This window comes from Saccostrea cucullata, unplaced genomic scaffold (genome assembly GCF_032062105.1).
Source record: "Saccostrea cucullata isolate Sc308-1 unplaced genomic scaffold, CSIRO_AGI_Scuc_v1 ctg889, whole genome shotgun sequence".
Classification (NCBI taxonomy): domain Eukaryota; kingdom Metazoa; phylum Mollusca; class Bivalvia; order Ostreida; family Ostreidae; genus Saccostrea; species Saccostrea cuccullata.
The window spans coordinates 7,580-79,668 of NW_026932237.1; the positions used below are offsets into that span (position 1 = coordinate 7,580).

The 72,089-nt window shown below is 32.8% G+C and overlaps 2 protein-coding genes across 3 annotated transcripts in view; both read right to left on the reverse strand.

Moving 5' to 3' along the window:
- Window positions 1–4,315: 4,315 nt before the first annotated feature.
- On the reverse strand, window positions 4,316–24,895 carry LOC134234705 (uncharacterized). The gene is made up of 5 exons (XM_062716760.1): window positions 24,814–24,895; window positions 17,533–17,633; window positions 14,796–14,888; window positions 7,371–7,545; window positions 4,316–4,665 (listed from the first exon to the last, which is right to left on the reverse strand). Exons 2-5 carry the CDS (start codon window positions 17,629–17,631, stop codon window positions 4,661–4,663), a joined length of 372 nt encoding a protein of 123 aa, XP_062572744.1. The 5' UTR covers window positions 17,632–17,633; window positions 24,814–24,895; the 3' UTR covers window positions 4,316–4,660.
- Window positions 24,896–60,023: 35,128 nt separating this feature from the next.
- LOC134234699 (uncharacterized) overlaps window positions 60,024–72,089 on the reverse strand; it is a 21,714-nt gene continuing 9,648 nt past the window's right edge. For both annotated transcript variants that reach the window (XM_062716753.1, XM_062716752.1), the window contains exons 2-8: window positions 68,858–68,971; window positions 67,768–67,893; window positions 66,728–67,081; window positions 64,153–64,287; window positions 63,441–63,524; window positions 61,842–61,914; window positions 60,024–60,714 (exon numbers count right to left, since the gene is read on the reverse strand). In XM_062716753.1, coding sequence (XP_062572737.1) covers window positions 60,033–60,714; window positions 61,842–61,914; window positions 63,441–63,524; window positions 64,153–64,287; window positions 66,728–67,081; window positions 67,768–67,893; window positions 68,858–68,891 — 1,488 coding nt within the window. In that variant the 5' untranslated portion in view covers window positions 68,892–68,971 and the 3' untranslated portion in view covers window positions 60,024–60,032. The remainder of the gene's footprint in view (window positions 60,715–61,841; window positions 61,915–63,440; window positions 63,525–64,152; window positions 64,288–66,727; window positions 67,082–67,767; window positions 67,894–68,857; window positions 68,972–72,089) is intronic.

Below are 72,089 nucleotides of genomic sequence, written 5' to 3' on the forward strand. Positions count from 1 at the left end.
ATGAAATTAGTCCAAAAAATATATACCAATCCAGGCATCCATTTTTTTGTTTGTATCATCTGTCATTAAACGGTATGTTGGGGATGTAAACATGCTGAAGGAAGTGGAATAAGGAAATTTGACGATGGAAAGCCGAAATCACTCAGTCACAAAACTTTATTGTCGTTGGTTCTTATCATCCATAGTTAGTCATAAAACATCATTATTTGAAACAAAAGAAAACAGATTCTATAAATGGCCTTTATTTCATGTTCTTGGAATGTACTTAGATCGTTCTGAGATCGCGTTGACTAGGAATAGATGTAACGATTGTAAATTGATAAAACATATGTCATCGGGATCATGAATGTAGAGTTAAGGCCATAGTAAATGCCTTTTTATGTAGAAGTGTTTTAAAAATAAATTCTGCTTCACAGACTATACCAAAAAAAAAAAACCATAAGTTGGATAAGTTCCCAAAGGAACCGCAATCAATTTGTTGGTAGACCTGGTCTCTAAAGACAAGAAAACTTTAAATGTTGCCAGTAACGAACACCAGCTCCCTTTGAAAACACTTTTCAAAGTACTTTTGTATAGAATCAGATTTGTTGTTCGACAAAAAATTTTGTTAATGACCAAACATGATAAACGAATATTCTCCAGGTCCGGTTCCATTGAAGAGGCCCTAGTCTATATGATATCAACATGTTTAGTTTACTGAATATACCTGTAAGATATGAACACTAAAATGCATGTATATGAATGGAATCCGGATATAGGGCCATGCAGTTCACTATCGCACCATCGAACATCGACTATAAGATCGATGGCGCAATAATGCGATCACATGAAGCGATGGTGCGATGACGATTGAGCTATGGTGCGATAGGACAATGGCGAAAATGCTATAACGATGGTGCGATATCACGATAGGTCAATGAATATCGCCTCATCATCATCATGCCATCTTCATCGTGTCACCGCAGTCGTGTAAACGCGTCATCGCATTAGAGTCGTCGCGCTATCGAACCATCGCTTCATCCTTAACGCACTAGTCATTGCGTCATCTCACTATTGGTCTGAACCTCGGTGGTGCGAGGATGCGATTGTAAACTACATGGCCCTATCCATAGTTCATATATATGAAGCTCATTAGAATGTTTTATTCATAAAATATATTCCTTACTTTGTATTTTGGTTAAATTTCAGTTGTATTAGCATTCAGTATATCATAATTGCTATTTTAAAGATTTTCGGTGATTTGTAGTAATTTAAGAATAGAAATGCAACGTTAACGTCGGTAAAACGTGACTTGCAACAGTCTTTTACTCTTGCAATGAAACTGAAGTTGTAAAATTAGTTGTAAAATAAAATTGAATTAATTTAGATTAAATTCAACATTGACGAGATACCATTGCTAATGATATACTCTAATTATTCCATTATAAAGATATGAAATATATTCGGAGTGCACGCGTGTATGAAGCTGTTACTGATGACGTATGCATACGTATAAAGGTGAGAACCCATTTTATTAGATCCCTGTCATAATATTTGTTCGTCTTTCAAAGATTTGCGAGTTTTTATTCCGTGTGTAATTAATGGTATATATTTATTCAGTAATTAATTACCGCTAATTACCGAGTTTCTAACTGACGTTTTAATCTTCTTTTTTTATTATTTACAGAAGAAACCAAATTAAATTGACAAGTTACAGGATTTCTCTACATAGACTTAACGTGCTATGTCTAAAGAACAATCGACTCCACGATTAAAGAATTAATTAAAAAAATATATCTTACATCTGTCTTAATTAGAAATGTAAATCTCACATATATCTCTTTTTAAACTAATTATACTTTTATAACATACGCACCCAGTAAGTAATGTAAAAAGGTTTGAATTTCGGGGAAAGCCGTGTCCGAAATTAAGACATCTTGAACACGTTCAGATGTAATTGTTTCAAAACCATTGGGAAGTTTAAAAAAAAGATTAATCAGATTCCCACCTCCTCACATAACGTGTCAGGTACGTTTTTTGTATCACTGGGGACGTCTAAGAAAATACTGAAGAAACTTGAAGCACTGGATATTGCATTAATCTGACAATAAATCTAGATAGAATTCTTCAGGGTCATGTTAACATACAAAATAATGTGTTCTTTATATCTGATAAACGACACAACCATTAAGTCATTGTAAAGTTCTGTAAGAAGAGAGATACGCATTTGATATTGAATTCTACTAAAGCAATCTTTCTAAAACTCTTTGGGGTCACATTAACTTTTTAAGACGATACTTTTTCCGTATAGATAACGACGAATTACTTGTAAATCTTAATTTAAACTCCATACTAGAGGGGTTTTTTCCTAATGTTCTTTGTTTTTTGGAGACCAGGTCTTCAAACAATCTATTGGAATTCCTATGGGTACCAATTGCGCTTCATCATACGCAGATCTATTTCTGTATTCATATGAAGCAAACTTTGTTCAAAATCTTATACGTGAAAGGACCAAAGAAAACGTTTGCCGTGGCCTTCAATTCGATATTTAGATATATCGACGACATATTGTCATATAATAACATGGTAATTTCCTGATGGGCTAAATGAACTAAAAGATATTACAGTCTGACACATCTGTTTCGTATTTGGATATTTTACAAGAAAAAGACGTGAATGGTATAGATCTAACAACCAATCTTCACGACAAATGTGATTACTTAAACTTGTCTACTTCCCTTACTTATAGAGCAATATACCCTTATCACTTCCATACGGGGTTTATATCTTTCATTTGATTCGATATGCAAGAGCAAGTTCTAAGGATGAACAATTTCTAAACGAGGTTAGTTTTTGACAAACAAGTTGATGAAACGAGAATATCAACAGTCTCGTTTAAAGTCACCATTTCCTACGCTCTAGGGTCGATACTGTATCTGTGGCCTTTTCAGTGAATACAATTTATCACGAATCATTTAGTCAAAAGGGGAATGACGTTTTTCATACTAATTGTTAGTCTATTTTTACACACTGAATTGTCGATGGGTTTTCCCGTTATTTCTCAATCTTGACAAGGCGCAAACATCGGATTGGACCAGTTGGCAGGGGATGCTCACTTCTCCATGGCATTTGATCCAATCTCTGATGTTTCAGAGACTCATGTTTGCTCCTAATTTGTAATATTTGAAAATGGACTTTTGATCTTGAAAACTATTCGTTATCTGCAAATATTTCCATTTCTAATTTTTTCTCTGTGATAACTCTTTGAAAGTTAGCGGAGTTGATTCCTTGATAATTTTACCGGAATGTAAATTAGGCAGGTTTTATTATTTGCTAAGGAGGCCAAATATGCATGTAAATCTCTTGCGGCTGCCTTTGTGGCCGAGGAGTATTGAAACTGGCATGGGAGTTTGTAATTTAAAAGCATTTTGAAATGGAAATATGTCGTTGCAAATCTAGATTTTAATAACGGACTTCGCCCGTTATGCAAATTATCCCATGTTTCCCACTATCGTTGATGCCCTGGCATACTATACGAATTAGACAGTGATTTCTTAAATATTTCAGACATTTATTTTGTTATTTGATGCGTTTGAAAGCTTTGTCGTTGCAAATCTAGATTTTAATCTGACAAGATATCTTTATGTATTTTTTTTCCAAATCATATCCCAATTTAATAAAGGTCATATAAATGTACAGTTGTAGGCATTTTTATTACTCTGCTTGGTTTATTAATTCAAAAAAAATGATCGTATTTTATAGTGTTCCATTGAAAGTTTTATTTTCAAAGTGAAGAAAAAAAAACCCTTAATCTTATGAGATGATTTTAATGATTTATTATTCTACATAAAGTATATACTTGTTGTTTGTTTATCTAATTATGCACAACTATGAATAAATACAAAAATTGTAAATATGAATACATAATTACATGATAAATAATTACGATCTTAATTAACTGATTTGTTCATTGATGCTTAAACAATTTATTAGAATAAAAATAATAAGGACTCACTCAGTCTTTTTTTAAGGTAGGGTTATGGGTATCGATAAGAAGAGGAGCTGAAATTGAATACGACTTTCTCCCTACATTTTTTTTTTTATCATTTATATTAAATGTTACGACTACATTATTTTTGTCATATGGAGTAAATCAAATATATTAATAAATTAATACAATTTTCTTGATCTGCTTCTCAATTAAGATAAGTCAAGCAATCCTAACTAAAAAAAAAAATTCAAACGCATATTATCTAAAAAGCAATTATAAAATCAAGTATATTCTATATTCATAAGTATAATTTCCAGAAGCTAATGCAAGAAATCGACAACTATGATGATGAAGTATAGCGATGTAATTCTGACAAGTCTCTCCATCTGATACTATAAAGTCTAAGACAATAAACAGGCAGATTATTTCACCAAACAGATATAAGATGTCATTGTATTTTAACATATTACAATTAATACAACATGAATATAAACAAAAAACTTTTCTTTTATGTTTAAAAAGAAAAATATACGTGTTAGCACTATGTTATAGTCTTATGTTGGAAAAGTAAGCACGTATCCAATAAATAAAGAAACATAATAGGTCAAGGTCATTCTGACCTAATAGGTCAAGGTCATTCTGGCCTCAGGAGATGTGATATGTTCTGATTGGTGGGATTTCTCTTACTGCTTAACCTGAAAGAAAAAAGAATTATAAATGAGTGCACATTCATAAGATATTGTGTGCCCCCTCCCCCAATATACGCAGTTTTCCACCATATAGGTTTTATATCCTGGACAGATATAAATGCAATGAAATGAGTTCAAGTGAATTCAAGATCCTGGCCATGCCGACAGATTGAATACCGCGCGTTAGCCATATTACATGCAGACGTAATCTCGTATCAAAAAGACTGAGGGGCAATATGAAAACCATCTATCCTATTGTATTCAATAATCCAGAAGTGAAAATAAAATTAGATAGATTACACGATCAGTACGTACTGGTCCCTGCTGACAAAGCAGGTAACAACCTTGTCTTTGTTTGTAAGGCTGACATTATATAAATTGTATTTTAGAAGAACTTGGATTTATTCTACAAGTGAAATCTAACTTATGCTCATAGTTCCCTTACAACGGAAGAGACTCTTTAAAATCGTATGTAAGTTTTGAATATCTTTAATATCCCAAACAATAAAATGAGATTGAATTACCATTTCTATATTAGATTCCGAAACTTCATAAAAGTCCTTATAAAAAAGATACATAGCGGGTTCCATAAATGTTTATCCAAGTCTCTTTCTTTACTCCTGACTAAAATATTTACAGTATTGAAGGAGAAATTTGAAGAGTACTATGCGATAATATATTCTAGAAGTGGTGTTAATCAAATGTAGATACTTAAAAATTCCAAGGAAATTTTGGTAAACTTGAAATCATAAGATTTTACCAAAATCAACATCTTAAACACTTATGACTTTTCAACTTAATATGCACAACCATTCTCCACGATAAATTAAAGTCCAGGCTTTTTGATTTCATTCACAGTTGCTTTTTTAAAAAAAATGGAACTAATAAATTTACTCGCCGTGTTATTGGCCATTTGCAAAATTATAAAAACGTTCTAATTGTACACACAAGTACTTTGAAGTTGACATCAATATGATGCTTGAGTTTCTGATTGTCAATATCTATGTGGTTTTTGGAGACCAGGTCTTCCAACAATCTGTTTGAATTCCCATGGGTACCAATTGCGCCCTGTTATAAGAAGACCTATTTTTGTATTCAGAGAAACAGAATTTGTCCAAATTCTAATACATGAAAAGAAGGAAACACTTGCTGTGGCCTTCAACTCAACATTTAGATATATAGACGACGTTTTGTCAAATAACAATAATTTTTTCCATGCTTATGTAGATACGATATATCATTGTGAGCTTGAGATGTAAAAGATACCACAGAGTCTGACACATCTGTTTAATATCTGGATATTTTACGTGAAAAAGACATTAATGGTAATCTAACAACGAAGCGCATGATAAACGTGATGACTTTAACTTTTCAATCGTCTAGTTCAGTTACTTATGCAGCAATATACCTTCATCACCTGCATACGGAGTTTATATCTCTCACTTGATTCGATATGCAAGAAGATGCTCTACGTATGAACAATTTCCAAAACGAGGTAAATTATTGACAAATAAGTTGATGGAACAAGAATATCAGTCTCGTTTAAAGTCATCATCTGTTATGTTCTATCATAGTCAATACAATGGCCTTGTCAGCAAATACAATTAATTATTGAGTCAAATGCTGACTGACGCTTTTAATACTAATTATTAGTCCGTTATTTACAAACTGACGTGTCGACGGATTTCCCGTTATTTTTCCGATCATAACAAGGAGCACATGCCGGATGTGATCGGTCAGCAGGGGATGCCTACTACTCCATGGCACCTGATCTCACCTCTGATGTTTCGGAGGTCCGTGTTTGCTCTCCTCTTTTTTTATTTTTTTTAACGGACTTTTGATCTAGAATACCGTTAGTTATCTCTATATATTTCATGTAAATGCGAGGAGAAGTTATTTTATATGATCTGGTAAAAATTGTTTGCCTTTCTATGAATAATTGTATTTTCGACATTTTAACATTGATCTTGGAAAAAACGTTTTTTTTCTTTTTATTTTTATATGCTTTTCATCTTTCTATTTCTCTTTGTTTACTTGCATCCATACATTGTACATTAATCGATCAACTGTCTTTCCTATCAAATATTATTCGGAAATATTTCAGAATTTCTTTTAATGAATTTAAACCCTTCAGTGCACTTTCCAAGACAACCAAATGAAGCGGAAATGGGAGAATAGTAAAACATATATATGCTCAGTATGACAAGTCAAAGTGCTTTGAAAATCAATGTAAGATATAATAGATAAAGCAGGACACGCAGAGACAAGCTAATCCCGGATCTTTGAAATTCTTGGAACAAATCAATGATTTTCTGCGTTTGTAAATTGAATCAAACTGAATTTTCTGTTTTTAACAGGAACAAAATCCTAGATGATCGCGGGCGTCAAGCATTCATGTATGAGATTGAAATTGATTTTGGGAATTGCATCATATTCCAAACTAAACTCTATGAACGAAGCCTTTGGGGTTTTTTTTTGTTAGATCTTTATGAAAATTTTATTTTTCATATTTGTAGGTATATGATTTAATAGTTTGTACTTTGTGAAATTTTATGTTTTCTATATATCAACCAAAAATAGGAAGACGGTATTTTGTATGTTTTTGTCGAATATGAAGACAATTAGCATATTGTTCAATGGAAGAAATCGTGGAGAATTCATAGAAACAATGTACCTTGATATAATACTTTAAAGTGAACAAAAATACTCACCTCTGAAACAGGGATAGGGGAAGAATCTAGACCCTGAACGGCGGACACAGATCCGGAGATGACCACGCTTTTCGGGTGAGATTTTATTTTTACTTTCTTCCTCGGCCTGGTTGTCAAAATAACTCTCACTAGACGTCGCCATCATATCGGGGTTCAATTTTCCTTCCTCGACCAACTGTAAGAATATATTTAAATGAAAATTATTTAAATTAAAAGTCAAATGCTGATTGACGTTTTTCATACTTATTGTAAGTCCATTATTTATACACTAAATCGACGACGGATTTTTCCGTTATTTCCCGATCATGACAAGGAGCACACGGCGGGTGTGACCTGTCGGCAGGGGATGCTCACTCCTCAATGGCACCTGATCCCACCTCTGATGTTTCGGTGGTCCGTGTTTGCTCTGCCCCTATTTTGTATTGTTTTATGGACTTTGATATTGAATGCTCTTCGTTATCTCCGTGAGAATGAGAATTTCTTTTTTTCATTAAAATCACAGTCGTTTTTATGAAGGTGAAAAAGGATGAAGACAAAGAGCACAAGTACATTAAAATTTGAAGTAAGACAAATCAGTGAATGGGATATAAATGAGGATCATTTGCCATGTAGGAGTAAGTATCCCCTGTAAACCGTTTACACAAAGCCTGAACCCTAATCTATTTAAGGAATGAAGCTTATTTCAACTTATGTTATACGATATAACATAACTTGGGGCATTCATTCATTGGCTTCATTCCTTATAATTTAATTTCAATGTAGGCATGAGACAATTTATCTATTTTTTATTTCGGAAAAAGGCTTCAAATATAGCATATTTTGAAAGTTAACGTCAAGCGGAGTAATACGATTTTGACGTAACTCATTGTGACGTAGGCAAGTTATGTTATACAAAATGGATAAAACCGTTTAACCAATCAAATGACGTGTTATAACTGAAATTAAATTATTAATCAAGAAGAAGGAACATTCTACAGTCAAATTAAGTATAAAATGAATGGTCTAACGAGGTATCAAATTTATAACGGTCATAAAGAACCATCTAGAATTTACAAAATTATGACTTCAAACAGGGTTGTTGAAAAGCTGTACATAACAATGTGAGTGTAGCCTGTGTAAAAGCCATATGCAGGTGATGGCGGAGTGTTGACTATGGCAAGAAGGAAGCCATCTCGTTTGTCTTACAATTTAGTTATTTATTGGCCTTCTTCGTCTTTATTCACTACAGAAATATGATATAATACAAATATGGCAGACTCTTTATAAGAAGGTCTGCATTAATTGAATATAAATATAAAAATCTCAGTTTTATTTTATAAGGAGGAACCTCCTTTAATAATTTAAACATATGTTGCTCAAAAGAAATGAATATAATCACATATTTAATTATGAAATTGCTCAAAACCCTTCTTGATTTGTCCGATCTGATTTGGTTACTTTTCTACCTCAATCCAGTTCTTAAATAAATAGGTATATGAATAAGGGGCACATGTGCATTTTTTACTGTTACTTTTAATCGACGCTCTAAAGAAAATCAAAAATAGAAAAAGTGCTATACTTATCCCTTCAAAGGGATATGTGTTTCTCCGTTTACATAATTTTACTATTTTTACTTTTCCATCTTGCTCGATTCAATATATAGACTTAAAAATAACAGGCATAGCATTCTACTTCAAAGATGTACGTGTTTCTATGTGTTCCTAATTCTAATGTTTTTCGTTTTGTTCTACTTTCTAGTCGTGTAAATAACATAGTCTCAACGGAGGCAAACGATGAATCGCGCAGCATACGTAAAAGTCATTTAGTTAATTAAATTCTTCGTTCTGTTAATCAGAGTAAAGAGCTATTTCTGGGTTTGCACGTTTTAGTCTGTATTGCGGACCAACTTATTTGAAAAAAAAATCCCGATTCGTTGACGAGAGACAGTATAACTGTAAATGCTTATATGAAAATAGTTCAACTGCGAGACGTGGAGACAGGTCATTCAGATGAGATTGTATAAACCGAGGTCCCATGTCGCAGAAGTTGTTGTCCGTGAATTTGTTGATGAAACATGTAGGTTTCAAAATGACGACATATTCTCTTATAGCTCTTGAAATGTATTACATTTATTTGCATGACATATTGTTATATAAGGAGAGGAACCAATAAGTTGTAAAAAACTTGTTTCAAATCCTCTTGATTTATTCAATCATATATGTTCACAAAACTTTATAATTTATGCTCTTTATTGGTATTCAAGATATGAAAAAAATCACTTAATGTTTTTTTTTCAGAATCTTGAAAAACGTTTTAAATGAAAGAAAATTAAACAAACGAACAAACAAACAATCATCATTTAGTACTAAAGTCTAAAATTATCAATTGTATATATTTTTATTGATTTTCTTAAGAGCATAAACACCGAATCATCTTTTGCTCGTATAACAAATCAATGCTATAATTTTAAAATTTTAAGCAAAAGAGCGTTCACTATACAAATTGTAATTTTCAATTTATTAAACAACGCTAGCATTAATAATTGATATCAAAAGAAAGTACCTTTTAAAGCTTTAATTTATTTCAAATATTGCAAAAAAAAAATCTATTGAACGCATTTGACTTTCCCTCATCATATAATAGCACTCTATAAACCCATTATCAAACTGTTTAATCACAGTTCCTAGATCAGATAATGGATCAGACGTCCACTTAACAGTTATTTACTCCAGACTTGTCAATTTCCAAGTGGTCAGGTAAAATAGACTGCGATTAATTGCTTCTCACCTGCCGTCAATGAAGAATCAGCGAATTTAAGTGTGACACTTCCATCACTTGTTAGGTGTAAAAATGCTTACAATTCCCATTTGGAATTCTAGACAGCATTTCCTGTTAGAACAGGACATTTACATTGTATCCAATAACATAAACTGTATAAAACTTTTCAGTTCTCTTTTCTGATTCAGTGAGTATAATTAAAAGTACGTTGCGAACGAAATGTATGAAAATTATAGCCACCGTTCTGTTATCTGTTATATCTAAGAAAGGCAACTACTTGTTTTTTTGATTTGACAAGGATTATATATCTCTTTATATACATGTTTTACTTCTTTCTAAAATATAAAGTGAAATCATATATTAAACTCAGTCAGCTTTCTGTTGCTGAACAATGTTTTATATTGAAAACCGTTCTCATAATTGAACACTAGTCGTTAGCAAAACATATTACTGTGTTCCAGTGAACAACAAACAGTAAAATTACGTACAAAGTAGACAGAATGAGACGAACATATGTTCATGTATTTATAATAACAATTTTTTCATTACAATATAATGTAAATAAGAAAAGAACCAGATAGACTTTAAGTTAACTTTTATTATTTTAATAATCTGCATACCAGTATTTTTCATGCTTCTCCTCCCTTTTTTCTTTTAACATTATTATGCAGATAACGTTTTTTATGTTCATAAAAAGTAATATATTTTAAAAGTAATTCTTTATTTATTCCTTTTAATCATTATAATTTCATTTAATTAAATAGAAAATCTTGCATTAGGTCACGATTCTACTTCGATAAACCATACAGAGACATGCTGCTGCACATCTTGTGGCATACCTTAGGCTACTGTGTTTACCAGTAGGCACACAGGGGCTTATTGTTGATAACCGTACCATGCTGGGGATATATACCGTGGCACGCAGAGAAATACAGTGTGTACAAAGGAGACGTATCGTATGATACTGTAGAAATACAGTAAACAGCTGAGGAAACACTGTAGGTTACTGAGAAAGACAGGAATTTCATACAAAAGCCAGTATAGTGTTTCCATAAACAAATGCATTTACGTCTATGTTATATTGAGCTTCCTTATTCCTTATGAGTGTGTTTATACATGAATGAATTAAAAATAGATACCGCGGCAGTTGAAATGTTTTGTAATGAAACATTGTGTTTTACAACTTAATTTTATTCCATTACCCTAATAATAAACATGATAATAAAAAAAAACCTTTCTGTCAAAATGAATTCTAACATTCTGACAATTTATTTTACCAGACTTTTTTGTGGTTAGTGGAATCCACCAGGAACTGAACTTTAATGGATCGCATGACGTTTTATTGATGATAATATTTCTACTGTCATATTATTCTCTAGGATTGCAGGATATGTCATAGAAAAAAATAACCCCGATCAAACTGTTTGATATGATATTATGTATGATTTATTCATTGTTTTCAGTATCATTCATCAGAAAATTAAGTCTCAATAACAATTGAAAAAGGATAATTTTTTATTGAAATACGAGCAGAGGGATTTTGTTATACGAATTCATGGGAGAGATGCTCTCTATTTTGTTCATAATTTCTCTGTCTAGCATAAAACAATACAAATATAGGAAAATGACACACGTGAATCCCTTACTATTAAATGGAGGAATAATTTGACAACGTGATCCTATTTGCATTAAGGTTAAACATGAACATTAAATAGTGAGAGGTCCAATGGACATTTGCGAAATGTTTTTATTAAAGTTGTGGACTATAAGCAAATTCCCTTTAAAGGATAAAGAAGAGTAAAAATTTGCACCAGGCTTATAAGAAATTTATTTATTTATTTAAAAAATACCATGTAGTTACCTGGCCGGTCCATTGTAATTTATGATGTTAAATAAATCACCGTTGAAGATCTGATACCAGTCTATATTTGTTTGTCAAACTGTCATAATGTTTATAAACATTAAAAAGATAAAAACAAAAAACGATTCAAATCGTTTTGTTGCCTTGTTTCTAAGATTTCAGATTTTTAAAAAAAAATATACGTTGAACTCCAACTTTTCTTAAAGACAAAACAATTTCACAAACCTTCATAGAAATCAGCTGTGTAGGATGGGTAACAATTTTAAAAGTACCCAACGCACATAAATTATGAATTACATTGATGGATTAATTCTTTCATAAGTGCTATGTTTGAGTTGGATTAATGATGATATATGATCTGTTGTAATCACACAAGAACACAATGAACAAATTTGACATCTGAAAAGCAAATGTATTGAAATATTTATTTGCTTGTCAAACCTTGCCTGTCATATTATGGGAAACACTTTCTCTGTTGTTTAATAGGTAATGTCGACAAGAATAATAATTTACCGTTGATATTCTGATATATACTTCCGTGTCTGAATTCTTTAATTCCTGGAAATAGTGAACATCCTTTTCTAAACGTAAGACCAACCAAATCGATCGATTTTTAATATAACGTTTTCATCCTTCTGTATTATGAGATAAATATTCAAAATATCTTACAAGTATCTTTTTTATAATCACTTTTGGGAAACAGGCGATATCGCTTATATGCAAATTAATTCCTTTTTTCTTCCTTTGTTCTTGCATTGCCTAAAATAGCTTCTCTGCGCATAGCAGTAGGAATACCACAATGTTTTTAGAAGCCCCCTCGTCTGATACCTGAAGATACATTGTACACTCGTTTAAAGGTACTCTATGTATTATATATATATATCACTGTATGTCAAAACCAACGATCGAATGCAGAGAATGTATGATGTAAGATGACATCAACTTGAATTACATTGCAAAAGCCTAAGAAACAACTAAAATTATTTATTGCATACAAAGGACAAGATAGGGTAACAGCCGAATCTGGCCCCCATTTGATGTAAAAATCAGAACACTAGTAAAATTGTGATAGTTTGTGGTTAAGAAGTTTTACATAATTTAGATTCAAAGCTTACATGGAAGCCACCAGAGGGTGCAGAAGTAGGACATTTTCCCGAATTTCTTCAATTCTGGAGGAATTTCATCATATTTGAGATAACTTTCTCTTTGGAAAACATAGAGCACAAGCTTGCTCTGAGATTTTTACGCATAAACTGCATTTGATATTAGTGTATACAATATATAAATTTGGTAGATGGGCAAGCGTGTGCTCTATGTTTTCCGAAGCAAAATGTGCTGTAAAATTTATGAAAATTTGCATAAAAATAAGACATTTCGAAAATTGACGTATTTCTTGATGTCACTGTGATCTCTGTATATTCTAAATGTTAGAACCAATACTCATTTTGTGGCATGGGTGACAACAGGTTTTTATGGATAAACTGTTGGCTCATTCTGAAAGACACCCAAAATCGGGGGCCAAACACTGGTCTTAACCCTATTTTGTCCTTTATGCACACATTTGGATATTTGCCCTTCACCTTTTACTACAAATCAATAGAATAATTCCGAAAAACACATTTCTATTCTTTTTTTATATGCTGACACGAAAAAAGATCACCGAATACTCAAATTAAGACCGTACATCCCATGTACGTGTCTACATTCGTAGCCCTCCATCGCTATATGGTGGTGTTTCAATTTGAGTGAAAAATACTAATTGAAACAGACAAGCAACCAAAAAAACATATTTAATATATATTGTTTTGCAAAAGATTCTAAACTGAATTAACTACTGAACTGTTCATTACATAGGGGTGTGACCATCGTATAGAGAAAGGCCTAATAATCCTACCTTTGGAAATACCAAGTACAACAAGTATGTGATGCTTTTTACTGGGTATTATTAATAATGACATCGATCATTGCTTTATATTTTCATAGTGCTTATTTACATGCAAGGACTTACAGACATTACAAAGTGCCTCACATGCATGTTTAAACCCATGAAATAATATGCTTTTTAAACCTTTATACTTTTATTAACATTTTTACGATTAGTTTGCCTGTTTTTATTCATCTGTGTATCTTATGAACATTTTATGGAAAACAACATTCAAACTTATTTCCATTTAATGAGGACATTTAGGATATTCTACGTTAGAAAATGTTGCCAAATGAATAGATATATGCTCATAGAGATTTCAAATGATATCCATACGATTTCTCACGCTTGCTGAACTTTATATTTTTACATCACATTCATCGGTCGACAAAAAGACTTAAAACAAGAAAAAGTTCAATCAGTTTGTCTTTTAGATTAGCATAGGCAATCAGATAATGAATACATCATGTACATTAAAGAAGCTGATTCGAAAACTCTTTTGTCTCTTTACTTCAAAACACTGAGGATACCATACCAGTAAATCCATGTTTACCTAACAATTAGATGCAATGAGTTTTTATATCTAATTACGTCAATCGCAATTTCAATACCGTTGAATTTAGATGAAAGACATTAGTATTGAATAATTTACTCCAATAACAAGATGTAAACACTATTACCTGATCTTGTACAAAACTTTGTTGCATGTATTGTGAAGTCTCTTAATTGTAAAATGTCTTTTACTCATCAAAATTTAATTTTGATCAGTGTGTGTTTTTCAGTTTCACAGCCTATTTGCATTCTATACAGTCAAACATTTTTGTCTGAAAATTGATTGAAATAAACTCTCATCTCTCTCTCTCTCTCTCTCTCTCTCTCTTACCCCTTTCAGTGCCAGGTAAACAAGTTTCTGGAATGTGTCAAGGTCTCTTGTATCCATATATTTTGGTCGTTTGTCTTCAAGATGTTGATCACTCTGAAAACAGAAAATCCTAATTTTTATGACGTTAAAAAGTTTCTTTGTCTTTTAAATGCTGGAATAAGGCAGTGATTGATGACACATCAATAAAATGTAACGGGGGGACAAGATGAAAAGTGTTTTGAAAAAACAGCAAAAGAATATTCTTAGAAACATGGGAGAACATAATTCGAGATGACAACGGATCGACATGTCATCCAAATTATCACTAGCATCAATCAAAGTCATTTATCCTAATCATGTTTATACATGTAGATATAATCTGTATTAAACTGTTTGAAAAATTATGATAAAAACAAGAAATTCGAAAGTCAATTAAAAATTTCATATTTAAGGAAAAGTTACCGTAAAAACCAAATCATCATGCAACTCAAGTTTAATTCAGTGGCAAAAATTCTTGAGAGGTTTAAAGGAGTTTTTTGAAAATGAGGAGAAGACCTGAAGGATGATTAGTATGCAATGAACCCATTTAATATTGCCTGTATTTATGCACAGGAACATAATTTACTGCCTTTCAAGACATGCCTTCCACTGTGTGCCTTTTTGTCCTCGTCCATGGCACCTTATCCCACCTCCGATGTTTTGAGGTCCATGTTTGCTCTGCTCCTATTGTGTATTATTTTATGGACTTTTGATCTTGAATACTGTTCGTTATCTCCATATCTTTCATTTATAGAGTAGCAGATTCAAATGAAAATTTCGCTGTAAGTTCGAATCCAACTGCGGGACTTGGAGACTGGTCCTTTGGATAAGACCGTATAAACCGACGTCCCTTGTCATAGTAAATGCCCGAACGAAAAAAAAAAATAATTGCCCAATAGCACTGCGTGTGGAATACAGATCCAACTTTGAAGCCCTTCACTGAGGTATGCTTGCATCTCAGTATAAGTAAAATATGTCTCGAAAGGGCGTTAAGCATACAAAAAATAACCATGAATAACTACATTGGAAAACTAAACAATGTTTTGTCGACTTGATGACTCAAGATGCGTAACAGCTGATTAAGTATTCATTGGATTATCAATTCAGATTTTGACATTTGCTTTAGTCTCTGAAGCTTGTTATTTTAATATCGTGTTTTTTTTTCTTAATAATAAAAATCGATTCTAATCAAAAACTCATTATTTTACATAGCTGTTTATGTAAAAAAAAAAAATCACTGTAAATAATTCCATTAATAATTTAATGGATTTTCTGAAAGTTTGAAATTTGCAAGGATATGCAGTAAGGAGGCTGGGGGGTCAACAAATTAACCATAAGGTTTAACTCAAGTTTTTATATATGATATCTTAATCTGTCAACTATCATTTGGCAAAGAAAATTTTCACAGATTTTAGTTTTGAAATTTGACCAATTTTGTATATCTTCATATGGAGCTCTTTTCCTAAAGGAGATCAATATAGTCTAAAAATTACTGCGACCCCCTAACCCTCTTGAAGAGAAGCAAAACCCCAAGATCAAATAAGTCATATTGTACAACATTTATCTCCTTGAATGAGTACACAAAGAATTTCGCTCGACAAGGCTAATGAAAGCATTTCAATGATCAAATGCAAAATCCAAAATGAGATGTAATAAGTTACTACATGTGCATCATATGAAATATCGACACGACGAACAGCAGTCAAGAAGTCCTTAAAATTATAAGAAACCGAAAAAGAGCACAAAGGAACCTCTGAAATTAATGGATGAGGGGCCATTAAAAAGGAATCATTCCCTATCGAACATTAACATCTGCCTTGTACTTTTTTGTCGTGACTTCATACAAACCCTGATATAAATGAAATAATGGCGCTAAGTTTAAAAATCAGGAATTCTGAAATTTTTGCCCTTTTTAAACAACGGCCAGGATTCGAAACCATGACCTTCTGATCAAGGTCCACTCTAACGAATTAGAATTAGCTTGACGTAGGAAAAGGAGAAGAGGAGAACATAGTTATATAACCATGCATATGCATCAAGATCCATACTTAACTAAACAGTTAGTTATTTCATGTATATACAGTGTAAATAAATTATTACAGCATGCAATCAGATATAATGCTAGCATTCAAGTCATTATACTATAAGTTCGAACAAAGCTAGTATAGATGATATGATTCATGACAGCAGGGGGCATTTATTCAAATTCAAGTCCATACTGGAAACATGCCAAATAAAATAAATACTTAAAATTCTATAGCTGGAACTTCATTTCTGAAATTCGATGTTTCCATCTATTGAAATGTTTCTTTTATAAAGGTTACTTTCTAACTTATGCCTCTGCATTATGCCATTTTTATCAATATATGTTCAACATATACACTTATATAATAAAAAAAATAACATTTTGGAAAAATAGCAGATATCTTGTAACAAAAAGCTTCCTAATTCAGTATTTCTCTGCATGAGGAGTACAGTATATCTCTTTTAATTCGGGCCTTATGTATTCTGAAATCATGTCAGTTAAAAGTTTTATCCGGAAAGTTAGTTATCGTATTTGCATATTTTTACCGTTTTACCTATTGTCAGTTAAAAGTTTTACCTGGAGAGTTAGTTATCGTGTCTGCATATTTTTAGTTTTTTACCTATTAAGGAACTACTGATGTCCAGATAATATGTGTTTTTGTTTATTTACATGTAACAGGCTAGATAGATTTACCTCGGTGTCTCGAGCCACATCTATGGGGACACTAAATGCAGACGATACCAGAACCAGAACGAGGCCGGAATACAACATGGCTGACATACTCATCTCCATTTCTGTAAAAAAAAAATGATAAAAGTAGGAAACGAAATAAAAATTTCCTGACTTTTTTTACGAAATATAATAATTTTTTTTCTTTTTTAAATCAATGTAACCCTCAATTTTATTTAACATGAATTAGAGTGAATTGACGCCAGTAAACAAAGCTTGGAAACTTTAAAAGGAACAGATGCCGTTTTGATTAATGTTTGCTTTTTTTTTCGTTTTTCAATCATTCTAATTTTGAAAAGTACACTGTCCTTTCAGTAATGTTGAATCATCTAACTGTACATTTTACAACTTAATCACACACCAATAAAAGAATATTACATGTATAATATTACTTCAAGATATATTTTATTCAATATATCACTGTTGTTCAAATAACACAATAAAAATTTCTCTCTAAATAATTTATAACTTTGATTAAATAGTTTATTGACACAACTCCTTAAAATATTTTAATCTTTGGACAAAAAAAAAATGCTAAAAGCAAAAAAAAAAAAAATAAAAATAAAAAAATAAATAAATAAATAAAAACACACAACTCTGGATTCAAAGACGAGCTTTTTGAAGGTTGTGATTCAAGACAAGACCCACGGTAATTCCTGACTAATGACTGTGTCTGACTGCAATAAATTTCATCTTTGAAAATTGCTTTGTAATCAACAAGTGTGATTACCACACAGACAGCAATTATGGGGTAACGTAATTAGATTTCGATGTACATAAAGAGTGCAACTCCAAAAGTTGCAACATCTAATCAGCCAAATGTAGCAATTCCAACGGTTATTGTTTCTGTATCCTTCCAATCACGTATTATTTAGTAAATCAGATATTGATTAGTGTGTTGAATGAGTAATTAACTTTACCGTATGAAACATGTAATTATATTTGCCATCTAAATCATTCATAATATGTATCTACATATGGCCAACTTGTATGTGTACAGTATACATTGAAGAAGTGGGATACCATATCAAGATTGGTTAAACAAGTTTTCTCATAAAACTGAACTATGAAGATAACGAATGCATGGTAATCAAATTATCAAGAATGAAATATATGGAGATAACGAACAGTATTCAAGCTCAAAAGTCCATAAAATAATTCAAAATAGGAGAGGAGCAAACACAGACCTCCAAAACGTCAGAGGTGGGATCAAGTGCCATGGAAGAATGAGCATCCCCTGCCGACCTGTTATTCACGCCGTTTGCTCCTTGTAGTAATGGAAAAGATTGTCGTCAATTAAACTATCATGAAGTCACTTTAGTTTGTTGGGTTAACTTTTCGTTGTTTTCGAGGTATGAAGAGACCCACAAATTCATGTTCATCACGAAATGTAAAAATTCATACACATAATTAATCAATGCTTAGAGAAAATTAATTCCTTTTGGTAATACATTCGCCTGTTCATGAATTATCCCGATGATTGAAAAATTAACTCTTCCTTTATTCCGGTCAGCAGAAGATGCTCACGCCTCCATGGCACCTGGTCCGAACTCTGATGTTTCGAAGATCCGTGTTTGCTCTACTTCTATTTTATATTGTTTTATAGACCTTTGAGCTTGAATACTCTTCGTTATTTCAATATATTTCATACAAATTTGATAAATACAGTAAAACGCTGTTATAACAAAGTCACCGGGACCAGTGAAATTGGTTCGCTATACCCGTAATTATGTTGATAAAATAATTGTTCCTGGCCGCGGGATGTAAATTCGTGGATACGTGCAAGCCACAAAATTCACGAACATTGGTCAACAACGAACATTGATGATTCCACATATGTTTATTTAGTAAAACCTAGTGCAGGTCTACCGTCTTTAGTTCACGAAATACGATTCTGAAGAGATTTCAAGTGAGAATTTCATTTGGACAAATTTTCATCAAAATCCAAACGACAAATGATCTTGCACCTGTCCCTTGGGTTATAATGGGGCATTCTGGAACTCATTGATTGTCTCGCACATAGTTATATTACGTTTTAAGCCATAAAATTTCCTTCGTGCCACCTGATGTCTTACACTTGTTGTCTAAAGTACCAATATCACTTGACTCCATTTTCATTGGCTAATCTCGTCTGATCTATCTTAACGCTCTTTTTATTGGCTAATCTTACTAGGTCCTTCTTAACTCTCGTTTTATTGGCTATTCTCACTTGACTCTTTTTATTGGCTACCAGAATTGCTAAATTGTGTTCTGCTACATTTTTGTCATCACCTTTATCTGTCATTCGTCGTTTTGTCAATAGTATATACGTTGGAACAAGATTGGGTATTAAATTTGAATACATCCTTGCCTGTTCAAGGAACAATGCAAAAGCTAGTTGGAAAATGCTTTAATGAAGCTTTACATGTATATATAAAATTTGAAACAATCCATTTTAAGAAGCTAGTAGACACAATTCATAGCTTATCATCTCTTTTATAATTTTGAAAGGAAAATATGTATTGCTAAAATTTTAAGTAATGTGAAAATATGAAATACAGGACAAAAATTTGAAACCAATTTAATTAAAAAATAAACAATTAACATCGACACTTTTTCCTGTATTGATAGGCATGATCTATGCCTGCTATACATTAACAAGATTCTGTGTTTGTTCTATGTTCATAATAAACCTTTTTTTAAATATACTCAAATATAAAATAAATATAAAAATTAACATTAAAAAATCCAAAATCAAGCCAGCAAAAATTGATGCATTGTTATGTAGCAAACAGATCAAAAGACTAACATTTTCTGAAACGGTTCGTGCCCATCCAACCGTGTTTCATTTATGCATGTTGATGTTATCAAACATCGGTACTGAGGTGGATTGTATCGACCGTTTGTTTTTTATAATTCTGAATATGAATTATTTATACAAATTTAGACGAACAGAAATATTTATTACTGATGATTCCAAGACTTGGAGTAATGTACTGATATTTTGAGGTTTATGAATTTTTTATTATTTTTATATTTCAGAGGTATTTTTTATATTTGTTTTTCAACGCAAACAACTGTTCATTCATAGAATTTCAGAAAACAGATCTAAAACTTAACCTTAAAACAAAACATTTGTTCAGTCAAATAATTTTGAGAGAGAGAGAGAGAGAGAGGCATTGCTTCTTCTTCGACTTCGTGAAGTACATATCTCCAGTTTTGCATTAGCAAGCAGAAACAAAATTGCTGATTCTATTTTTGTTTGTTTAATCTGAAAATAGGTACCTATTTTATTCTAACTAGTCTTTATCTTGAACTATCATAAAAGTACAGATCAATTTGTTTTAAACTAATGCATAATGCATATGACTAATGTTGATTCTCGTAAATTGCAATATTAGTATTGGAATGTTTTATATGACTGTGTGTACTAAATTCTATTTGAAGTTCGATTTATAATTTTAATGAACATACTGGAATGATCATGCATTTTAATTTGTTAAACAAACCGATTTTGAATCTGTTGTTTTATAACCCTCTTCATATTAATGGTTTGGAATCCTCAAAGAATATCCCTCCAACATTGCTTTTGAATTCTTTATGTCAGAATGATGTTCTGCATCTGATGCAATGTTTGTACATTTCAAATCGATCCATAAGGCGTTTGAAGTGCCAATCAATAATATACATTAGAGACCTAGACATTTTGAAAAAAAAAAAACATCCGAGGAAATGCATGATAAATATTTGATGAAACGTACGAATATATTATAGTGGTTATTTGCCTCACAAAACCAGCATTTTCATTTTTTTTTACCTTTCTTCGATATATGGGAGTGATCGGAGGGCTGGGGTTTGAATCCACATCGCGTCAAACTTAGACGTAAACTTAGGCAGTAACCTTTACTTTACCAAGTGCTTGGCACTAGAAGTGAAAGCCATCGGTCCTTCGGATTAGGCCTTTAAAACCAAGGTCCCAAGTCACAGAAGGTGTTGGCAAGATAAAGAATCCTTACTGCTCAAAGGCCCCGAGTGCCGAATAATTACCTTAATTTGAATCCTTTTAGCGGTATTGGATGATGGCTTTATATGAGTGTAAAATTGTCGAATGGGTCAAAATACAATTAATCATTCAGTTTATCAGTGAAATCGATAAAAATTTAAGGTTTAATTTTGTTTTCTGTTTCAGATATTTTATAAACAAAAATAATCAAAATGTATTTCTGAAAGCGTTCTTAAGAAAAAGGTGAACGTGTACACAAGGACAACGATCGGTCTAGAAAAAAATATAAAAATCTGTTTTGTTTGTGTGTTGTTGAACGTCCCTCTCGAGAAATATTGCCTCATAGGGAGACACCACCACTTGCCGGTGGAGAGCTGCAAATTTTGTTCTATACTAGACACTTACGGCCACTAAACATTAAGGGTTCTTTTTCTCACATACACCTACTGCGACAAGATACCTGGTTTATACTGTCTCATCCTAAGGACCGGTCTCCACGTCACACAGTATGATTCGAACCCGTATCGAAAGGATCACCTATTTACTTCGCCACTCTACAACAAATACTCTAATCACTGCGCCACGCCAGCGACTATACAAATCTATAAACATGGCATAAAACTCGGAGGGGAATTCGAAAGGTGGGATAAGGTGTATTGGGGTGTAATCATCCCTTGCCCACCTGACAAAACTATCTTAATCCTATGTATGGATCAGCATGGTAAAGATTCATCCTATTGTCTTAGTTAAGACCGACACTCATTTACGCCCAAATACTATTCATTGATTGGTCATATTTGTCATATTTGCTGCGAACCTCATTACAATGGCCATAGAATTTACAAAATATTGTCTCTAAACGAAACTATTGAGATATATGTAACATCAACATATAATTCAGTAGTCTGCCTCAGTTCAGAGCAAAGAATGATCTTCCGTAGAGTCAGCTTTTGCCTATCGAATAAGTAGGACCGTTAATGGTAGCCTAGTGGTAGAGCGTTCGCTTCGTGATCGAGAGGCTCGGGTTCGATTCTCGTCCGCGGCGCCGCGTCAAACCTAAGACGTAAAAGAACAGGTATAGTGACTGTTCCTTCGCCAAGCGCTCGGCATCAGAAATGAAAGTCACGGGTCTTTCGGATATGACCTTAAAAACGGAGGTTCCGTGTCGCGATAGGCGCTGGCACGATGAAGAACAAACACTGCTCAATAGCCCTGAGTGCCAAGTATAGGTCTAAATTTGAAGCCATTCACCGGCATACGGTGAAGTCTCCAATTGAGTGAAAAATTCTTGAGAGGGGCGTTAAACAATATACAATCAATCGAATGAGTAGGATGACGTTGACTAATTGACTGTATATTGTTTAACGTCCCTCTCGAGAATTTTTTTTTCATATGGAGACGCCACCACTTGCCGATGGAGAGCTGCAAATTTTGTCCTATGCTTGGCACTCAGGGCCTTTGCGCAGGAGGGATCTTTTTTGTGCCAGCACTTACTGTGACACGGGACCTTGGTTTATACGGTCTCAACTGAAGGACCGGTCTCCAAGTCCCACAGTGGGATTTGAACCCGCGACGTAGGATCAACTCGTTACTTCGCGACTCTAGAGCAGACTCTCTAACCAGTGCGCCACGCGGGCGACTTACGACTTAGAATAACGTAGACAGAATAGACAGTTGTTTCCAAGGGAACATTTTTATTTCATTTGATTTATTAATTTGATTTTCAATTGCTGAACTAGAAAATCAAGCAGAAGATAAATAATAATATATTAAATGAAAATATATTACATAATTTATATCTCTTGTTAACTGAAACAAAGAAAAAAAGGCAATATGCATTCAAACTTTGAAACATCGATCCAGACAAATACATCTGAAAAATTTACAAAGTAGTACTGTCGAATGCTTCTTAAAATGAAATAAAGATATTTTCAAAAATACACTTACTGCAGTAAACTTATTTCGCCTTTTTTCTATATTCATGTCTTTCGTATTCATTAAAATAATGATATATAATAACCAAGAATTTTACTTTTTAGCTCCTATTTTGAATTGAATGTTGAAAACTGTTCATTTTCTCCATATATTTCACTGGGAATACTTTATATAAGCCTGTGTCAACGAAGTTTTTTTTTAATTTGCTTAAGCGCCCTATTAGGAATTCTTTTTACTCATATTACAAAATTAGACCTATAATGGACATCGTCGATCTTTGAGCGTTGGACGATTGTTTTTAAGCCAGTATCTATTGTGACATGGTACCTCGGCATTCACGGCGTCATTCAAAGAACCGTTTTCCAGTTTTCCCAGATCTTAGTAGAGTTACAAATAATTAACTTTTAGGATTTCAATAGAGGAATTTTTACTTTTGTTACTTAAATTAAAATATTGTTTAAAAAATGTTTAACAATTGACATCATTATGTTATACTAAAAGATAATTTTAAAATTCGAAACAAATATTTGGTTTTTCGGAAAAATGAGACTTTGGTAAAGATATTTCTTTGTAGTTATGCATTGTTCTTTTACCATATAAATTCTGGGTTTCTTGGCATTGTGCCAAAATAAAAATTTAATATCTTGGTGTACATTTAATAAGCAAAACAATCAAAATCATGTTTCATTTAAGTGTTAAAGATGTACAAAAAAAATTCGTAAAGTGTTCACATTATTGACATAAAATTTTTAAAATACTTTCATGTTTAAAATGTTTTGACTTTGCTGTAGGCAAATATCATACTTTTTTAAAATCTAAAATGAAATGAGTTAATATACACTGTAATGAAAATGGAAGAGATGCAAAAGACTTTGTTAATTCAAAATCATATGTTTCATATATAATTTGTTACTTGCAGATATAATTTTTCTAATTATTTTACATTCTTTTATACAATTCACATGGCGCAATGAAATTTCATACATTCTGTTTGAACTTTAAAAAAACAGCGAGTTAAGTTGCCAAAGACTTAAATTATGACAAACAAAAAATATGAATCCAAAAACTTAGGAATAAATATACGTAAATTGACATTTTGGTTACATTTAAAAGGTTCTTAAAGATTACTGCATAAATATACAGACCTCTCTGTAAAGTTACATAAGTTCAAAGTTTTGTATATCAAATTTAAAAAAAAAGTTCTATCAAATATGAATTACATTTTAATATGAAGTTATCTAGTATTTTTTGAGAATAGAAAAAATGCGCTGTATACAATGTCTAGAGAAAAAAAGGATGATAGTATCATTGATTTATGTTACTCTTACCTCAAAGTTCTGCTGCCGCTGTGTTGCAGTGAATTGAATGAAAGAACCGAAACATTCGATTGGCTTTTTGTTACGATTCTGCGAGCTTTTTAATAAATTATTAACTCGTACGATGATTGGCTTTTTACGGGACGTCATACTCTGTAGTATTGATGAATTATTAACCCAAACATGATTGCATTTCGGTGAGCAGATAAGCTATATTTGTAACAAGGGAACGTTGATAACAAGACTAGCACATTGTCGACACATAGTCCAGGGGTAATTCATTACGGTCTGGATAATATATGGGATATACGGAGAGATTTTTCCTATAGATTCCTCATTCAATTATACGAGAAATCTCCCCAGAATACAAAGTTAACAGAAACTCAAGAGTGGGAGGAATGTAAGATGTTGGATAATTATTTGTGTGGGTATAAGTATATAGGTAATATGAATTTTTATGGTTGATAATTGATTTGATACACCGCAATTTTTTTTTCGGAAATGGGCAGGTAATATGAACCTCTCAGTTAACTATTGCTGCATATGTATGTATAGCGTTGTTGAATTTTGAAGGCAAACATTGACATCTTTTAAAGTAAACTAATAAAACAAAGATAAAAGATTATTTTTGTTTATTTTTCATTCAGTCAAGATAATTGGATTTTATTCCGAATAGTTTGTACAATGTATAGAATTTTGGTCATGCAGTATCGGTATAGCAAAAGTTGGTACGAGTTATTTTAAGGAGTCTGGGGGGGGTCAACAGATTAACTACCAGATTTAAACTAATTTTTTTTAGATATGATATCTTAAGTTGTCAACTATCATTTGACTAAGAGAAATTCCATACAATTTAATTATAAAATTTTATCATTTTTTTTAAACCTTTATATGGAGCTCTTCCTCTAAAGGAGGTCAAAATAGTCTGAAAATGGCCACAACCCCCAGCCATTTAAACCAGCAATTTTCTTACCTGTGACGCAGACTTACATACTAATAATAGCGATCTTTTTTCGACCTTATTCGCTAAGAAACTTTTATTCTTGATTAAAACAAACAACCTTTCTGAAACACGAGTCTGTAATGTCAATGATATGAGTTACAAATCAAATATAAGGTAATGTTAATAAAGAAAGCTCTAAACACTAACAAAAAGTGCTTTTTGGACTTGAAAAGTATATCAGATAAAGGTGCACATGTTGAGACTTTTTAATTCATTTTCAATATAGGGTACCTTCCTTAAATCTGCAGGAAAAATGTTCAAAGACAATGGACTATGCATGAACAGAAACACGGTTGTTTACTTATATTGGGAAAAATATTGGAAATAATGAATTCAATTTCTTATTCTTAGTCTAACAGAAAGCTAAACATATCACAGTCTATTACAGCTTGTGTAAATCCTATCTCAATTCTAAGAGCAGATCACTCTAGCAGCATGAAAATACCAAACAGTTACAACTCTTTTATTGTGCAGTGTTTAGTGCTTCCTTACGTCGAATAAATCTGGTGTATAGCAATTTTTAAAACAAGTTAACTTTATGATAATTGTGATGCAACATAACTTATTAATACCATTTTCACATGCATGTTATGCCTCCCATTAGATTTGATAGGCAAGAACATGATTTATGCACAATTTCAAAAACTATAAAATCTATTGACAAATAATTTGAATATACAAGGTTATCATTTTGTACAACGTTTACATTTCGCAATCTCTGTGATCAACACACAATGTCATCGACTGCAGATACAATCTGCACTTGTGTCGATTTTTCATACCGATTTTCGCCTTTCACACTAAATACTTTGCAATGAAGCCCCGCTATATTCTCAAGGTATTTTCAGTTTAACAGACCATGACAAAGATCATACGCTGAGTTTGTCCGGCTGAAGAGGTATATTCACTTGTTCATGGCATCTGATTCCATTTCTTTTCCTGAAGAACTGATAGCTTTATTCTTTATATATCTTAGTTGATTCGATACGCAAGAGCATGCTCTACGTATGAACAATTTCTAAAACGAGGTAAATTATTGACAAAGAAGCTGATGAAACCAGAATTTCAGAATCTTGTTGGAGAAGAATCTCGTTTAAAGTTATCATTTCGTAAGTTCTATGGTCGATACAATGACCTTGTCAGCAAATACAATTTATCATTGAGTCAAGTATTGGCTGATTATTTTTATACTAATTGTTAGTCCAATATTAATACACTGAATTGACGACGGATTTGCAAGTTATTTACCGATCATGAAAAGGAGCACACGGTGGGTGTGGCCGTTCGGCTGGGGATGCTCACTCCTCCATGGCACCTGATCCCACCTCTGATGTTTTGGAGGTCTGCGTTTGCTCTGCTCCAATTTTGTATTGTTTTATGGACTTTTGATCTTGAATACTGTTCGCTATCTCCATATGTTTCATTGTATTACATATAACCACATATTTTGGCAATGAACAATGTTTTAATAACTTCAAAATAAATATTTTCACATAATAAATTGTAAATTTGTTAAAAATGTCGAAGAACAGTCAATGACACACTTAAAGAGTTTTAATGCTTATACGAAATATACCCTGACATATAAAAAAGACCTTATATCATGACTTTTTAAATAATGTCACCCGAATATACTACATGTACATGTATTCAATTTATTTAATCAAAAGTTTTATTCACTATTTCATTTTGAAGTTCAGTTGTCAATAATGGTCTCCAATTTAGAACAGAAAAAAGTCAGTCAGCATTCGACTTAATAATAGATTTATCTGCTGACAAGGCCATTATATCGACCAGTTACTTTTGGAACATGTATCAATATAAGCCTTATAATGACTTTGAACTAGACCGTTGATACACATGTACTTGTTTCATTAACTTGCCTATTAGTAGCCTGACAAGTTTATGAAATTATGGGCATTAAGAAATCAATCATTGGTCAATTATATAATAGAATTTTTTCGCTAATATTCTTATCTTCATTGAAAAAAAGAAAGAGAATGGTAAATCAAAGAGCTTTTAAAGAAATCACCCCCACCCCCCCCCCCCCAGTTGATAAAAAGTTACAATTTCAAACGAAATGTTTAAGGTACAATCACAATGTGTTCCAAATCATATTCCCAACAACATGCCGACTTTTTCTGGTTTCTTAAGCAATACCTATGTTATTTATAAAATTTTGTGTTTCTGTTTGATCCTTTTACGTAATTTTTTTTTATTTTTTGACATATGCAATTCTTTTTTCCCAGAAATCAAAAGAATAGTTCTATGCCTTCATTTTTTTATTTTAAGTTTAAGTAGTAGTTTAACACATTTAACACCTTCATACAGGACCAAGAATCGTTGACATTAGTAAATATGATTCACGTGATGCCTAATTAGGTCTTAAGGCGTTTATCATCTCTAAACTGTAGGTGTTGTTTTTAACACAAGCTGAATAATAGACTTTGTAGGCATTTATTAAAACAATTGGCTGAAAATGGTCTGCATATTGGAATTAAGCACACCTATACTTGTGGATAATATCCACAGTTAATACAGTAAAACTCGTTTAATACGAACACCGATATTGCGAATTTACGGATATAACGAAATCATCTTGGATCCCCAGCTATATAAATTTATTGAATTTCTTATGCAGTTATAACGAATTACGGATATAGTGAAGTAATTTCATAGATCCCAGGGACTTCGTTATAACCGAGTTTTCTGTACACTCAAATACCGATTTTAATCGAAATAATACAACTAAATGCTGTAGTGCTCACGGCGGGTGTGACCGGCCAACAAGGGATGCTTTCTACTTCTAGGCACCTAATCCCACCTCTTAATTTGCATTGGGTCTATAATTTAGGTATAATATTAAAATAAATATTTATATTGTGTCCTTGTTAAAGATTTCTATATAATATGATGTCAATATGATAATATGATGTCAATGTTCGTTATGTTCTTAATTTTCATACGTATAAAAATATTTATAAGTACAAGCACTTTGGACATTTTTATACATATATTGAGTATACTATACTTACATTTATTTGCTATGTTGGATCTAAGAAATGCTGATTGTAATCTGCATCGAATTTTTTTTTTCAGGCATGGATGACATGAAGTGAAAAAACAGCAAAGTTAATAACAATGAAATAACATGTATGAGTATACTTTCCATGAATGTTTAAAAAAATAAATGAATTTTTAACAAATATATAAGAAATATATTTTAAATATCTATACATAAAAATGAAACTGCAGATCGTAACAAAGCTTTAGTTCTCTTTTCCTTAGTGTGAACATGGCTGAAAATTTGCCGACTTGGAGTGAAACAGTAAACAATCAGTCAATCAATCCTTAGTGTGACCTTTCTTTTATTGTTGTACATTGAATGGTCAAGTGAGCATTATTTGATATGTACATGTTTAACACCTCTATATGACGTAAATACATTTCCTGTAGCCATCTTGTCTGCTGTCGAGTATAACTGTATTAAACATTCCTCAAGTAAAGTATATAGAGTAAATAGGTGTGTAATGATGCTTAATTTATGTCATTTAAAGATCGATATGGTATTTGACTCATATCATTGTTTTGCAAATAATTATTTTCTTCAAATTAATGAATTTTAATTTTAAAGATTTATAATATTGTGTAAATTTTAAAAAATGGCGTGAAACCTCTGAAAATATACAATTTGAAATTTAAATTGAAACATTGATTCATTCATTTCTGGTCTTTAACACTACATATGACAACTGTCAATTTCTTAATGTTACATAAACTTTCAAAGGAAATTTTAACTCAGCACCCACTTTCGTGAAAAGAGAGGTGTTTCCTTCTGTTGTGCCTACTGTGAGATTTTCTTTAAGCTGAAATACTGCGTTTTTTGTGACCTTTCAGAATATTATGTAATGAATAAACATTTACAATTTATTTCAGTGAAAGATAGGGAATGGGAGGAAATTAATTGAGCTCTCTGCAAGACGAAACCAAAAATGCTCGAAAGTACATATACAAAGAGCGTTTACAGAACAGTGCAAATCCTGTTTTATTTAAAGTACACATATATTAGTGTATAAGAATTTTACAAATAAAATTTGGTGATATATTATTTAATGCATTCACAAATTTTTACCAAAATAAAAAGCATTAAAACTTACGAATTTTCAACTTTATGCTACCATTCCCCGTGATAAATTAAAGTCTAGACTGTTTGATATCATTGACAGCTGCTTTCTTTCTGTAAAAATGGAACTTAATTTACTTACATTGCCATTGATCATTTGCAATAAGTATGTAAAGTTAAACAATATAAATATATATAAAAAAATATATATATATATATATATATATATATATATATATTTATATATATATATATTATATATATAAATATATATATATATAATATATATATATCCTTCCGATATAAGTCAAATTTTGTTACAAAAATATCCACACTGAATTTTATTTCATTTTTATTATTATTATTATTATTTTTTGTCTCTCAGTTTTGGTATTAAATATTTTGCTTGAAAGTTCTAAATGTCACAAACATAATTTAGGATTGCTCGGGAAAAACATTTTCATCTATTGTTGTTTTATCCTTTATTGATCTGTGTCATTAATCTCCCTTCCTGTTAAAATCAAGTTTTCCAAACGCTACATTGACTAAGAGTTATTTGTCTCAGGAGTAAACGATACTTCTAGAAGAATTATTCATGTCTTTGAAAAGCATGGTTTTCATTTCAGATGACCTCGAAAGCAAACTTTTACATTAATTATAGATTAAAACATTTGTCATCGTTAGTAGGATGAGTAACTGACTAACAAGAATTTGAAATTGATTTTCAGTTCAAGTGCCCATACATGTACTTTTAGATTTTTAATAAAATTGTACTAATTCAGTGCATATTGAGATAAATTCTTTTAACGATATATTTGCTCAAATACGGAAATAAGAAATAAAACTGAAATACAAAGCTTTTGGCTAACTTATTTACATAGAAGCAGTCTGAAACTTGTAAAGTTATATTCTATAGCTGTATTTTTCTGTTTTTCTAGAAATATTTAAGTAGCGGGTCTCTCAGATTTTTCTGTTTTCCCATCAATCAAATGAATGGAGATTTATTAAAAGCATATATACATTGTAGCTTGATTACAAAGATTATTGTCAACAGTATTCATGCGTAGAAATAAAAACTTTTTCCCTAAAATGTTAATGTCTAAAATAGGTTTGAATTGTGTTCAAAACGTGCGCGAATGCTATTTTCAAGTGTCCATTTATTGCAAAGTTTTTTTTTTAATTCTTGTGTTGCGTAATTTTTATTAAAACTTAAAATAATGGTAATATAGTTGAATAAAAATAATTTTAACCAATGACAAATAATTTGACGAAAAGGGACAACAACAGTCTCGATTTAACTTGTTATTTCGCAAGTTGCTCGGTCGATATGACCTTGTAAGCAAATAGAGTCTACCAGTATTTTATATAACAACTGTTAGACTGCTCTTCACATACGGAATTCTCTGCAGATTTATTTTTTCCCCTTTCATGACAAGGGGAACACGGAGGGTGTGACCGGTGGATGCCATCTGATCCCATCTCTGATAATTTTTAAAGAGGACTGTGTATGCTCTGTATTGTTTCAATGTGTTACGGAGTTGTTCGTGACCTCCAAACCAATCCAATACATTAAATGTCACAAAACATCGTACATATATACAGCTAATTGTCATGTGGTTTTAATTACATCTTTTTTTTGCTATGTTTAAAAAAGAAATATCTTTGCATATTCTTCAAATCAATCTTTGAAGAATATGCAAAGATATTTCTTTTTTTAGATGGAGCAAATAAATGTAGCATACCATACAACAATTAGCTATATGCATGGCTTTTTGTGAAGTTTAATGGATTGGATATCGAGGGAGGTAAGTCTAAATCTCCTGACTTAGTGGCCTCATATATCGCACAAAATATTGAAGTATTTTGTCTCACCAACCTTATCACCAAATGGGAACATTGCTTAAGCAGTGAGTTTTTCTTTATGGATATACATATCTGAATAACTAATATTGACATCGTTTTTAATCATTAATTTGTTACATTTATTAATGTATTATTTTGACTGAATACACGTCACATAAAACTTATAATGCTTATAAGTCTATTTTTCATTAATTAAAAAAAGATTAAATAATTCTTTGTCTGGTCGTTCCTAGTAACAATTGATATACGTGTAAATAAAATAAATGGTGAAAAAAAATAATAATGAAAAATATGTTTTGTTTGTTTGTTTGTTTTTTTTTCTTGTTAAAGGGTTAAAAGATCTTTCTAAGGAATAAGGTTTTTTTTCTTTGGTTGTACAACACATAACAACGCTGATTTAACTTGTTTTTAATCTTTGTTATAAGTCAATGTTAATAAAGTCTTAATGTTTTCAATTTTATATACATTCATTCCCAACAATCAGTTATGTCCAAGCTTTTTCACTGACAGATGCATTTTCAATAAAAATGGAACTTGTAAACTTATAATTACTTACCTTGCCATTGGTCATTTGCAAAATTGTTTTGCAAAAAAAAAAACCTGCTTGTACAACAGGTACTTTGAAGTTAACATTAAAATATGCTTGAATTTCTTATTGACGATATCTTTGTGGTTCATAATCATACGTTTTCAAATTTTATACATGAAAAGAAGAAAACACTTGCTGTGTATTTCAACTCAAAATTAAGATATATCGATGACGCACTGCTAATTAACAATAGTGATTTCATTCTTATGTTGATGCGACATTCACAGAGGAGCTACAAATAAAAAAATACCACGAAATCTATTACATCTGTTTCATATGATATTCAAAAAACAAAAAAAAATGTTAATAGTAATCTAACAACAAAGTTTTGTTATGGGCGTGATGACTTCAGCTTTTCAATCGTCAAATTCCTTTAATTGTGCGGCAATTTACCTTTGTCACCTGTATACGGGGTTTATATCTCTCAGTTGATTCGATACGAAAAAGCATGCTCTACGTACATGTATAAATTTTTAAAACGACTTAAGCTTTTGACAAACAAGTTGATGAAATAAGAATATCAGCAGTCTTGTTTGAAGTCATCATTTCGTAAATTCTCTGACCGATAAAATGACCGCACGAGCAAATACAATTTATCATTTATTATGTAAAATGTTGACTTATGTTTTTCATGGTTATTGTCAGGCCATTATTTACACTGATTGTTAACAATTTTCCTTGTATTTCCCAATCATGACAAGTAGCACACGGCAGGTGTGACCGGCAGCATGAGGTGCTCACTCTTCAATGGCACCTGACTCAACCACTGGTAATCTAGAGGTCTGTGTTTGTTTTACTCCTAGTTGGTATTTTGTAATGGACACGGAGCTTGAATATCATTCGTCATTTCCATCTATTTCATGTATAAGAATGTGAACACATACACATTATGACGTAAAAGATATTTATAAAAATATAGAGATCTAAAGAAAGTACTGTTAGTTCAAGTAGCATATTTTCACCACATGAAAAGATGAAAACAACAGACAGCAATCGGTCTATAAAAGAAATCTGTTAACTGGGCATAAAACATCAACCACCTAGAAAGACCCAGAGGTGGGATTAGGTGCGTAAGAGGACTATGCAACCCCTGTTGATTGGCAAAGTTGCTTTTGTCCATATATTGACCATGTAGAGACACTGAAATGTTAAAAATAATCAGTACTGAAATATCATTTTGAAGAATTTCATATTTAGAAGGTAAACTGCGATTATATATTGGATTTTCAAATCAAGTTCTTCATAAATACACTTCTAACAAGCCATCTCAATAAAGACCTTATAATTACAAACCTTGAACCATTATATATTCTTTAATACTAATATGTAGTCTTACAAATTTGCTTATAACATCCGACGTGGAAAACACAGAAGCGGTGATAAACCAAGTAATTAAGCAAGGAATCAAAATTAAGAGACTCTGATGACAAAGGGGAAAAATGAACAAAATAGCGTACAAATATCAAATGCATAAAAAATTTAAGACAAAAACATTTAAAATATTAAACTTTACATATTTCTTCTTAACAGTTTAATATCTTTGAGATTTTTGTGAAAGGTTAGGGAAAAGGACAGGTTTAAAAGGTCCAAGTTATTTAACAGTTTCGCGCAGTATACAAAAATAATGAAGCTAGAGCATCGTTCTTGTATCTTTTAAAACAGCTCAAAATTAACGAATTCAATCGATTTTATGTCTTTAATTACAAACATTCCCCCGCAGATAGGATTAATCTCGTGTATATAATATGATAACGTTCATCAGACAAGTACTAAATTTAGACTGACGGTTTAAGATGTTTTTTAAAAAAAGGACTAAAGTACAACGTCACTTCCTGTGATGTTCTCTATCACGTGATAAAAGTCTCTTTGATTTCTTTGATATCTGGTCTGTTTTTAATTTTGCACAAGCTTTCTCACGAAAATTAAGATGTTTATCTTAATTTTATCTGACTTAGTTATCGTACTTTATTTTATCCAAATTGCTCTCGTTATATAAACGAATATTTACACAATGTTAACAAGTTCTTTCTTCCAAAACCCAAGTATCTTGATTAAAAATAAGTGTTTTTTTTTCTCCAAAATGTAAAATTTGTTTAGCTAAATGATTTTGTTTGTTCAGAATAAAATTTCTTTAAAAGTGAGAAAATGCATCAAATAGAGTTTGACATGAATATTTTAAAGCATTTCTCGAGAACTGCTGGGTGGATTTACATGAATTTTTCAGGAAAGATGTTGAAACATGATTTATCTGAAAGAAATTTTGAAAATTCACTTCCGTTGCAAAGATACAGACCATTTCTTGAATTTAAAATGACATTTTGTCCATAGATAATCTCATGAATGCCATAATATATGGGATATATCGATATAAAACTTTCATGTAATATACCCAGGATGTGACTTTTTGTTTGTTGTCAGAGCTTCTGGTCGGTATCGGTTGCGAATTTATAAAGTCAAATTTCGATGTCCGGCTACCAGACTTTTTTTTTTGCAAATTTTGATTGAAGCTATCACACCTATTAAATAGAACATGCATGCAAAAGAAAAAAATGCAAAGATGTATTCATGCAGGTCGGCGCTAAATAATGTATAGTAACCACCTTTTATGGAAGACAAATATACTGATTTAGCAATAGTTTTACAAATATGCAGAAAGGGATTACATCGACGTTATTTATTCAGAACTGCATGGAATAGAAATATCATCGTATAAATAATAAAAGTAGTAAACACATCAATATTTTTCACAAGGAACAGATTTGTTAAAATTGAATTTACAAAATCCTATGTGAATCTGTTTACAAAAAATTACCTAACTACAGCTAACTTCCATCCAAAATTTCTGCATGTACTATACTAGAAGATTAAAAAATTAAACCTGCCTGACAATCGTTACTTTAGGCGCTGAGTGCAAAGTAAACATCGATGATATCTGGTACATTATGCTAGTGTAATGGTTTAATATTTGTTTTTCACACAAATCACATATAAGGATAGTTATTCGGAAGAAAGACCTCTCATTCCCGCAAGGATTAACTATTTCTTTCTATTGACACAATAAAAATTTTCTTATACCATTTCATTTGTTACAGTACATATGTAAAACACATTGAAAAAACAATTTCAAGGAGTGATCTAAAGTTATGTCCCAAATGCTTATCTGATTAATTGGATCAAACACGGTAGTTTTTTTTTTCATCTTGAATAGTCACATTAAAAATCGTGACAAGAAAAATAGTTTCAAATTACTTCGCATATTCACTTATTTCTGTACTCAGTAATCAGGATACACCATAATAAATGTTCAATACCTTTCTGTACTTAAAAATGTTATTTTTCTGCTGTTAAAAATTTAAACAGCAAAACTTCATTTGAAAGTAATGACACTTTTCTGAATTTAAGCAGAGTAGTTAAAATTATCTTAAATAATCCGAGAATGAAATAAAAGTGGGGGCCTGTGATGTTAATGTTTAGATACGAGACATTTGCTATTACCCAAATAGTAAAACATATTGAATAAAAAAATTCAAAGTGATCTAAAAATAAAGAAAATGTCCCAAATGCTTAAAAATATTTTGTCAATTGTTATTTATAAAATTGACAAATAATAATGTCCCTATTCATTTAATTTTCGCCTCATTTTAAGCTTAAATTGGTCTACTTTTTTCAAAAACTTTCACAATCTATTTGGTATACAGGCACGTAGCATCGTTTTTTAAAGTGCGGGGGGGGGGGGGGAGCCAACGAAAAATTTTTATCACTTACCATTTCTAATACTACATTTTCGATACATCACTAAAAGTGGGGGGAGGGCAACCAGGCTTTCTATTAACATTTCCTATAGTATAACTAGGGTTGGGGAAAAAAGTGGGGGGGGGGCAGGCCCCCTGCCCCTCCCCCCCCCCCCGTTGCTACGCCCCTGGTATATATACCAAATATGACGATAGAAATAATGAAAGTTAATTAAATACGTAATTTAGGACCAGCATGAAACATTTCAGTGAACATAATTTTTTCTGTGTGCAGGCTGAATGTAAAAATAGAAATCCAAACTTATCGATACTGAATATTTCAAAAGGGTAAAATTGTTCTTTTTGTTCCTAAAACCCTTTCCCCACAAAATATAGTTCCCCAATTAATGTTTTCAGTATGGAATTTTATCATGAAGTTTTAATTGAATATATTTTAATTAGCATTATAGAATCCAAATTTATCGTAAGAAGTAAAACAATAAGTAGAATTTTTTAAGTAGAGGTCAAGGCAAATATCTGTTGAAAGGTTGAGCAGCGAACCTCGTTAAAATTTCATTTCTGTGCAAATTTTGATAAATGTATTTGATGTTTGTGTTGAAAGCATGGAAATAAAGCATTAAAAAAAAAAAAATTTCATTTCATTCTATGTAATACTTTTAAAAAAGTATCAATACATGTAAAGGTGTGGGCATGAAAGCAATTTCTTTCCCTTTCGGCACTCCTTTTCACTCCTTTCGTATATATTTTTTCTTATCCGAACTTCTTTTTAATAATCCTTTTTGCTCATTTTTCCTATAAACTACCCTGTATGATTTTTAGTTTTGAATATTCAAAACTTTGTCCAAGTGTTACTTCGATATGTATTCCTTTTTTTCGTAAATTTTATGTTCCATCAGATCCTAAATTAGTTTTGAAGACTCACTTAAATTATGGTTTCTATATTTATTATACCCCCCGCTTGAAAAGCGGGAGGGTATATAGTAATCGTTAATTCCGTCCGTCTGTACGTCTGTCCGTAATATCTGTCCATCCGTCCTTCCGTCTGTCCGTCCGTCCGTCTGTTACGCTTTGGGGTACCCATCTCTTATCCGCAACTCCTCTCATACCACTGAATGAAAATTGATGCAACTTTCACAGAATCTTTATTACATATTGCCATTGTGCACCTCCTATTTTACTTTTTGATCCGACACATATTCTGGGTTTCCCGGCCACAGGAAACCATGGACTTTTTCACCAGTTATAACCATATGGGAGGCGGGGGGTATCATTTAGTGAGCTCATTGCTCACAGTACCTCTAGTTTTTAGCGTATTCAATTTACGCTCAAACTGTAAATTAAAGAAAAAATCTGAAAAAGCCTATATTAAATGCCTTTTAATTGATATCCTGTTTTAGTCATTGGACATTTTGTGAAATTGTAAAGAAAAGTATTTTCAGTTTTCAGATAAGATAAATCTTGAAAACAATTTTTTATTTAATTAACTTTTTAAAAATATAAATAAAAATGTTTGAAAAATAAATCTTCACAACTTACATCAAGCACAGTGATTTTTAGCTCACCTGAGCCGAAGGCTCAAGTGAGCTTTTCTGATCACATTTTGTCCGTCGTCCGTCCGTCCGTCCGTCTGTCTGTCTGTCCGTCTGTAAACTTTTCACATTTTCGACTTCTTCTCAAGAACCACTGGGCCAATTTTGACCAAACTTGGTACAAAGCATCCTTGGGTGAAGGGGAATTTAAATTGTTAAAATGAAGGGACATATCCCCTCGCAAGGGGAGATAATCAAGAAAAGACAAAAATAGGGTGGGGTCATTAAAAAATCTTCTTCTCAAGAACCACTGGGCCAGTAAAGCTGAAACTTATGTGGAAGCATCCTGTTATAATGTAGATTCTAAATTGTTCAAATCATGACCCCGGGGGAAGGGCGGGGCCACAATGGGGAATCAAAGTTTTACATAGAAATATATAGGAAAAATCTTTGAAAATCTTCTTCTCAAGAACCACTGGGCCAGAAAAGCTGAAACTTATGTGGAAGCATCCTGGTATAGTGTAGATTCTAAATTGTTCAAATTGTGACCTCCGGGGGAAGGGCGGGGCCACAATGGGGAATCAAAGTTTAATATAGAAATATATAGGAAAAATCTTTGAAAATCTTCTTCTCAAGAACCACTGGGCCAGAAAAGCTGAAACTTATGTGGAAGCATCCTGGTATAATGTAGATTCTAAATTGTTCACATCATGACCCCTGGGGGAAGGGCGGGGCCACAATGGGGAATCAAAGTTTTATATAGAAATATATAGGAAAAATCTTTGAAAATCTTCTTCTCAAGAACCACTGGGCCAGAAAAGCTGAAACTTATGTGGAAGCATCCTGGTATAATGTAGATTCTAAATTGTTCACATCATGACCCCCGGGGGAAGGGCGGGGCCACAATGGGGAATCAAAGTTTTACATAGAAATATATAGGAAAAATCTTTGAAAATCTTCTTCTCAAGAACCACTGGGCCAGAAAAGCTGAAACTTATGTGGAAGCATCCTGGTATAATGTAGATTCTAAATTGTTCACATCATGACCCCCGGGGGAAGGGCGGGGCCACAATGGGGAATCAAAGTTTTACATAGAAATATATAGGAAAAATCTTTGAAAATCTTCTTCTCAAGAACCACTAGGCCAGTAAAGCTGAAACTTATGTGGAAGCATCCTGGTATAATGTAGATTCTAAATTGTTCACATCATGACCCCCGGGGGAAGGGCGGGGCCACAATGGGGAATCAAAGTTTAATATAGAAATATATAGGAAAAATCTTTGAAAATCTTCTTCTCAAGAACCACTGGGCCAGAAAAGCTGAAACTTATGTGGAAGCATCCTGGTATAATGTAGATTCTAAATTGTTCAAATAATGACCCCCGGGGGAAGGGCGGGGCCACAATGGGGAATCAAAGTTTTATATAGAAATATATAGGAAAAATCTTTGAAAATCTTCTTCTCAAGAACCACTGGGCCAGAAAAGCTGAAACTTATGTGGAAGCATCCTGGTATAATGTAGATTCTAAATTGTTCAAATAATGACCCCCGGGGGAAGGGCGGGGCCACAATGGGGAATCAAAGTTTTATATAGAAATATATAGGAAAAATCTTTGAAAATCTTTTTCTCAAGAACCATTGGGGCAGAAAAAGTGAAGCTTATGTGGAAGCATTCTGGGGTAGTGTTAATTCTAAATTATAGGAATCATGACCCCCGGGGGAAGGGTGGGGCCATTATAGGGAATCAAAGTTTTACATAGAAATATATAGGAAAAATCTTTGAAAATCTTCTTCTCAGGAACCACTGGGCCAAAAAAGCTGAAACATATGTGCCCATGGAAGGATCATGGGGTAGTGTAGATTTCAAAATGTCTAAATTATGATCAGTGGGGTAGGGTGGGGATGCTTTATGTATTACAAGGGGGAAATCTGGTAAAGAACAGAATGGTCAAAGCTTCTCAGGTGAGCGATGTGGCCCATGGGCCTCTTGTTCGTGTTCATTTTAATTTTTGGTAATGTCTCTTTCGAAGAAAAAAATGCAATCTGTGTCAAACTTTTTCTGAAGTGCACAGGACTTTGTTCAATTCTTTAACAACTGTCGATAAATCTTAAAGATGATAATTGCTCCATTGAGAAAAAAATATTACAGGCGATGCATCATGTGTACTTAAAAAGCAAGATATGGATGATATTCAATTCTTCGCACTTTTGTCTAAGAATTACCCCCTTGCTAAACATTGTGAATATGTTCATTTATCATGCTAGTATTTCCTCTGAAGATTCTAGGATATAAATAGGAAGTTGATTTACATTAAAGTCAAATGTTGCTACCCAGTCTTAATAAGGTTATAAAACGTTATTTTCCTTTTGCCTCTACGTAAATTTCCATTTATACGCTATATGGAAATAACAAACAATAAAAAGTTGGGACAAAGCAGACACGAACCTTCAAAACATCATCAGGTACCGGAGTGAGCATCTCTCCATATGTTCCTTGTCATTATCGAGAAATAAAGAAAAAAATCTGTCGTCAATTCATAAAATAAATAAATGTAAATAATCGCCTAAGAATAAATATGAAACAGAGGATCAGCATTTGACTCAATGATTGTATGTGCTGACAAAGTTATTGTATCGATCATAGAAATTACGAAATGATGACTTTTAACGAGACTGCTGATATTCCTTTTCCATTCGATCATAACAAAGAGCACGCGGCGGGTGTGACCTGTCGGCAGGGGATTCTCACTACTCCATGGCACCTGATCTCACTTCTGATGTTTCGGAGGTCCGTGTTTGCTCTGCTTCTGTTTTGTTTTGTTTGTCGGACTTAAGAGCTTGAATACTGTTCGTTATTCATATATTTCATCAACTTGATTGTCAATAATTTACTTCGTTTTAGAAATTGTGCATAAATTGTGCACGTAGAGCGTCCTCTTGCAGATCGAATCAACTGAGAAATATAAACTCTATATGCTGGAGATAAAAGTATATTGCTGTTGACAATTGAAAAGCTAAAGTCATCACGTTTATTATATGCTGGAGATAATGGTTAAAAAACTTGTCCTTATATGAAACAGATGATAGAAACTGTGATATCTTTTACTTTTAACTCATCGGGATATATCGTACTGACATAAAAATTGAAATAACCATTACTGTATTGTTAATTGATAATGCGTCGTCGATGTATCTAAATGTCAAGTAAAAGGATACGGCAAGTGATTTCATTTTTTCACGTATTTGAACCAATATATTCGGCTTCCTGTGAAAACAAAAACTTGTCTGTTATTAACGGGCGCAATTATCATCCTTGGAAATTCCAAAGGACATGTTCTACAAAAACCACATAGATAGCGTCAATTAGAAACTAAAACATCTTTTAATAGTGGTGAATGGTTATGAATAAAGTTGGAAAGTGGTAAGTTTTTAAGCTGTTAATTTTGGTAAAATCTTGGGATTTCCAATTTTCCAAAAGTTCCTTGGAAATGTTAAGTATCCACATCTGATTTACACCATGCCTCCAATATATTGTTGCACAGCACTCTTGCAAAAATTTCAAATGTGATAAAATGCTTTCTTTGATTGTTAGTACGAGAATTAATGTCGCAGCTGTTAAAAAAAAACTAACCCGCACAAGCGGGTTACATAATTTTTTCTTCAATAGCTGCGACATTAATTCCCTTACTATTGTAGGTTCCTAATTATTGGAGAGGAATTAATTATCGCATAATTTCACGAGAAGCATTACTTGCGAAATTAAGTTACTCGCTTTTTTTTATGGTGCTAAAATCCATGTAAATTCTCTTGATCAATCGTTCACTTGCGAATAATTATTCTCGCGTTTTGACGTTAAAGAGCCATTTGGAGACAATAGATACTCGCGAAAAAAAGGAATTTACAGTAATAAAGAAATAAACGCGAAGTCATTTTATTGTTTATATTAACATCTGTTGAAAAAAAAAAACATTCAGAGTAAAGTTAGATATGTTAAATATTGAACATAAGCCTTGTTTATTTGATCAGGATTTTTTCAGCTCGGTACCCCCACCCCCTTTAAAAATAGAATTAAGTTTTGGCTGTGTCCACGACTCCTATCCTCGACTGGAATTGCTTTCTATGGGCCTGTCCCTCGCATACATGTATGATTAGGGATCTACAGTTTTCTTTTGTTTAATGCTATTCAAAGAGCATCCTCCAAACCATTTAAAAATATTCCGCCATGTTTTCTTGACTGTGTACGGAGTTACCGCCCTTCTGACTCCGCTAATTCGTCATATATGACACCAGGGGGTCTAAATTCGACAGTTCGGGATCGGCATTCCTGACATAAATTGCTCTCGGAAAGTAGCTAGAGCAAACGTCAGTTCCTGTGGGAAATTGTATGTTTGACGTAATTACTCACAGAAAGAGTAGATTAGAAATTAAATGTGTGTTGCTACTTATTACTGTCTAAAGAAAGTCTAGAGATGCTGCTTGAATTATTGTTTTGTAGGATGAAGCCTGATAATTTGGTTAGAATTCAAAAAAAAAAAATCTTCATGTATGGTTTCAGAGGAAGTTGGTTGAAATTTAAAAACCTTGAAATTTAAACATGAAAAAGAAAATATGAATATTTATCTTCATCGATTACATGTATGATTTACAACATGTGTTCCTCCTGGAGTAAGCTATGATAAAAGAGTTACAATAGTATATTTATAAAAAAAATTTTAAAAATTGTATTTATTCCACGAATGAATGATATACTTATTGATTTTTTTTTCAATTATAATATAATTATGATGTAGAAATGCTTTCATAATGCATTTCTGTTTTGAAACCAAACATTTAATTGGTACGTGGCCCTTTATTTAATTCAAGTTCTAAAATGAGCAACGATCAGCTCACATCAGATATGTTGAAATATTGGTTCTGAGTAGGTTATATATTAACTGTTTAATGTAATCTTGGTCTCATGGGCACTTTTCCGGAAGCTATTTTTTTTCGAAGGAAAATCGATTAATTCATAATGGATTGGTATCTTTAGGGTTATTTAAGCTAGCTTATGGCTTGTATTGTAAATTACCGGTATAAGACACAGAAAAATTCCGGTCTTTATGGACGGATTATATCCTTTGTGAATTCATACAATAAACTTTTTTATTATATAGCAAATAAATAGTCTTTTAATTAATAAAATACTACCAAAAAGCTAGAGAATGTTAGCGTTCAATATCTTGACGTTTTATTGAACGGTGAGTTTGTATTACGCATACGAGTATGCCCGAAACATTCCGAATACGAGCGTTCAATATCGAACGCCCCGTTGTAAACAAAAAAGTCGTCTGGACAAATTTAAAGAAAGGAAGTGACATCTAGGTAAAATGTGTTTATTTTTCACATAAAAATGAAATTATTTATTAAAAATTTAGTACGTATTAGACCCATTAAAACTTAAATAAGCAAATCGTCAATATTATATAAGAAGATTATTTTTGTAATTTTCATTGGCCGAAAGGACGTCACGTGATATTCCTCCTTTTGCGATAGCGACGTGAAAGCGTGTCCGCGGAAAATGATATCGCAAGACACGCCGTTCGGTTGCACTGAAGTTACGTAGAACGTGACGTCATAATATAAGAAGCGTGTTTTTAACCATTGTGACGTAATGACAGCCAAGTCCGTTTAGTTAGATCTATGTCGGTGCATTCACTTTGTGTGATTATATAATATAACTATTATGGACTTCAGTGAACAGTCAATATGTGGTTATAAGGTCTCATGACAATTGATATTGACCTCAGACACAGAAAATGATAGCGACCTCGCAGGCTCGGTCGCTATCACTTTCTGTGTCTTCGGTCAATATCAATTGCCATGAGTCCTTATAATATCGACCTACAATGAAGTCCATAATTGTATAATAATATTCAATTGAAGTTCTCGTCACAAGTACAATTTTGTTTATTGTTTAACGTTCTCTCAAGATTTTTTCACTAAATTATATGGAGACACCACCATTTATCAGTGGAAAGCTGAAAATCTATAGTTACTATACTGGGCACTTAGGGTCATAGAGCACCGAGAGATTACTTTCGTGCCAGCATCTATTGTGACACGGGGCCTTGAACAGGTAATCAGATATTTCACGTAAATAGTATAATCCAACTGAAACATGCATGGTACCTCTTTTAATGCACAAAAGGAGAAAAGTATTTTTCTTAAATAATGGTCAATTCCTAAGTTTTTAAGAGAAGTTTGGAATGTTAATTAAAATCGTGTAAAGAATCTTCCAATTTTCTATTTTCATCCAGACCAAGAGAAGATGCATGCCATATTTCAGCCAACCAAATTGAAAGAAAATACGTTATGAGGCCACATACGTGTTTAAACGTGCGTAACGCTCTACAGAAAATTTAAATACGAGTCAGATCAATCCTAATTCTAATGCAATAGTTTTGTAAAAAACATTTTGATTGGCTAATGCACTGATGTTTGAAGCAGTAAAACGAGCATTAACGAGCGTGAAAGCTTTTCATTGTGACGTCATAATAGAGCGACGCAAAAACACAATGCTCCGTGACGTATTTGATATCACAAAACTCAACAAAATAAGACGTAAACAACAAACAAAATGCATAGACTGCATTAGAATGGGAATAACTATCTCCATTTTACCGGCTCCGCTTACGCGTCGCAAGTAAAACTCAGTTTGCGACCGTTAAATCAGCATTAACGGTCGCAAATACCAAATTAGAAGATAGTTATTCCCTAATTTAATTGCTTAGTAATTGACCATTATTAGAGATATTGTGCTAAGTAAGTAAGATTTCCATTTTTTTCTCATCCAAAATCGTACAAGATAAATCTGAAATAATTCCTTTCACATATACGTCATAGTTTCGTAAATAAAACTGAAGAAAATATGTATATGTAAATATGAACTACAGGTAAAAAGTGTAAGCTATACCCACAATGTCAAATTTACAAATTCTTATATTGACATATGCACATATAGCTAAAGATACTAAAAAGATGAATTACATTTTATGCAATTATAATGCATTTTATAAAGATGAAATTTTCCAACAATCTTTAAAAAAATTCCATTGGATTTAGTGCAAATCATCCTCGCAATGCCAGGCTTCCTGGGTCAACACGTTGCCTTTGGACCCCTGACATATTAATTTCATTCAATCTTCGTGAGCTGACTTAAGCGACGTCTTTCGGTAAAAAAAAAACAAAACAAAATCTTGATTGTTTTTCTCATTTCTCAACAAAACGCATTAAACCATTTAAGAATTGTTTTTAAGTGTTGTGTGAGTTATTGGTATGTGAATCACACAGACTTGTCACGTATAAGCATATTGCATGAAGCGGGCTAGCGCTTCATGAAAAATATGCCTACGTGCAAGTCTGTGTGATTCACACACCAATAATTCACACTAAACTTAAAAATATTCCTTATATTTACATTTTACGTTTTTGGAAACAAATAGAATATACTCAATATTTGAATTTCTCGTTGTCCTATATCGTTAATTTTTACTAACGTCGCTGCAGACTCATTGTTACGTCACATCAACGCACGTTTCTCTGTGTACATTTCTACGCGTGAGTATACACGAAAATGATTTTCAAATCAATTTCACAGTTTGCTTATTAGAAAAACAGCGAATGTAAATATTCTATGATAAACAACTTGTACATTGTAAAAAGCGCATTTTAGATGTCAACTGAATCCTTCTTATTTACATCATCTAACTGTTTATGAAAGCTTTAATTTGATTGGTGCTTCTCAATGAGAAAAGCAAGCTTTAATATGCCAAGGGTCCAACGGCAGCATGTTGACTAAGGACCCCTGGCATTGCGAGGATGATTTAAAACCGTTAATTAATCTGAATTCATTCAGATTCTCTTATATGCATGAAAGGAAGAAATTCTTGTTCAGTTTGATATTTAGAAATATGTACAATGTTGTATCAAGTCCCAATATTAATTTTCATTACTACATTGAAAAGAGATAAAATCCCTTTGAACACGGGATGAAAATACGCCACAAATAACTTTGCTTCTGTCTCATACGAGGATATTTTACTACAAAAAGACACAAATTGCAAACTTACATTATAAAATTTATAATAAACACGAGAACTTCATTTTTTCTACCAATAATATACAGTTGTTGACTGGGGTAGAGGGAAACAGTCGATCTGTTAGACCGGGGTGCAATCTGTTGCCCAAGGCCGTAGGCCGCGGGCAACAGCTTGCACACTCCGGTCCAACAGGTCGACCGTTTCCCGAGACTCCTGTCAACAACTGTTTTGTTAAACTCCTACGAAATCAAATTCATATATTTAACAAAAGTAAAATTGTTTTGGGAGAGAAAGACTTATTTATGTTTATGTGTATTTACCAACAGGTCGACTGTTTTCCGAGACTCCTGTCAACAACTGTTTTGTTATACTCCTACCAAATCAAATTCATACATTTAACAAAAGTAAAATTGTTTTTGGAGAGAGAGATTTTAGATATCATGTTTATGTGTACTTATCAACAATCCTGAATCATAGCAAACAATGACATTACAAACAGTTCTGAAGCTAAAAGCTAGAACTTGTAGAAGAACTTGTAGAAGAATACATCACAATTCTACAATAAATTTAAACACGTTTTAATTGCTAATGGTAACGTTACATCCATGAAAAGAAAAGATTGATTTTGTGAAATTCGCATTAGGAATACTGATGCCAGTGTTCTCAAAATTTCCAAACATTAGGTTGTCAAGAAGGAGAGCAAGTTCCTCGTCGTTAACATCAACAGTATCTGAAAGTACATTCGAGTATTGACTGGATTTCATCCTCGTTTGCCGCAGCGAAACGAACATCGGCCATTTCTGTTTATCTTCCTCAGCTGATTACATTTAAATCACGGTTATGCAAATCAGCCGCGGTTTGCAAAATGTGGAAAACTTAATGCAGTTTAGCGCCATATGACGTCAGCGGGCAACGGTCTTTTTTAACTATAAATTGTAACAGTTCCTTGGGCTTTTTAAAGTTAGAAAATATACAGGGACTGTTTAGTAGGGGTATAACAATACCTTTATATTATGCTTTTCTTGTATTATTTCATGAACTTTTGAGCTTGAATACTATTCGTTATCTCCATATTTTTCATGCATCAATATACTATTTTCACTGCAGTGAAGAGCTACACTTTCTGAGAACTCTACTTTATCAAAAGTTTAGAAACATTTTAAACGAAATTTTAGTCTTTATTTTCATAATGAATTTTCTAACAACGTTTCTGTTCGGTCGATCATTGCAAGGAGCACACGTTGAGTGAAACTAATACACAGGGGATGTCTACTGCTCATGGCACCTTATCCCACGTCCAAAATTTTCAGTTAAGCGTATTGTGTTTTCTCTGCTTTGATTTTTCCCAGGGGATTTTGGACTTGATTACTGTTCGGTATCTTCAAATTATACAGGAATTTATTTTTTTTTAATTGTATACAAAACAACAATTTGCTATCATTCGCTTTCGAGATGCAGTTGTAAGACGGTTAATAGTTTTGCAGTTTTGAAGTGAGGAGTCTATCCTAAAATCGCGAGTTCGAATTTCAATACAGGATGTAAAGAGACCGGTCCTTCGAATAAGATTTTGTAAAATGTTAGGTCCTGTGTCGAAGAAAGTCTTGACAAAAAAAATGTTGGTGTCTCAGTATGAGTGTAAACTTCTCGAAAAGACGTAAAACAAAACAAACAAAAAATAATTACTGTATGTAAATTGTTGATACAGTAAAACTCGGTTAGAATGAATTCACTGTGACCTGTGAAATGACTCCACTATATCCGCAATTTGTTATATCCGTAGAAGGAATTCGTTAAATTTATATAGTTAGGGATCCCAAAAAACTTCCGTTATATCCGCGATTTCACAATATCCGTGTTTGTACTAAACGAGTTTTACTGTATTAACTTCAATGGAAAAAATATACATGGATATTCATATTTATGCTTGAATTTGAATTAAGGGAGTTAATTCTCAAGAATCTTCATTTAAAAATATTCATAAAAATGTTATATGCATAAAGATTAGATCCAGGGTTAAAAACTCTTCAATGATTTTACACCCATTCATGATGCAACGTTATTATTTTATTTATCGAAATCCTGTACATGTGTTTTTAGACATCCGTTAATTTAACATTTCTTATATTTGATAATTACTGGTGGAATGATCTGAGAGATAAATACATCTGTACATCTGCGACGTTCACAGTTGTTAATCAACAATTAACTACATTAATAAGCGCTAATAAATAATTGCAAAAAAACAAAATTAGGATATAATTGTTTACAGTTGTCAGCAGTTGTTAGCTGTTATCAACAAAATTTCCATTGCCCTTTAAAATGTAATGCAAATAAAAATGCAAAAAGTATGGGATTCCAAATTGTATTTTCGCATTCTATCATGTTCGCCAAATTAACCTTGCATTGAAAGTAGATAAGTAGATGCTCGTATGACCGTAATACTGTCGGAATTGCATATACCGATTCACATGATGAGGCTTACTTTACAAAAAACTTAAAACTTTTTGATTGGTATGAAACAAGCCAGCTAAAATACAGCCAAATGATATGTTACATTTGCTTACACGATTATAATAACGCCCATAAAATTTAATAATTGCCGACTTTAAACGAGGTTTTAAAATCACTGTAACATTAATTTATCAGCTGCAGTGAGTAGGATATGTCTCGCTTTTAAATTGGGTCAAATTCAGAGCAAGCTTTTTAGTATCATTAGGTTAAAAGACATTAGCCAAGTGATGTGGAATAAAACTGCATAGATAAGGAAAGCTTACGAAATATCAAAATATGAACCGTGTGGCAGACTCTGTGGTGTTTATTTCATGTTCACCGAGACATATCTACTGGACAAACGAATGAAAATAACTATTTTAATTGATAAAACAGCGTTTAATCTGAAGGTCGACTTGAGGGCCACAGCTTGCGTTCTCCTCTTCACACGTAGAAGTTTTTGAATACATTCTTCTCATATTAATACAAAAACAGTTCAGCTGCTGAAAGAGCAAAATTAGTGCCCATCGAATTTCTTCCATTTTTCCTCAAAAGTTTGATCTCGGAAGACTGCAGACTAAATATTATCAATCAGAAATCCATGCATCTTTTTCAGGTTTAAGGTACTTGTATGTCCAAATGGACGGGTTTTAATTTTGCTGATGACAAATCACAAGGTGTAAAAATTTCCGAGTTCCTTTTATGTTTAAAAAGCTTTGGCTGTGATATCAAAAAGTCTTGAAAGGAATGTTGATCATTACCCCCCTTATGTAAAAAAAACAAAACAAAAACACTATCCCAAAGGGGTACATGATGTATATTTCTCTCTCTGGTAAGTTATCTAAGTTCATACATTTAAAGGGATGCTACTCAATTATTCTTATAACTCTTTCTAGGTCAAAAAATGTCTGGATTTCATTTGCGCATCTGTTCTTCTGAATTTCAAACCGAAAATAAAATTACATATTATAACCTGTCAATGCATAAAATCTGGAAGAGTCTGTTGCCGACTGTTTAAGTTTCAAAATGAAAGAATTCCTTCCTCACCCGTGCTGTGTCGATTCGCTCGATCTTTCTTTCCTAGGAATTAACAGATAAGCGACATTTCCCCGCTTTGATTGCATACAAACATTTCTTCACAGCTCTTTTGTTCTTACCTATCAAACATTTAATATAAGTATGCTGATTTCTTTCCTTCTTTTGCATAACTGTATTGTTGTCTTGCAGACGATATGTTTTGTTGCAAAGTGGGATAATTAAAAAAGAAACGAAAGTAATGTCGTTTACTACTTATTTAATCAGAAATTCAAATAATGATTGTACTCATTATTTGAATTTCTAATTCAATAAGTAGTAAACGACAATAATATCCCAGGAAACGTAACAGACAAGTTTCGAAATTCTGGGAAATAATTAATAGAGTAAGATATTTAATTTTCCTTCTTCAAAACAAGTTAATATCTGGAAGCAGGAAATATACATGTAAAGACAATCAAAGTAAAGTTAATAAACTGATCGGATAAAAAAATTCTTTTGAGAATCTCGAGTCAATTATTTTATGGAATAAAATGTAATAATGTGTTACAAAATGACGAATATACAAAGAGAAAATCAAAGAAAATATAATAAATAGAAAATTCAATGTTCTATAGTTGAATATGGAATTAATTTCACTCGTGATGCAGGATGATTTTTCTTTTAAAATTAGTAAACATTATTGATTTGCTTCAAATCGAGAGATAATTATTTTTTATTGGCTTTACGAAAAATCAAATGGACCAACTATTTTATGTATTTTTACAGCAATTCAATGTATTTTTGTTCAATTCAAAATCATGTCTCCTATCGTCTAAGAATTATGATGGCATCAGATAAATGCATATTTGCTTGTCAAGTAAAAGAAGTTTTAAAGAATATTAAGCTCGCCTTTCGATTTCGGTGACATTACTTTTCTTTGAAGCCAGCATACATATGTCTATGGTCCGGCCTAAGAAAGAAGAAAATACAACGAATAGTTACTGTAATAATACGGTAATATTTATACCATCCACATATTTTTTTGTCAACGTAGCATATCATGTCAAGTCAAGATAACTATCTGGTCAAGTGATGATAACATTTTGGTTTGTCGACAAACACCGACTTTATATGTGGTAGCAAAATATGGTAGCATATTTATGCCATCCACATAATTTTTTTGTCAACATACATGTAGCATATCATATCGAATCGAGATAACTATCTTGTTACGTGATGATAAAATTCTTGTTTGTCGACAAATACCAATTTTTATCTGATACAGTCAAGATAAGCTATTATTTTTGCGATAGCTATCTCGACAAAAAGAGATAATTTATCTCGTATCGCGCTATTGCAACAAAATGTGATATATTGACTTGACAAGATATAAAGTCTATGGTGGCATATTTATGCCATCCACATAACTTTTTGTTAACAAAACATCAAGTCAAAATATCTATCTTATCGTGGCATATTTATGCCATCCATATAACTTTTGTTTACATAGCATATCATGCCAAGTCAAGGTAACTATCTCGTCAAGTCATGATAACTTTCTGGTTTGTCGAGTTATGTGGATGGCATAAATATGCCACCATATTGTACAGTCAAAATAAGCTATCGTATTTGTAGCTCACCTGAGCCAATGCAAAGGCTCAAAAGAGCTTTTCTGATCAAAATTTGTCCGTTGTCTGTTGTTGTTGTTGTTGCTGTCGTCGTCGTTGTTGTCGTAAACTTTTTACATTTTCATCTTCTTCTCAAGAACCACTGGACCAATTTCAACCAAACTTGCTACAAAGTATCCTTGGGTGAAGAGGATTTAAGTTTGTTCAAATGAAGGGCCACGCCCTCTTCCAAGGGGAGATAATTATGAAATAGAGAAAAATTAATGTCATTTTTAAAAAATCTTCTTCTCAAGAACCACTGGGCCGGGAAAGATGAAACTTATGTGGAATCATCCTCAGGTAGTGTAGATTCAAATTTGTTCAAATCGTCTCCCCCCCCCGGGGGTAGGGAGGGGCCAAAATGGCTGATCAAAGTTTTACATAGGAGTATATAGGAAAAATCTTTTAAAATCTTCTTCTCAAGAACCACTGGGCCAGGAAAGATGAAACTCAAGTGGAATCATGCTCAGAAAGTATAGATGCAAGTTTGTTCAAATCATGACACACCCCCCCCGGGGGGGGGGGCTAGGGTGGGGCCAAAATGGACGATCAAAGTTTCTTTAAAAATCTTCTTCTCTAGAACCATTGAGACAGGAAAGATGAAACTTAAGTGAAATTATCCTCAGGTAGTGTAGATTCAAATTTGTTCAAATCGTGACCCCCAGGGGTAGGGTGGGGCCAAAATGGCTGTTCAAAGTTTTACATAGGAATATATAGGGGAAACTTTAAAATCTTCTTTTCAAATACTTCAAAGCCATGATTAGTGATATTCATATGGAAATTTCCTCAGGTAGTGTAGATTCTTGTTTGTTCAAATCATGACCCCAGGGGGTAAGGTGGGGCCACAATGGCTGATCAAAGTTTTACATAAGAATATATAGAAAAATCTTTTAAAATCTTTTTCTCAAGAACAATTGTGACAGGAAATATGAAACTTGTGTGATATCATCCTCAGGTAGTGTAGATTCAAGTTTGTTCAAATCATGACCCCCGGGGGTAGGGTGGAGCCACAATGGCCGATCAACGTTTTACATGGAAAAATATAGGGAAAAATCCCAAGAACAGAAAAGCTATGTTTGTGTTGAAGATTAAAATTTGTTCAATTCGTGGCCCTTTGGGGTAGGGTCAGGGAAACATGGGGAATCAAATGCAAATTATTTCTAAGTGATATATAGGAACAAAATGTTTAAACAGAAATCTTTTAATCAAGAACAGCAAACTAAGTCATATGCTATAATGATATGAATGCATTCTCAAAAAGTATTAAAATTCAAGTCCCCCCCCCCCCCCACCTCAGTAAACTTTCAGTTCTGATCTGATATGTGCTTTTTCCTAGCCGATCTGATCAGGTGAGCGATGTGTTCCCTGGGCCTCTTGTTGCGATAGCTATCTCGACAAAAAGAGATAATTTATCTTGTATTGCAACTTAGTAATCTCGTCATGTCAAGATAGCTATTGCAACAAAATGTGATAGCTTATCTCGATTGGACAAGATATAAAGTCGGCGTTTGTCGACAACCAGAAAGTTTCCATTTCTTGACGAAATAGTTATCTTGACTTGACATGATATGCTACGTTTACAAATGTGGATAAATATACCACCATACATATATCTATGGGCCGACCTAAGAAAAAAGTAAACACAACAATAAGTGATCAGTCTGAAAAAAAAATCAAATAAAAAATTAAACTTAAAGTTCAAATTTCATCCTCACAATGTCAGGGGTATTCAGTAAACACGTTGCCGATTGACCCCTTGCATATTTCATTTAATATTTGTGGGCTACATGTAGCTGATGGAATGGAGGGAAATTACAAATCTTGATTGTAAGTTTTTTTCTTATCTCTCAACCAATCACATTAAGGTTTCGTCAAAGGTCAACATGTCCAAAAATTTATTTTTACAAAAGCTCCAAAACTATGTGAGGTATAAAGTTAAAACGATGGGACTCCAAAGTCCGATGGTCACGCCAAAGTCTGATGGTCTACACTAAACCCCGATGGTTCAACACGCCAAAGTCCGATGGTGCAGAAAACAATTAATGTTTATATGACGTCTTAGCACTAATGCGCCAAACTACAATGCCGCACTTTGCCAAGGTTTTAAAATTTAATAAGCTAAGTATTAATAATTATCATTATGCGAAAATTAACCCTTATCTCTCGGATAGGTGCGAAACTAACCCTAATCGCTCAAAAAGTGTGTAGGCCTAACAACTGTAATATTAATAATAGATATCTAGATAGTAAAGTACAGGCAACGCGGATTCCGTATTAGACCGCGTTCCCTCCGGTGTATTATTAGTTACCCCACCTCTGTTGATTTTTCCGTGAAATCCTGGCTTACGATTGGTTGAAGTCTGTCACGTGAAGGCAGTGGATTACTTATACCTGGTCAGTTGTAAATCCATACCCGGTCAGTAAAATCTATACCCGGTCGATGTATTACGTCACAAACACAAACGTGACGTCATAATAGGCACAGTATAAGCGTGATGAAGCATTTAGCAGAGAAAATCATTTATAAACCACAAATAAAAACGTAAATGTTTCATCGGTGGGGTAAATTCACTAACTAATATTACATAGTCTTTTAGTGACGGGGTATGGGATGATACCTGGTTAGTAAATTTCATACCTGGCGAGGCGGAGCCGAGTCAGGTATGAAATTTACTAACCAGGTATCATCCCATACCCTGTCACTAAAAGACTATGTAACGAATTTACCCCACCGATGAAACATTTACGTTTTATCTGTAGTTTATAAATGGTTTTCTCTGCTAAATGCTTCATCGCGCTTGTACTGTGCCTATTATGACGTCACGTATGTGTTTGTGACGTAATACATCGACCGTGTATAGATTTACAACTGACCGTGTATGGATTTACAACTGACCGTGTATAAGTAATCCACCGCCTTCACGTGACAGTCTTCAACCAACCGTAAGCCAGGATTTCGTAGAAAAATCATCAGAGGTGGGGTAAAAGTAATTCACCGCCTTCACGTGACAGACTTCAACCAATCGTAAGCCAGGATTTCACAGAAAAATCAACAGAGTTGGGGTAATAATCCTTTCCGCGTTACACCGTCGCGGGTTTTGATCGCGGTGCTACCTGAGACCGTGTTTACACCGCGGCGGGGCCAACTACCGTTATTCTTCAGCTTAGATGTTGTTACCTGTAAAGTCTTGTCGATTTTTAATCGTGTCGAAAAGGGGGGGGGGGTAGCCATTTAAGATTACGACCACATTAATATTATGAATACCATTAGATGGATTTTTTTAAAATTCATTTTTAAGTTTTATCAAATTCTTTAATAAAAATTATACACCAATAGTCACTCAAAATTAATTAATTCTCAAATGCATCTGTTGACAGTCATATTGGATGAAATACAGTAGTATAATTTATCGAATATGTTTATTTATAAAATCATATTTATTTATAAAATCAATAATCTCACCACAAATGATCTTCATATTGCTAAATAAGTAGAATTAATTTTAGAATTTAAAGAATGCCATATCGCTTTTTATATGCACCGTAATCCAGTGTTCACGATTAGCGCGTGCATGCAGTTGCAGTTACATGTAGCTATGTGTTTATTTATCTGCGAGGTTCTATCACAGGGCATTGGTTTCATTTTAAAGAATGCCTATATACAGTGCACATATCTGTTATAAATACAAGCATGAAAAACGATGATACATGTACATAGAAATACATAATAACAATCAAAATTAAAAAAAAAAGTCATGTCTATGATCGAAAATGAACAAATTTTACGTATCGCCGATCGGAAAGGCTGACTCTTCTATCAGCCGTTTAATATGGGCCCTAAAATAATTTGAACACACAGTACAGAAATTCTTAAACTTATTTTTATCAGCAAGCTGCCATGCTTCAAGTTTTCAGGTGTCTGTGTAACTGGTCTATACCCTTAACGAGATACCTGCAATACCTTCTCATATAATATTACGTAATCTTACATCAAGAAGAAACACCGACGAACAATTATGAATAAGATTATTATAGTAAATGTCGTGGACACAATCATATCAAGCTGTTATTTTAGTTAAATATTGGGTGTTTAGCTATAACTGTTCCTGTGTTTTCCTTAAATTCACATATTTATTCGACAAAATCCACAAATGGTCAATAAACTGATAAATAAGCGACAGCAAGATTTACATGTACATGTATCTGTTCACGGCAACGATTATTATGGAATTTAAGAAAATCTGATCCATTAGCAATTTCATTAAAATCATAACATGTTTAGTTTAGTTTTATTCGATAGACTTGAAAAATCAATGATATTTATACTGATCCAAACGAGGAAAAACGGTCTTGCACGTGCCTCAAGTTGATATTGTAATTCTCTCTCTCTCTCTCTCTCTCTCTCTCTCTCTCTCTCTCTCTCTCTCTCTCGTAATGTACTGACTGATACAGGTATAAACAGACACGTAAATAAAATAGTAATGAATCATTATTTAATTTAATTAATTTCAAATACTTTAATTATTAAATAAATTTGTTTTAAAAGTTTGTTTTTTTTTTACTTTATACACTCAGTTAAAAAAAGCAACAATATATTGACTAAAATTTCAAGGCTGTTATCTCATTTGAAAATTATATCGATGAAATAATGAAACATTGAATCAAATGCTGTGTTGAAAGGCTAGACAACGACGTGCACATAAAATTTTTTTTAAAAAAATGTCATCAAGAATTACAAAAAGACAATTTAATTAATTTTAACAAGAATCAAATATAATAAATAAAGAATTTAAAATAATTCATAGCACTGGTATAAAACAGACTATAGGTCACTTGTAATTAATTTCTTTTGTTCTCTCCCTGCCCTTACCTGTACACCATTCCCACTTAGCCAAAACCAGTCACCTGTATCAATTTCAGAATTTTGGCTAAGTGGGAAGACACCATTCAGACAGAGTTACTCAAGGTACTCTAGGACAGGTGTGAACCCCCCAAGGCATGCCGTTTCCTGCGCCGGGACTGCTAATCCCTATACACAGGAAATGATCGCGGCTAATACTAAATACACAAAGAAACAGAATTTGTCAAAGAAATCGAGAAAGTATTTGATTATTTTATTCATTGAATATTATTAAAAACTTAAGTGTAAAGCATTCCCCTTCTTTAATTTAATTTGTTCTGTGAACTTTACATCCTATCTTATTTTATTGCACATGAAAATGGAGAAATATTAAAATTAAAAAGAAAAACGTATTGTTTACAAATGAAACACGTGTAAATATGAAGGTGGATTGGCGATATTTTTTCTTGATATCTTGTATAAAGTTCACATGTAACAGCAAAGTTAACTCTCGCCATCGAAATAAAATTCATGCTTTCCGGTAATTTGACACTTTGAGAAAAATGCCTGCACAATAATGTAATACAGCAAAACAGAATAAAGAAAAGTGTTCTAAATTTGGGAAAAGAACATAAACAATGTGAAAAAAAAGAAAAGATTTTTTTTCTTGATATCTTGCATAAAGAAAATTCAAGTTCACGTGCCCATTACATGTAACTGCAAACTATCGCCATCGAATGTTTCCCGGTAATTTGACACTATAATAAAAATGGCTGCATATTTATACAATAAAGCAAAATTAATTAAATTAAGTAGTGTGCGAGGACTAACCCTAAATCAAAGCAAATAAAAGGGCTTAATCAGTTGAGTGGTATGCGAGAACTAATTCTAATATCTGGGAAACATGTAAGCAATAAATAAATAAAAGCATATGCGTCAAGGATTGACGTCGAATTATTGTGACGTCATAAACGTCGATTGTTTCTCCACACCATCGGACTTTGGCGTGTCAGATCATCGCACTTAAGGGGGGACCGATGTCCGAAAAGTCTTTGTGTGAAATTTTCAAAACTTTGACATTTCTTTCCTGACCACTTGATCTTAATTTTTAAGTATTAAAAACAATACCTTTATATGCTTATTTTTACACAGGAGCACGTGCAAAAACAGTGTGAAATGCTAAAAATAGATTATTTTCAGACATTATTGTTCTACTCCAAATATGCTCTAAAAAGAACCAAAAATGTCAAATCACATTCGAAATCAACATGTATTTAATTTATATGACTTGTATCTTTAAAATGAAGGCAAATTCATTGTAATTCATCTCGCATGAAAAATTATAAAGGAGCACAATGTAAGTCTCACCCCGTTTTTCTTGTCGTATTTTTTACAATTCTGACATACATAACCGGTAATATCTTAAAAAGTCTTTGTGTGAAAATGTTGTAGTTTATATTTTTTGAAAGAACTGACCCCTCTCTTTATTTTAACAAGGAAAAAATTATACCTTTATGATGAAATAAACGAGAAATATGACGTTTTCTTTTATTTTCTTACTCTTCTGTCATAAATATTGACCTTTCTGCACTAAAAAAAGGTAAGTTAGCACTGACAAACATCTGCATATGAAACTGTTTTGCAAAAAATGAGTAATTTGTTTTGATAAGAAATAATTTAAACAGATAAACTCTTTTCTTCTTCATTCTAATCATTCTGCCCCTCCCCCCTTCCCCGTCAACAACCAACACCTAATAGAACCTAGGAATGACTTTACACAATAAAATCTACATGCACTATAAATCAATAAGTAAATATAGGTACAAGTAATATTTCTTAATTTTTACTTAGTTTTATCTAGAAAATCATAAAATTATACATATTTCCCTAATTAAAGCGGCTGTCTTTGTTGAATTTTATCTTATATTTTTTGCATTTCTATATCAGCATATCATAGAGGTATTTCTTCACAACTGAAATTGCTATGAATTATCAACCAAAGGAAGAGAATTCTGATATTAACAAACTCCATAAATCAAATAAAACTGTTTTAATTGATGAAAAAATTTTCTTTTTGTAAACTGTGTACGTTTTTGATTAATAACAATGTTATGCCTATGATCACAGTTGCAAAAGTCAGCGGGAAAAAAACAAACGTCGCTATTGTGACGTCACATAACGCTGCTTTGACGTCGAAAGACATAGGTCCCCCCTTAAGCGCAGCGTATCTCATAGGAAACGAGCCATCGGACTTTGGCGTGACCATCGGACTTTGGCGTCCGTACCGACACAAACCATCGGGGTTTGGAGCAGATCCTCGGGTTTGGCGAGACCATCGGACGTTGGCGTCACCATCGGACCTTGGAGTCTTACATATTTATAACTGTTTAACAGCTAGAAAGTATCACTTGATAACAAATGTTTTTAAAAAAATATTTTGGGGGAAAATTGTGTCCAAAAACGTGCATATCTAAAGAAAAATGCACCTGCATAATTCTGTCCTTTTGATGAAAACCATCATTGCAGAGATAATACATGTATGTTTATCTATGAAGGGCAAGTTGGATGTGAATGGTCTCTGAAAGGCTGTTATTGAAAGCATGATGTGCATAAAGACAAGACCCCTATAATATCCGCCATTTGCATCGTACTTTCGGTTTCAAGTCTTGATATTTGGACAAAATAAACAGGGAAACAACGTACCAGAAGCTATCAATGTCCAACTTGCCCTTCATTGATAAACATATATTTTTTTCTGTAAGTTTGGTTTTCACTAAATGCACGGAATTAATTAGGTGTATTTTTAAAAGATATAAATTTGCATTTTTTGAAAAGAATTTTTCTCAATATATATTTTTTTCTAAGTATTTGTTATCAAGTGATACTTTCTATCTGTTAATCAATTATATGTTAATAAACTGAAAAAGTTTTAACTTTATAAAACAGATACCTTTGGAGCTATTGTAAAATTAAGTATTAGGACATGTTGACCTTTGACGAAACCTTAACCCATTCTATGATAAAGAACTTCTAACACGTGCATTAGGGGTGTCAACTGAATCCTTTTAGTACATTGTATGATTCTATGTTGTATAACGTCACTCTCGAGAATTTTTCACTCATCCGGAGACACCTTAAGTAGTTTTTTCTTTACATTATTTAACTATTTATGAAAGCTTTAATTGGATTAGTGTTTCCCAATGAAAGAAGCAAGCCCTAAAATGCCAAGGGTCTAATGGGAATGTGTTGACTCGGGACCGCTGGCATTGCGAGAATGTTCAAATCTGTGAAGTGGACACGAAAGACCGACCACTGGAAAACCCAGGCGTTTGGATCTGTTGTATATGAGGAGTAAAGATCCTCTGTATATGTTGACCAATCAAATCCATGAACCCTGTGTATTGATCAGACTGACGGAATATTCTGTATTCAAATTTTACAGAAAAAGAAAAGCCTATCAATTGGATACATTTTGTTTATAACCCCTTTTTATCTACCTTATCAGTAATGATAAAGTTTTGAATCAGAGGCGTATGATACATGTATGATGACGTAGTCCCTTTGACGATGACATTAATTTGGGATACAAAATTTGAAAACTTGGAATATAAATTTTGTCTTTTAAAATATGTAATTTGTGCAATAGATAAATACTTCTTCACAACGGATGTGTCATCGTCGAGGAATTTAAGCCTTTCGGAATTTCAAATAAAAAAAAGAAGATAATCTCCAATTTAACAAACATCTTTTCATCTACTAGTATTGTAATTAAATTGGTTTCAGAAGAAAATTAAATTGAATCGAGTGCTTTTCAAAACACGGGAGTGCTATCTATAATTAAGGCATATCCATTTCAGAATCAAAGGTATATCTAATTGGTAGTATTCACCACACGTATGTGGTAAAGACTTTATTTGCATGCTAGTAACTGTTACACGTCAAGGACGCAAGGTGTGGATAACTTTAAACAAAACACATTAATTCACGTAAAACGACAATTTTATTAGAAAAATATTTGCATTTTCAAAATTGTTAACAAAATACTATGACAATTTTTTACAGTTTTTAACAATTTACCATGACAAATATTACAGTTTGAATCCTCCCCACCTCTTTCTTTCTCTGACCCCCTGTCTCTGTCTAACTGTCATACCTCTGTCTCTCTCTCTGATGCACTTTTTTGCTCCTCTCTCTCTTTCTCTTTGATCCTCTCTCGTTGTCTAACTCTTTCACCCCACTCTCTCTCTCTCTCTCTCTCTCTCTCTCTCTCTCTCTCTCTCATTACACATCTACAGATTGATAAATATCATATGTGTCATTTTCTAAAGAGATCAGACTTCCATCTGAATCGTATTTTCTAGAATCAGGAGAGGGTGATCTGTCTTTCTCTGGTGTTTGACACAAAATGTATGTCTCCTCTGAATCTCGCTTCCCTATCGACTGTAAACTCTTGTTCTTGCTTTTATTTACATTTCTTTTTCCAGTAAATATGGACAAGGTCATAGGAGGAATTTGACTTGGAACATATACATTTTCTGCTCTTATCAAATCGTCTGAAATTTCATGGTACACGTTCTTGTCCGATAAGTCCGAATAAACATTCTCTACCGACTTCCTTTCTGTAGTTAAGAGGTTTGTTCCTGGTAAACCAAACGGAAATCTTTCGGAGCCCCTCTCAGATGAAACCGTCGCGTTCCCGGATATGATGTTATCTTCTACCTCTGCATAAGCCGGGGACCTCAATTCGTCCGTGGGCTCTGTGTACGGAATCTCATCAGCCACGACACTGTAACCTTCCTCAAGTCGAGCGTGACTGTTTCCAGGGTTACTTTGTTGTCCTGATGACGTAGATGATGACATCAGAGGAAGTGATCGGAGTGCTCCTACATCCAGAGAAGCAGAACGTCCGCTGATTAATGAAGCGATGTCGATGCTACCACCGTACTTCAGCTGGTGTTGTCTTCTAAATGAAAATGAAAAAAGATTGATTGATTCATTTCAATACCTTTCACTCATAAAGAGATGACATAAGAAATAATAAAGAATGTCAGGCAAAGTTCAATTAAAGTATGTTTCAATATCTTTTTAATAAAAACAAATTGGAGTATCATTTCTGTGAACTATCCACTAACATACATCTATAAATTACTGGCTATGTGTATGCAGATATTTTATGGGCATGCGTAGTTAATTCTTATTTGCACGTATCCCTAACTCTTGTCACCATATAATATGTAAATGACCTGGTTATGCTCGTATAAACCCTTAATATCAATAGTATATATTTGATTGTAGGATGTGTTGATTTTAACATTTTTTACAGTTTTTATGTGATAAATTTTTATTTTTATCAACTTTCTGCAATCCTTTTTTCGTCAAGAATCTTATCCTGTTTTCTAGACTTTTGACTACATGTAATTTGTTTTTGCAAACTAAGGTAAATCGTTTTTTCAATTTTTGTATGAATGTTATAATCAATTAAAATTAACATTTTAAAATAGGCATTTTAAAAGAAAGGTTATTATTGACCATTAATCAAATTTCGATTATACATGCTGTGAAGCAGCTGCGTACTGATATCAGTCTATTAACACTAATTAACATGCATCACTTATCGCCTTGGTCAAGTCTGTCGAGACGCAGTGTATAATATTTACAGTCCTGACCCATTTCTTAATAACCTGATAGTCGGATAACCTGGTTGTTTTTAACCATTAAATATGTGGAGATAATATTATACAGATTTGAGTTCAAAAGTCCATTAAAAATACAAATAAGGAGCAGAGCAAACATGGACACCTCCAAAACATCAGAGGTGGAATCAGGTGGCATGGAGGAGTGAGCATCCCCTGCCGACCGGTCATACCCGCCTTGTGCTCCCTGACAATTACATGTATCTATAACTTTTGAAAATGCCATCGAGAGCAAAACGTTTTTATTAATATCTGATATTCGGAAAACCTGTTTCTCTTAAACATTTACATACACTTGAATGAAAAGTATTTTAAAATTTTGAATATAAATAGGCATTACTTAAAACAATTAAGAGATTTTTTTATTAATGAACTTTTTGATGGCTTTTATATGTACCTGATACAGATGGCGGTGACTACAATCAGTCCAGTTAAACTCAGGGCAGCCACAATCAACGCCACGTAAAACACTAAAATAATAATATTGAACTTGAAACAATGTCTACAAATAATTGCCTTTTAGTCAAAAAAATTTGCTTTGAAATCGACACCGAATGTAAAAACGCCAAAATCTTAATATATACCTCTAGGATTTATAATATCTCTGTTGTGATTGACGGGAAATGTAACTATAATACAAGTTTCTTTTTTCTTTTATTCTTTTGTGTTTTGATTACATCTTAACAAAAATATAATTTCACATGTAACACGTAAATTCATTCGATAAAAGATTTTATTTAACATAGCATAATTTGCCTACGTTACAAAGAGTTATGTCAAAAACGTATTACTCACTTGACGTTAATTTTAAAATATGCTTAATGTGAAGCCATTTTAGAGGACAAATTGTTTTATTGTTTTAACTGAAATGAAATCATAAGGAATGAGGCTTACTTTAACCTTAATGTTGTCATACAATATAACATAACTTGGGGCAGTTTACGCTTTTTTATAAACTGCTTTGCAAAAATGGCTTCAAATTGAGCATAATAACGTCAAGCGGAGACTTTTTTGGCGTAACTCATTGTGACGTATGTAAATTATGTAGGGATGTGAATACGACTATTCGACTGTAAATTATGTTAATGAAACAACATTCGAATATTAAATAAATATATAATGAAATTTTTCTTCAAAATTATCCTCAAACTATACAGCTGTATAGTGTATGACATGATCAAACACAGTCACAGTATATAAATAATTTTCCACATTGTACATTAAATTATTAATTTTTCTCAATCGCTGACTTTTTTGTTATTGTAAGTTGTAAATTAAAACTGGGCTATGAAAATTATTTAATTGACTTGTACTAATTATATCTATAAACTCTAGGAATTTCAAATGCTTAGGAACGCACAATATTTGCATAGCCGTGAAGTTTTTAAGTTCGATAATTATTAACACAATAATCTTACATAAAATACATTTTTATATATAGCTTGGGCAATCATTAATTGAACAAACAGTATTTATCATTTTCATCGGAGGTGTGGATAGTGTGTGTTTACAATTCCCCATTTTTTTCAATTTTCCAATTTATTCTAATTAATAAGGTTTCAAAAATACTATGCAATAAAAAAATAATAAATGCTCCGAATAGTCGACTATCGTTCGAATAATGCAATCAAATGTTCGACTAAGGAAAACTAATATTTTGACATCCCTAAAATTATGTTATACATTATATGACAAATCTTTTATCCAATCAAATGACATGATACAACTAATATTAAACTATTAATTTTTAGCTACAAAAAAAAAAATTATGCGACCAATCGATCAAATTTATAAACCGTCAAATTAAAGAAAATTTAAAAAAATAATAAAAAAAAACCGGCATTACATTATTTTGCATCCCCAAATCCATTCATAGTACCGAACTGTTGTTAAATTTTTTTTGTGGAAAAAAAAGAGACAGAACGAAATAATAAATAAGAACATATTGCTACTAAGTGCACAGGACAATACAATAAAATTCCTTGGACAATCTTACCAGCCCTCTCGGTATAGTCCACGGATGACACGGAATCTCCATTCAGGATGGTGACCAGAGTTTTGGTTTCGTTCTTTCTCTGATCTAAAAAAGACAGAAGGCCATGATGTTGACTGGATAGGGACATGATTCCGACGTGTTTCATTTTCTGGATTCCTTTGGTATATATCTAAAGCAAGCCACCTACATAGAGTGTTACACACTATAGACGTAAACACACGAGGCCGGAGATAATGAAGGGTTTAAGACGTTTTGCCAATGCCAACAAAATCTGTTTCCATAGACAGGAGAATATATAAAAAGAAAATGTCAGTATTCTTACATGTGACTTAGGAAACCCACAGACACGCAATGCTATTTTATTTTCTGACGTATTTTGATAGGGAAAGGTGCTAATCAAAAATAAGAGCTACAATAATTTAGATATATAAGGTGTTAATTATTTGGGGTTTTGCTTGTAAACACTTCTTCCCACCCACTAAATTCAAATTGCAGATAATGGAGACTTGCAAAAAACAAACCATTTTCAAAATGATTCAAGAACAGTTAATCTATGTCGTTGACGTTTGACAATTATACAGGCTCATTGCTGATTTTACTCCGAGAAGGTGTTTTATAACTCATGAAAAAAAACATGCTAAAGTCTAAGTTTCTAATGAGTTTGTATTTCAGGATTTTTAAAAATTCTTTTGTAAGGTTAGGAAAGCTTTACCGTTGCCGTGTGCCGAGTCGGGGTACGAGTCGATGGGAAAACTGTCGACGTTTTTGTCGATAGAAGCGCCTGGAGGACACTGATTGGATATCGGGTCCAGGTAGTTGTCACGTGGTATTTCACCTTTTGGAGTTACTGTTAAAGAAACATTTTATAATCAAAGGTTATGATGGTGACATAAAAATAAATATGTGCCTTATCAATGATACTTATATAATTATGTAAAATACTGATAAATTAAAGGAAGTACTTTTACAGTAGTATTTATTGCAAAGAAATGAACCTATAAATGTAAAAATAATCCATGGAATTCAACATGACTAATCATCAAGTCTAATCTCAGTGAAATAATGTAGAAATGAATGAGATAGGAGTCTCAAAATAATGAATTCTGATGATTAATTTGCATTAACACAATGCTTTGGAAGTAACTTAATTATTAGTCCCCCGCATGGTGCTGTGGTTAGAGCGTCTGTTCTAAAGTCACGAAGTGAGAAGTTTATCCTAACGTCGTGGGTTCGAATCCCACTGTAGGACGCGTAGGTGCTGGCATTATTTATCTATTCATTTAAGTCCATTTTAAGCTATATTTTATTAACATAATAAATTAATAAAATAATAATTCTTTTTCATTACTGAGTCATCTATTTAATTCATGTATTTATGCATGCATATCGTTATTTTTATGTGTTTAATTCCAATGCTTAGATTTGATAATTTATTCCCGAAAATTTAAATTTCCTTTTTTTTTTTAGATAGACAGGTATTACACTAAAAGATATTTCAAAGAAGTTCGATAAAGATCAAAGCACTGAATATTTTCATAAGTAATGACGCCATATGTACGTAATGACGTCACAAACATGACGTAAATTTCTGTTTTTTATGAATTTTACAGAAAAATGTACATATTTAGTCGATAAGTAAAATTAAGCGCATGTGTGTTCAGGATCAATATTTTTATATAATGTGTAGAATGATAATATCAATGAAATATATCAATATTGTTCCTGAACAAACTTGCGCTCTATAAATTTTAAAGCTAAAAATTGTTGAAATTTTTTTTTGTCCTCTTAGTAAAAAGGATATAAAATCGGACTACTTTGTAACTCATAAAAACAAAAATTGTGAATACTTTGCTTTGACAATATAATATTTTCTGTTAATTTATATTTCTCATACAATTTATTGAAAGCACATTTCAGGAAGTTTTCAAAATTTGACTTTTGTGGGGGCAAAAATATGCAATATACCGCATATAGTTCTTTGGAACTCCGATTAACTATAACCACATTAAACTATATTAAACTATAGTTTACTATTAATACTATTTTTTATTAGGGAAATATGCCATCTGGCTTCACAAGATACAATAAATTGGTAGTTAATTTTTTATTCTTCAGAATCAATGCATTTCCTTGTCATTAGATTTTTCCGAAATACTACTTAACTTAAACAACCAATAAAAATCATAGAAACTATACAGAAGATTTAGTTGAGGTATTAAAAAAGTATTTTAAAACTTATTACTAACTCTATATATATTTTCCAAAAAAAAAAATTAACAATTTCCAAGTCGTATTTCTCACTCATGATTTGCAACAAGTATATATCTTAAATCCGTTTTATTGGCAAAATGAATTGTCAGGGGCTGACAGGGGGAAGTCGAAATACACAGGAACAGCGACAGGTGACGACAGGGTGTGGAATGTCAGGGGACGACATGGAGTAGACAGGGGAGACATGTAGTGGACAGGGTAGTCAGTGACAACGACAGGGGATCAAAGGAGAAAGTCAGGGAACGCAACAGTAAAATGTTAGGGACTGACAGGGAAATGACAGGGAAATTTTTGGAATCTAAGGGGATAATTAATTCGGTAGTGAATATATGTCTACATACTGCCATAAGTAAGTATTTTCTTGTATATTTGTGCAATATTTATAGGAAAACTGAACAGAAATAAATTTACGTATATTGTTTTCTTAATTTACAATTCTTTTAGGAGGAATCGAAACAGAAGATATAAATATTTTAAGAGTAATTGTCCTTCAGAATAATCGCTCAATCTTTGCAAAAAACAGGTTTCCAACCTTCAAAAACCGTTCTTTTGTTTATTGTCCCTCTCGAGAATTCTTCACTCATACGGAGCGCCTCCAGTTGTTGGTGGGTGGCTGCAAATTTTCAGGACCACCCAGGGCTTTCGAGATGTGCTCAAGGTATCTTTTTCGTGCCAGCACTGACTGCGACAATGAACTCCGTAAAATTCCGTCTCATCCGAGAGATCGGTCTACACATTCCGCGGAGGAAATCGAACCCGCGACATAGGAATCAACTCCTTACTCCGCGAATCTATTGCAAACGCTCTGGATAACCTCTGTGCCAGACTGCCACGCAGCAATTTCGTAATTTATGTAGAAAAAGGTGACAAATATGTACTGTTATCGTGACAAAATGCATCTAGAGGATATAACAAAATTAGGCTTAGTGGTACATGTTCATGACAAAAAGCATCTAGGGGATATAACAAAATTAGGCAGTTGTATATAACTTCTTTTGTATTATGAGAAAATATACCTATGAATGAGATGTAGAACCGGAAGCCCTCCTTGCTTGACGTCATACTTATGTCTACGTCACCACAGGCCTGAATCACCGTAACATTTCCGCTAAAGGTGCACAGCGTTTTACGCGGAAAAGTTTCGTCAAAATTACACTTCCGGGTCGTGCGCAGAGATAATCCTCCGTCACAGTCCGGCCCGGAAGCCAGTCGCTCCATGTCGTGAATGATGACGTTAATGTACGAGTCTTCGGGGACTTTTACCCTCACAGAACACGTGGATTTGTCGGTGGAGGGGTAGGCCAGGTTTTTGACCACCCCTTGTGTTGTGTTGATTATTTCCTGACTCTCTTCGCAGGTTATAGTGGTATCTGAAAATAAAAAAATTATATCATCGAACATGATAAATAAATATAATTTGAAAGAGTGAATTTTCACTTTTCTTCATGGGTACAATTTCAGGACACGTTGAATTCCGTTGTTTTTGCGTTCATCTACATGTACATCTTAAGCTTAAATTAAATGGCATTTCGATTAGCACCAAGGGAGTTGAAGATATAGTGAAGTACATTTTTACAATTCCAAACTCAAAGAAATAAATTAAGTTAAAGCCTGCATAAAATTTGATTTTTGAGAGCTCTTAGTGAATATAGAAAAATACATCGGTTACAGCATAGGTTTTCAATATTCTATGAATTTCAATCAGTTTTTTAACACTAATTGGCTCATTTATGACAACACTTGGGATTTTAACTTGACGGTTTTATCTCGGGTTGCTGTGTTCAAGAAACCTTTATCAAACGATGTTCTGCTACACTGTATATTTATACAAGAAATTTGTGGAGATTCAATGTAAGTACCAATTTCAAAAATAATTACGTTGATTGACAAAAATGTCTTCTTGCGCTTAAAGGAAATACATGAATGTAAATTTTGTAGTCTATGAGCGCTCATTAAGGCGGTTCTCATCCTCCGGAAACAGGTGGGCATCCGGTTAGAGTTTTATTGAGGTTACAGTAATGCCTACCTGCTTCTTATTACATAAATGTACATTTACCTTCTATACAATGGTAAACCACGTGTAAACTGACTCCATTCTGTTCACAGAACTTTTCAGTTGGACAATCCGGTTTTCCCATACACATGCGCCGCATGTTCTGAAAGGCAAGGGCATTCGGCTCCCCTAAGTGAAATTAAAAAAATTGAGTAATAAATTAAATGTACGTACATGTAATTAACTTTGAACAGATTGTTTAATGTTACCTGAGTGTGGATTTCCTGTATTATCAAACAGCTAAATAGATTTTAGATATGTCAAATAAAAAGGATTATGTTTGATCTCTTAAGGATATCCGAGCCTCAGTCAAGAAGGATAACTCCTAAATCTTTTATTTAATATTAAAAAAAAATCAACATGAAGCTTGAAACTGAAAACTTTTCATGCAATAATTTTCGTTTTTTATGCAGTCTAAAATGATTCAGGATTCTTTGATGTCTTAGAAAAGATCTTGTAAAAAATGACTATTGTGCCCTATGAATTTTGTAAAAATGTTGTCTGGCGATCTATGTAAGCAGGTCAATGGATCTGATTTTGATTATTGTTAATAAGTTTATTTTGTATTATATATATGATTTATGAAGTTTGAATTGATATCTTCAAATGAGATATTCAATGTAAGTTTAAAATAAAGGAAATTGTAACCGGTTTTTTTTTTAAAATAAGCTCTCACCAATATGTTTTTAATTTATTTAAGTCAGTATATTTTTATTTAATATGAGGTTTCATGAAAAATGATAAACAATTAATTCTCCTTATCTCTGCTACCGGTAAATATAAAATAGTTATAGTGAGGTCAAGGTCATATTGAATGATCAAGGTCGAAGTATTTTACATGGGATTATTAACTCTTACCGGTATTAGTTTGAATCTTTGTTGAAAATCTTGGACATTGATTTTAAAACCGAGTCTCAACACATTTTAAAATATTTTACACGAAATAAACTTTCTCAGTTTGGATAAAAACCAAATACTACTTTTTGAAACCATAATTGAGAATTGACCCATCCCGTGTAAAGCCTCAAAATGTATTGCATGATCCAGCCTCCTTAACTCTGACACATAATTCTGAAATCCCTCTCCTTCTTACCTGTATCTGCACTATTGACCTCGGTGATCAGCATAGATCCGCTCTGACAATGGAGAGGCGACAAGTCTTCTTTACCACGGTTACATATCGTCACGGCACAACGATAAGCGCTCTCTGTAAAAGATCAATATATCATTCAAAAATGAATGTCCATTATATGCTTTCTTAACAGAAGCTTCAGGAGAATTAGATTTTGTCCTGGCTGTTTGACCGTAAAAACCGTTGCCCACAACTTTTGATCTGTTGAATTTTAACTCTTGTATTTCACTTGAGTATTCCTTGTCACACGATCTTTTAGGGGATATTTGACCTCTTGGCCTTGGAAATTGACCCACTTCTGAATTTACCCAATGTTAAGGTTGGCCCTACATGTAACTTGTTAACAGTTGATGTTAGTGCTTAAACACTTCACATGTCTTTTTATTGTGGTAAGCCTTTTTCATGGATGAAAATGTTTAATTTATCTAGCTATTGATCTTGACCTTTGATTTTTACTTACTTTAAAATTATTTTTTAACCTTGGACATAACTATAAATAGTTTGCACTATGGTCTTCGTATTCCACAGTAGGTTCTTCCTTCTGACGATACCTACGAACAATTTTGATGTTTTTCCTTGACCTTGGAGTAAATTCATTTTGACTCTTTGACCTTAATCTTGGGCTTCATCCAAAAACACTAAGCTTGGCTATAATATTTTTATGGAAAGACAAAATTTTTGTCTTATATATGGCTTATACATATTTCACAGGTATATTTATTAAAACAAGTCTTTTCTTTGAGTAACAACGTGTCTCTCTTGACCTTTTTAGCTTGAGTTGCATATAAGAAACTTCAGCCTTTACCACAATCTGCCATACGGGAACATCAATACGGGACAAGCTAGTATCTAACAAGAACATCTTGTTTTTAAGGAAGGAGAGGGGAGGAGGGATTATGAGGGTATGCATTAAAATACGTGGTATTTTGCTGAAATGACTAACCGTTAGAATGACTATATATGCAGGTATGCTGTACACTATTTCAATTAAAATTGCCAAATATTTGTAAATTTCTTATATAATCACTTAATTGATTTGTACAAAATTCAATTTTATCTATATTGATACAGTTTTGTTAAGCCTCATCCTGATACCGTGCATGTACAGGTTAAGCATAAACTTGTAAAAATGTCCATACAAAAGAAGAGTTAACGTTTATGTATTAAATTGAAACGGAAAGCCGTTTTCTATATTTTCATTATAGCGAAAGTTATCGCCCTTGTCATTTTAATAACTAATTATATATGTGCTTAAATAAATACTTAATTAGTCATGTTAGTGTTGAATTTGAATTAAAGTTATCAATAATAATCATTGTATGTTACACTAGTTGGATTACTAAAGATTGGTTGATTGGAAGCTTGATTCGTGTTTTAATTACTTTGTAAATAAATAATCACTAAGTATTTTAGATGGTGTTAGGATATATAGGATTTTTACTGGCGAGGATTGCGAGGTCGGTCCTAGAGGTAAAACTTGACAAACCTGTGTGTGTACATATAAGTGTGCGGACTTCCCTGCTTATATTGTACTGTTTTAAGTAGTAAGTGTGTGGTCATCCCTGCTTATTACTTGACAGAGTGTGTGGTCACCCCTGCTCTGTGATTGGCATCTCTTAGCAGCAAGTGTGCGGACATTTTGCGCAAGATCAGGTGTGTGACATCCCTGCCTGCATCTTGTGGTAGAGCATTGGTGTGCGGACATCCCTGCCAGTGTCTCTAGACTAGAACCGTATTAGTGTCAAGTGTGTGGTCATCCCTGCTTGTCACTGCGCAAGGGCAAGTGTGCGGTCATCCCTGCTTGTCTCTTGTGGAAGTGCGCTGGTGTGTGGACTTCCCTGCCAGTGTCACTTGTTCGCTACCAGTAAAGACCTTATATAACGCAGTACCAAGTGATTAAGACTGCGCATTGTACATATTTGCAGCATCTCAAGGCTATCCGTTTTTATCACGGATACGAGCCTGCGGGGGTTCACAGGCAGTGACCTCCCTTGCACGTTACAAAATTTTATTATACTTTTATGTCTGTGTATCTGTTTGTCTGTCTGTTGTCAACTTTAACCATTGCCATAACTTCTGAACCATGAGAGATAGAGACTTCAATTTTGGTCTACTTACTCCACTAATTAAGTTCCATCAAATGAGACCAAGGTCAATGACCTTGTGACCTTGATTGCGACCTATAAAATAGCTTTTTGGAACCTTCGCTATAACTTTTGAACCATAGGAGATAGAGACTTAATATTTGGTATGCATACTCCACTAATTAAGTTTTTTCAAATGGCTTAAAGGTTAATGACCTTGTGACCTTGACTGTGACCTATAAGCTAAAAATACCCTTTTTGAACCTTCACCATAACTTTTGAACCATAAGAGATAGAGACTACATATTTAGTATGCATACTCCACTAATGAAGTTCTTTCAAATGACACCAAGGTCAAAGACCTTGTTACCTTGACTGTGATCTATATGCTAAAAATAGCTTTTCGAACTTTGTTGTCGCCGAGTGCATAGTGTTTCATAGACACATCTTGTTTTAAAAAGTTATTGATAGAAAGGCAGAGATGTGGACATAGTAAAAACACATTTAACCTATTTAATAGATTTAAATACATTATGTGAACTAAAGAAATGTTGCTCCTATATGTATTCAAAATATTTGCCACAATTCCGAAACTGTAGCATTAGAATTTACAACTGCTTTAGCCTGAATTTTGATCCGATTAGAAAGCAAAATATCCTACAACCTTTAGTTCTCTTAATAAAGGCTGAGGTATGTGATCTTATCGTTACTAAAATCTGTCTAGCCTTTTATCCTATAATCAAACAGTTTTCGCCTTAACACTTAATTACCCATAATGCACCAAACAACTCTTTATCTAATTACTATCGAGGTGTTTGTTGTTCTCCAAAACGTTTCCTAGATGTCTTCGCTGTAGAAATGAAACCCTGCCCCAAACATGAGCTAATTACATTGCATTTTTTCACATTGATATTTTGAAATTTATTTCTTTTTCTTTTATAGAGTCACCGAACGTCCATAGAACGACTGTGCCTCGGTCAGCAGTGGATTTCTCGGAATAGCAAGATCAGGTTTCCTTAAAATACATGTAATATTTTATGCAAGCTAGATTTGAAAGAATTATCTACGGTTTAAAGTAAAATCCAAGTATATTTATCTACCATTTCAAG

What these genes read in the sequence shown, in the direction of transcription:
- LOC134234705 (XM_062716760.1), bottom strand. Translation starts at nt 17,631, where the DNA reads ATGGAGATGAGTATGTCAGCCATGTTGTATTCCGGCCTCGTTCTGGTT. An exon ending in ATGTGGCTCGAGACACCGAG is followed by an intron (nt 14,889 to 17,532) that starts GTAAATCTATCT and finishes TTCTGTTTTCAG; the next exon opens with AGTGATCAACATCTTGAAGA. An exon ending in TTTACCTGGCACTGAAAGGG is followed by an intron (nt 7,546 to 14,795) that starts GTAAGAGAGAGA and finishes ATATTCTTACAG; the next exon opens with TTGGTCGAGGAAGGAAAATT.